This window comes from Musca autumnalis, unplaced genomic scaffold, assembly GCF_047663935.1.
Source record: "Musca autumnalis isolate F117 unplaced genomic scaffold, ASM4766393v1 scaffold_1, whole genome shotgun sequence".
NCBI classification, from domain to species: domain Eukaryota; kingdom Metazoa; phylum Arthropoda; class Insecta; order Diptera; family Muscidae; genus Musca; species Musca autumnalis.
Window position 1 is genome coordinate 166,046,804 of NW_027411644.1, and position 72,089 is coordinate 166,118,892.

The 72,089-nt window shown below is 33.9% G+C and overlaps 3 protein-coding genes across 3 annotated transcripts; all 3 read left to right on the forward strand.

Annotated features, from left to right (window-relative positions):
* The first annotated feature begins 10,531 nt into the window (after positions 1–10,531).
* LOC141388694 (uncharacterized) lies at positions 10,532–11,470 on the forward strand. Its single transcript, XM_073958861.1, has 2 exons — positions 10,532–10,636; positions 10,714–11,470. Exons 1-2 carry the CDS (start codon positions 10,622–10,624, stop codon positions 11,389–11,391), a joined length of 693 nt encoding a protein of 230 aa, XP_073814962.1. The 5' UTR covers positions 10,532–10,621; the 3' UTR covers positions 11,392–11,470.
* A 20,648-nt stretch (positions 11,471–32,118) lies between these two features.
* On the forward strand, positions 32,119–32,914 carry LOC141390683 (uncharacterized). Its single transcript, XM_073963627.1, has 2 exons — positions 32,119–32,133; positions 32,207–32,914. The coding sequence occupies exons 1-2, from the start codon at positions 32,119–32,121 to the stop codon at positions 32,912–32,914; spliced, it is 723 nt and encodes a 240-aa protein (XP_073819728.1).
* Positions 32,915–52,326: 19,412 nt separating this feature from the next.
* On the forward strand, positions 52,327–59,606 carry LOC141390686 (uncharacterized). Its single transcript, XM_073963628.1, has 4 exons — positions 52,327–52,347; positions 52,405–52,567; positions 58,862–59,377; positions 59,442–59,606. The coding sequence occupies exons 1-4, from the start codon at positions 52,327–52,329 to the stop codon at positions 59,570–59,572; spliced, it is 831 nt and encodes a 276-aa protein (XP_073819729.1). The 3' UTR covers positions 59,573–59,606.
* Positions 59,607–72,089: the final 12,483 nt, after the last annotated feature.

The window sequence follows — 72,089 nt, forward strand, 5'->3', positions numbered from 1 at the left end:
GTTGCGAACATACCCCCGGGCGTAATGTTGGCGACATTTCCTGATTTACTGATACAAATCGGGATATGTTTCGTTTTGTTCTAATGAAAAATACGAAACAAAACAGCGTGACACTTAGACTTGAAATTTGATAAAAAAAAATTATTTTGTATTTGATGGTTATTTCAGCTAAAGATCAGTGAAAAAATATTATTTTGATAAATATTATTTTAGTTTTGATTTTCTATTTTTATTCCAATATTTCGGTTGACTTTATCAACCATCTTCAGGGATAAACTACAAAAAGAACATTCATTTAAAATTTGATAATAACAATTATAACACAAAGATTACATTTAAAGAGAAAAGCCTCTGGTTTCTGACGCCGTTTTAGCTAGACTAAAGCTAGGGTCACACTAGGCAAATATTTGCTCCAGCGACAGGGAGTGTGTGTTTACTGAGAGCAAGTGAGCATAAATTTCAATACATTATTTACGCTCATTGGCTCTAAGTGAGCGCACACTGCCAGTCGCTAAAGCAAATATTTGCCTAATGTGACCCTAGCTTAAGTTTTTCTTTCTTGTTGTCGTGAATGCTTGTTGACCACTTTCCTGTATATATGTGCAACATTCCCAAAGTACATATATCGTCTTTTGTAATTGCACTCTTGTGTTAATATATCCACTTCTTTGAAATTTGTTTTGTGTCCAGACCGTATTTTGTTCTATGGGTTTGTCAATACTTTGATCAGACTTATGTCCGGAAAGTCGCGTTTTTTATACCCTCCACCATAGTATGGTATATTAAGTTTATTTTTCCGTTTGTAAGGCATTGAAATAATCATTTGAAAAAAGTATATATTCTTGCTCAGGATAAAGTTCTGAGTCAATCTAGCCATGTCCGTCTTTTTTCCGTATGCATGTCAAGTTCGAAGATGGGCTATATCGAGTCACGTTTTGGTATAGCCCCCATATAACGGTACCTCCTGGTTTGCGGTATTTTGAGGCATTTAGCTACATTTTTTGCCGAACTACCTGTAATTAAAATTTTAGCTTCACAATCGTCACAAAACATCTGTTCGGTATTTTGAACATTTTAGGTACCTTTTTTGGCAGCAGTACCTGAGATTTGATGTTTGAGGCTCCAAGTTGTCAAAAAACTATTCTATCAAAAATTTTTAACACAGGGGCTCAATTCTGTTTTTATGAAAATGTGAAATGAACAATTTTATAAAGGAAAAAACTGTCAAATGAAAAAATTATAAAGGAAATATTTTTCATTTCAAATTTTCATAGAACAAGAATCCAGCCCCAGGTCCATCTTTCGGTATAGCTCCCATATAACGTTACAAAATATCTCCACCAAATTTGTATACCCTCATCCTTTAGGCTAAAGAGGGTATTTACACTTTGATACGACCAAAAATGTGCCTCATCGAAATAATGGTTTTAGACCCCAAGTATGTTTGTACGATATCCGTTTCAGACAATTTTTAGTAGATCTAGCAATGTCCGTCCGTCTGTCTGTCTGTCTGGCTGGCTGGTGCGCACGATAACTCTCCAACGGATCAATCGATTCGGTTCAAATTTTGGATATCGAAATATTTTGTCCAGATTCGATTTAAGTTCGAAGATGGGCCATATAGGTCCACTCCTTCAGGTAGCTCCCCCACAAATGTAGGAAATAACCGATTTGGCCCATACTTTGCACATCGTGTAATTTCTACCAAACTTAGATTAGGTTCCAATCGGTCCACTCCTTCGGGTACCTCCCACACAAAATTTCGGAAAAGTTCAATTTAGGACCTGGTCTCGAATCGCTTTGATTTTTGTTTACGCAAGTTGTATTCGCTGTCCTCTATACGACGCTGTAAGTTTCATTAGGGGCAAGTCCATACTTCCTGAGAAAATAGCCTGAAAGTTACAAAAAACCCTATGACACCGTGTGTAGTGGTTGGAGCGCAAGATAACTCTCGAACGGATCTGCCGATTCGGTCCAAAATTTGGCTTTCGTAATATTTTGTCCAAACTTAGTTCAAGTTCAAAGATGAATTATATCGGTCCACTCCTTCCGGTACCTCCCCCACAGAAGTTCTAAAATGTTCGGAAAATTTGTGCGTACGATAACTCTTGAAGGGAGTAACCGATTTGGTCCATACTTTGCACATTATGATATTTCTTTTTTTTTTCGTTCGGTCCCACGCCACTCTTTCCCGCCCCACCCGAACGCGTACACCCCATAGACCGGACTATGGAGGGTTAGTAGAATGATGGGATGACCGGCTACATATTAAATCATCCGGCATACAGTAAAAGTAAACAAGTATTAATACACTAAAACTAATTATAATAAGGTTAGATGAAGAAGTACTAAATCACAAATCATGCATACGTGTCTGGCACTCACTACATACGCATAATAGCATTTTTTATCAAGTTTAAAGGGTCAGTAAACGATATACTATTATATATATTATTAAAGGATTCACATAAAGCTCTCATGGGATTATTAGCTTCATAATTGGTTCTAACGAGTGGCAAATTTATTGGGATAAAATTACGAGTTAAACGAGACGGGAAATTAAAATTTATTTCACCTAATAAAAATGGAGAATCAATTAATCCACGAGTCAGTTTTATAATAAACATTGATTTCAACATGAAACGTCTTCTCTCGAGTGTAGGCAGGTCAATTAACATAAGACGACTTTCATAAGGGGGGAGCGGTACAGATGTATTCCAATTTAAGCCGCGGAGAGCAAACAAAAGGAATTGACTTTGAACAGATTCAATTTTATCTGAATAACACTTATAAGAAGGACTCCATATAATACAGCCGTATTCTAAAACCGGACGAACCAAGCTAACGAATAGACGTTTGGTGACGTAAGGATCCTGAAATTCTTTGGACCATCGACTTAATAAATCCCAATAATGACTTGGCTTTATTAACACAGGAATCAATATGAAGATGAAATCTTAGTTTATTATCCAATATTACACCAAGATCAACGAATGACAAAACATTTTCTAATTTGTATGAACCAACATGGTATTCAGTGCAGATATGTTGAGTCCTAAATAGTGAAAGCTTTTTACATTTTTTAAGATTTAAGGACATTCCATTGACGCCACACCAGTTAGCTAAAGAATGTAAATCAAATTGTAATTGAAGTGAATGGCTTGAAGTTTTTATTTGATGGAACAATTTAACGTCGTCAGCGTACATCAACATTTTAGAAAAACGTATAACAGAAGGGAGATCATTAAGGTATAGTACGAACAGAAGAGGTCCTAAGTGACTACCTTGTGGAACACCAGACGAGACAGTAACATTTTTCGATAAACAACTATTAAATAACACATTCTGTGTACGACCTTCTAAGTAGGTGGACATCCAGTTTAAGAAAACGCAAGGAAACCCCATTACGTTAAGTTTGTAAAGCAACAGTTTATGTACAACCGTATCGAAGGCTTTACTAAAGTCAGTATAAATAACATCAATTTGATTCTTATTACTAAATGCCTTATGCACATGCGTAACCAATTCTAAGAGATTTGTGGTTGTTGATCTTCCTTGAATAAAACCGTGTTGAAGAGGTGAAATTATTGATTTCATGAAATGTTTTAATCTGCGAGATATTAATAGTTCCAATAATAATTTTGCTATGCATCTATAATTATCAACCAAAGATCTATTTCCAGACTTATGAAGTGGAATAATATAGCTAGACCGCCACTGGAGTGGAAAATATCCTTGGCGTAAAGATTCGTTAAAAATCCTAGTAAGTGGTAAATAAAATTCATTCGCACAAGATTTAAGAATGGATGTGGGAACCCCATCCGGTCCAGGTTTATTTGAAATACGTAATGTATTTAAAGCCGCTAAAACCTCTTTCTCAGTTAAAGTGATACAGGGAAAATTATTAAATGTTTCAATAGAAAAGTTATATTGACCACTAAATCCTATAGAGGAATAAGATGATTCAAAGAAATCAGCAAACATATTTGAGATGTCTACACTATCAGAAGATTCTCTACAACCATATCTCATGCAACTGGGAAACGTTTGAACTTTACGTTTAGAGTTCACAAATTTATAAAAACTTTTAGGATTCTTTTCTAAATCATATTTGATTTTGGTGAGATAAATCGAATACGATTTTGAGTTTTCAATATTATATTCATTTCTAGCAATTAAGTATTTTGAGTAATTGATTGAGCTGTTGCATTTCTTAAACTTCTTGAAGAGTCTGTTCTTAATGTTACGTAAACGTCTTAACTTCGGTGTAAACCAGGCAGGACCGCGGTCAAATGCTTTCATTGTTAAAGGAACGGCTGTGGAAAATGCAGTGTCAAGTTGACTATAGAATCTTGACACACAAAGGTCTAAATCATCACTAAAATCCCATACAGTATTACGTAGCATGGGTTTCAGTTGAGTAAGATTGACTTTAGCGAAGTTGTATGTAGGAGTCGAGTTAATCAGAGGCTTTAGTTCATACCAGACTTAAATGAGGTTCCAAAATGGACTCAATCAGTAAACTCCTTCAAGTACCTCCACAAAAAATTTCGGAAAAGTTCAGTTTAGGACCTGCTCTCGAATCGCCTTGGTTTTTGTTGTACCATCTTGTATTGACTGTCCCCTATACGAAGGTACAAGTTTCCTCAGGGACAAGTCCATACTTCCTGGAAAAAATAGCTTGAAATTTGAAAAACAAACCCTATGACACCATGATATGGGTGGAAGCGCAAGATAATTCTCGAACCGAAATGCCGGTTCCGGCCAAAATTTTGACTTCGTAATATTGTTTCCAAACTTAGTTTAAGTTCGTAGATAAGCCAAATCGGTCCACTCCTTCAGGTACCTACCCCACAAAAGTTCAAAAATATTCGGAAAAATTGTGCGCACGATAACTCTTGATGGGAGTGATCGATTTGGTCAATACTTTACACATTCTCATAATATCTACCAGATATAGATCAGGTTCGAATATGGACTATATTTGTCCACTCCATCCCGTACCTCCCACACAAAATTTTGGATAAGTTCACTTTAAGACCTGCTATTGAATCACTTTGATTTTTGTTGAAGCAACTTACATTCGCTGCCACAATTACGATGGTAAAAGTTGTTTCAGCCCGAAGGGTGTAAAAACCCCCTATGGCACCCCCATGGTCTATGTCGGTCCATTCCGTTAAGTACCTTTTCAGCAAAATTTTTGAACTTTTTGTCGGTTCATACGAGACCCCCTAAATACATAGTTTTTTTGTGAAAAAAAGTGTTTCAATTTGCACAGGCTGAGGGTACATCTCTGTCGGCAAAGCCGACTGATACTTTTTTACTTGTTTTAACAAAGATCCATCTTTTGGTATAGCCTCCATATAACGGCACCTCCTAATTTTCGGTATTTTAAGGCTTTTAGCAAAACATTTTGACCGTACTACCTGTAATTTGACGTTTAAGGTTCCCAGAGGTCACAAAACATCTCTATAAAAATTTGTCTTCATAGATCCATGTTTTGTAATAGCCCTCATATAACGGTACCTCCCGATTTTTTATATTTGAGGATTTTAGCTACCTTTTTTAACAGAAGTACCTGCAATTTGACTTTTAGACTCCCAGTTGTCACAGAACTACTCTACCAAAAATGATTATCATAGATCCATGACTCGGTATAGCGCCCATATAACGGTAGCTCCCGATTATCGGAATTTGGAGGATTTTAGCTATATTTTTGATCGAATTACCTGCTATTTAACATTTGAGTTTCCCAGCGGTCGCAAAATATCTCCACAAAACCTTGTCGACATAAGTTCATATTTCTGTATAGCAGCCAATATAACGCTACTTCCCGATTTTCGTTATTTCGAGCGTTTTAGCTACATTTTCACCGAACTACCTGTAATTTAACATTTTAGGTCCTTGTTTTGGTATATACTCCATGTAGCGGCACCTCCCAGTTATAGGTATTTTGAGAATTTTAACTACTTTTTGGCCGACCTACCTGCTATTTGACATTTGAGGTTCCCAGTGTTTACAAATCTGCTCTACCCAAAAATTGTCAACTTAGGTGCACGTTTTGGTACCACCCGCTTTTTACTATTTTGAGAATTTCAGCTACAATTGTTAACCAAACTTCCCGTAATTTGTCACTTGAGATTCATAGCGGTCACAACACCTCTCCACTGAAAATGATCAAAATAGGTTCTTTTTTTGGTATAGTTATATAATTTTAGCTACTTTTTTAAAGAACCACTTGTTATTTGACATTTGACGTTCAAAGTGATCACAAAATTTCCCTACAAATTGTCAGGAGATTAGCTACATGTGTTGACCGAACTATCAGTAATTTGATATTTGAGGTTGCCAGTGTTTATGAAAGTTTTCGTGACTTGTGGCTGTGTTGATTTAGTGGTAAATTTATTAGCTGTTTTTGCTACCAGTCTAGTGATAATGAGTTTCTTGTCGAATTATTATTGAGTCCAAGTACCGTAGTTTTTTATTTACTTCCAATTCATGGGTAAATTGTATGTTTTTGTCAAGGGAATTTAGGGTGTTTTAAGTGTTGTCAATTTCAGTTCTCTTCACAATGCAGAAAATCTCGTCTTCGTACTTCGTTATTAGTAGACAGCGGAATTTTATGCAACCCTTATTTTTGGTCCGATTCATGTCAAATTTTGGGATTGGGCATATTTTTGGTTTCTGATTAATTTGCAAATCGAAACATATGACATATGCAAAATGCATAAATTTTGCATATGCAAAACATAGTATGTACATATGCAAAATGTATGGATTTTACATATTTTCTTATGCGACAAATATTTCAATAAAAGTACAAAAATGTTTGTGTGTACAATTTTTCTGTTTAAAATTCTCTTCAGACAAGTCAATAAAATAGAGAAATGTATAACCAAAGCCGCAGCCTTCAAAATACCGAAAATCGGGAGGTATCGTTCTATTGGGGCTATATGAAGGCCTGAACCTAAGCCGACAAATTTTAGGTGGAATGTTTTTTACCCCCAAGGAAGACTTAATACCAAATGTCAGCCATTTCGGAGGGATATTGAGGCCGTTTTAGGGGGTTTATATGAAGACGTGGACCTTTACCGACAAATTTCAGGTGGAAAGATTTATGCCACCAAGGAAGACTTAATACCAAATTTCAGCCAATTAGGTGGGAAATTGAGGCCACAACCTTCAAAATACCACAAATCCGGAGGTACCGTTCTATGGGGGCTATATGAAGACTTGGACCTATACCTACAAATTTCAGGTGGAAAGTTTTATACCCCCAACGAACGCTAAGTGACAAATTTCAGACATTTCGGTGGGATATTGAGTCCACAACCTTCTCAATACCGAAAATCGGGAGGTACCGTTCTATGGGTGCTATATAAAGACGTGGACCTATACCGACAAATTTCAGGTGGAAATTTCATACCTCCAACGAAGACTTAAACGCCAAATTTCAGTCATTTCGGTGGGATATTGAGGCTACAACTTTCAAAATACCGAAAATCGGGAGCTATAGGAAGACGTGGACCTATACTGACAAATTTCAATTGGAAAGTTTTATACTCCCAACGAAGACTTAATATGTCCAAATGTCAGCCATTTCAGTGTAATGTTGAGTTCACAACATTCGAAATATCGGAAAACGGGATGTACCGTTCTATGGGGGCTATATAAAGACGTGGACCTATGCGGACAAATTTCAGGTGTAAAGTTTAATACTCCTAACGAACACTTAATACCAAATTTCAGCCATTTCGGTGGGATATTTAGACCACAAATCCTTGTATATATTTTTGCATATGGTTTTGCATATGCTCATTTTATGCAAATATTTAAAAATATGTCAAAAATATGCACGATATGGAAAATATGAAAAAAATTTTGGGATAAAACAAGTTTCTTTCTAATCAGATTTTTCTACGTCCATCCTAACCATATATGCATTTGCATAGGATTCCGCTGTCTAGTTATAAGTTTTGGTTTATTCGTCATCTTTTCTATTGGAGCGTCCAATAATTGCTCCATTACGATGCACAATGTCGCGAGTTCATATTAACTGTGGCCAAAAAAAGAAGGAGTTGTCGTAGGTGCATCAATTTTGGTACACGTACCTATTATTGACTTACAATCTTCAGGACAAAAAATTGGGTTGGTCGGTCCACGTTTTGATATAGCCCCCATAGAATCGTACCTCCCGATTTTCGGTATTTTGAATGTTTTAGACACAATGGCCAACCGAAAGTATTCAAATTTTGTGGTTTGTCTTCGGCAGAGGTATCAAACATTCCAACAGAGAATTGTGGGCATAGGTCCACGTTTTGACATAGCCCCCATACAACGGTACCTCCCGATTATCGGTATTTTGAAGATTTTAGCCTCATTATTACACCGAAATTGCTCAAAATTGGTATTTAGTCTTCGTAGGGGGCATTATACCTTCACCTTGAAATTTGTCTGCATAGGTACACGCCTTCATATAGACCCCATAGAACGGTACCTCCCGATTTTCGGTATTTTGGAGGTTTTAGCCTGATTATCACACCGAAATGGCTCAAAATTGGTATTAAGTCTCCGTTGGGGGACTTATAACCTTCCGCCAGAAATATGTCGGTCCTTGTCTTCCTATAGCCCCCATAGAACCGTGCCTCCTCATTTTCGGTATTTTGAGTGTTGTGGCCTCAATATCCACCCGATATGACTGAAATTTGGTGTTTAGTCGTCATATTGTTTGTGAGCATATCGTATATATCAAACTGAGAAATTTCCTTTAAAAAAATTTTTTTGACCGATTAGTGGTCAAAAAACGGTAAATTTTTTGTAAAAAATCGAATTTTGATTATCGTTGTTCACAATTTTTTTAAAAAATTTATATTTTTAAAATTCTCTCGTTTTAAAGCAAGATTATTAGGTACTTAATAAGCCCACAAAAATATATGATGATCGGTTCATTCGTTTTCGCGCTATAGCCAGCACCGCAAAACGATTTGTTAAAAAAGGGGGTATCCTCTCAGTGAGGTGGTCGCTGAAAAAGAGAAATGACACATTCGTCTGCAAACCTCTGCAGCTGGGACCATTATATATTTGTATTTATATATACTACTTTACTACTGATTCTGCAAAAATATCGATATACACTTTTATATCATTTCTTCCCACTCCACTCAATTTAAAATTTCCTTCAGAAAATTAATAAACTTAGTAATACATGTTTGGGTAAATGTAAACACCATATGATTAATATTTATATGCAAACAAAAGTGTAGCCAAGTTTATTATATCCCAAGAGAATTTAGGAACCATTTTTGCAGCGACCGTTACTTTTAAATTTTAAATATTAACGAATAATAATATAATTTATGAATTTTAGAAAAAAAAAACTCAAAAATACGTATTAACTAAAATTGTCGAATTTAAATCCTCATATAGCAAAAACTACATCACGTATCAGTACCAAAATTCAGATTCTTCTTAATTAATATGTTTTCTATCACTCCCCATCAATAAATTTGTTCAACGAAGTATTTAGTTTTTACCATTTGTGGCCACGGTCGTGACACTGTGCGATGTCCGCAATAATCGGTGAGGCTAATTTTCCCATAGGAAGCCCTTTTCTCTGCTCGTGCAACTTGTTATTATGTATATAAAATATCTTGAGCCTTTGATATAGAGTCAATATTTCCATATAAATGTCCTTCGGTATTTTGGTGTGTTCACTTCCATTGTTCCTTTATTGTCCTTAATGCTAAATTTATTGGCACGCTAGGAAATAACAACACAACATCAAATGGTATTAATATTTCGTCCTCAATTTTATTAATTTTGTTTACTTTCAAATATGCTTAAAATTCCTATAAACCTCCCATATTCACACTGTGTGCGGTTTTAATTGTTGCTCTCTACACACTTCTTACGAATAGTTTGCACAAATGACGGTATTATCACAGCGAAATGATCTCCCTACCTTATATGCGACCCCAAAACAATGCAACAAACCATACTCTACGCATCTGACAATGGTAAACAAATCACAAAATATCTCACGACTGTGTCTATGTTCGTTGCTTTAATCGGTCCGTTTAAAAAAGAAAATTATTAACATAAATATGCATCTAATTAAATTGGCTGGACAATGATGTCAAATACCAATGACTATACTGGTTTTCTAAAATAAAATACAATCATATGGAACTTAAAACTAATCATTAGGATAGGTCAGGATTTATTATATTGTTGGGGTATTTTTGGAATTTCTGGTTTTATGTGGATTTATTTGCAAAAAAGGGAAAAAACTTAAAAAAGTGCCGCCACAAAAGAAAACCCTTATGCTGTTAGTTAGTCTGTTCATTGTTTTTTTGTCATCAAATTATTCACGTAAATTATCTGTCATCAATTTCCAGACATTCCATTGTAATTAATAACAAAAACAAACACATATCTCCAAAACCCGTGGGTCACCACCACCAAACAAAACAATATTCATTTTCATCATCTTGGACAAACATGTGTTTTGTCAACATTAAAGGGGTCGATTTTGGTATAAAGGTTGGTGCACGTTTCATTGGAAGTCATAATCAAGTCAACACTTCATCAATTCGGATTAATCTGCTAAACACACGTGAAAATGCGTACTTTTGTGGTGGGTATTCTACGAAAATAAAAATAAACGTACATTGTGAATAGGATGTAGTAATGGATAAGTTATTTCTTTTATAGGTTTTATGTTTGGTTGCAGTGGTTGCTGCTCAATATGAGTACGGGCTCCAGAATGGCGGTGTAAGCTCTGATGACTTCTCTGGCAGCGTTGGTGGTGTTGGTGCTCCAACACAAACCGACTTTTCTGTTTCGGGTACTCCCGTCAACAATGACTACGACAAGGAATTCTTTACTTTCACGGCTCCTGAAAGTGAATTCGCCGACAATAATGCTGCTGAAAAGATCGCTAGCGCTTTGAAAAAGAACTTGCGTGTTGTTTTCATCAAGGGACCTGAGAATACTGCTCTTGAAAATGCTGCCCTTCAATTGGCTAAATCTGCGGCCCAAGACCGTACAGCCATTTATGTGCTCAACAAACAAGCTGACATCGGAGATTTGGCCAATAAATTGAACAACTTGAACACAAATGCCAACAGCAAACCCGAAGTTCACTTTGTCAAATACCGTACACAAGCTGATGCCGAAAATGCTCAACGAACCATTCAAGCTCAATATGATACTTTGCCTGGTTCCAGTAAGAGTTCCAATGGTGGTGCTGCTCCCGTTTTGGACTTTACTTCCAAGGGTTCTTCAGTACGTTCCGCATCCGGAACGTCATCAGGTGACGCCACTGCCACTGCTTCCAGCTCATACCTTCCACCACAATCGTCGTATTTGCCACCTGGCAGACGTTTCTAAATTGTATTTTAACGAAAAGTTTTGATTTGTTATCTAGTTTTTAGGATAAGACTGTCATTTTTATGTTCGCATTAACTACTTCTTTTTATAGTACAAAAAATACACCACATTTTTTACAAAACAAATTTTGAATTTAATTTAAACATAATTTCAGAATTTTACTGTTTACAAAAGAAGATAAAGTAGTCGATGAAATGGTTGGTCACAAATTCTTCGACTAAAATTTTATATTTGCAATCCAGAAGGTTTTTCTTTTCATCTCCTTTTTCCATTTGATGGAGCATATCATAAGTAGTTCAAATTTAACGGCAAACAATATTTCCATTTTCATTAAGTAAAAAAATTTCTCGCATGCGATATGGGGCGGTGACAAAGCCATAATGAATATGGTAAGGTTGCAGCCATATGATTTTCAAGAGGCAAATTTATTTTAATACGATGTAATGCAACTTTGACAATACAAAAAATTGGCTCTAGGAGTTAGCAAAATGCACATTCATCTTTCGTTTACTTTCAAAAGTCCAACGAGTAAGATTAAAATCCAAAGTTCACCAAATTTTACAATTTCTTTGCCCAAAGTTTTGGACACCGGATTGAGTACAGTCTCAAATAACCTATAAATTTTCTTTAAAAATCGCTGATCCTGTAAAGGAAGGTACATATATCTTGGCTAGTTTTCTTCTATTACCATTATTAGTCAACAGCATTTTTATCTTCTTTTGTTTCCTTAGGGGTAGTTTACACTATATGTAAATGTCATATGACATGAAATTTTCCATCGTTAAATATTCACTTATATGTGGAATATTGGAGATTTTCCTTACGCCATTTATTCTGTGCGTCCACCCCAACAAAAAGGTAATAAAATTACGTCTCCACATTGCCTCCGTGGGTAGATATGGAATGTTTTTATTTCGTGTCATATGACATTGATAGATAGTGTAAACTACCTCTTAGCGATTTGTATTTCTGTACCTCAAATTCAAGAAAAAATACATCCATAAAAATAAAATATAATAATTTCAATCAGTCTTGGGATTATTTGATTAACTGCGTACATCTTTATCTGAAGCAGAAGAATTTACAAAAACCCTTTACATTGATGAAGATAAGTTCCACGGCTAAGAATTCAACAGTTGCCATCAATTAATACATATTTCTGGATGAGTGCTTAGTAAAACCCCATACCTATTTAGAGTAATCTCTTATTAAATGAGATTATTCGAAATTAGTTGTGCAAAAATCAGCACAATATCAAACACCATTACAAATTCAATATCAAACAACCCAGCAAACCAAAATCGGAATAAACATCCGAATTCGGACCGAATTCGATCCGAAAGTCGGAAAAAACATCCGAGTTCGGATGCGAATTCGGTCCGAACTCTGACCGAAAGTCATATGGCGTGGTTGACGTGTTCTCTGACCGAAATTCGGATGAAAATCGGAAGTTTTTGCAGACTTTCGGACCGAATTCGGTCCGAATTCTGATGAACTGTCGTATGAATTTCTGATTTATTAACCGACGTTCGGACAGATATCGGTCCGAATTCGGAAGAAAAATCTTATGAAATTCGGAAGTTTTGGACGACTTTCGGACCGAATACGGTCCGAAGTCTGATGAACTATTGTATGAATTTCTGATTTATTTACCGCAGTTCGCACAGAATTTGTTTTTATTGTTTAAAAGTGTAAAATGTACACAGTTAATTCATGAAAACTTAAAATCCTTAAATTTAAATGTTTGTTCACCTACTATAAACATATGAAGGGTTTTAATATCATCTTATAGCCTGTTTATATTATAGATTTTTGCAAGGTTAACCTTCTCTATGAGGACTTATTTGACCTAACGGAATTGATATTCGAAACCCAGTGGTTTTCTTAAATCCGTACGTCCCCACCAGCAGTGGGAACAACAAATTTATCAACAGGATCTGTGAAATATGTAAAACCATTTTATTAATATATGAAAAAATACATGTCTTCACATACAAAAGTTGATATACATGAAAGTATAAAGAAACTTAACTTTGGCAATATTTATAAAACATATGACTTTCCACGAAATAGCGTTGAAGTTTGACGAAAAAATATTTACTTTCATTAACCTTATAAAAATAAACAAATGTGTATACAACGGTTCACTATGAATGATCTTTAAACACTATCATGCATCAACACGCATAACAAAAATAAACCAAATTTGTTCTCCGTCACAGAAATTAAAACCCGAGCACTCATTTTTTCGTTCGCACTTCATCGGCACATCAAGAAATACACACAATTTGCCCAACATGTGCGAGCGCAACATGTACAATTCTTTTCTCTCTGCTTATTTACAATGAATATAGCCAAAGCAGCACAAGAGAAAAAATAAGAAAAATCCCTTCAGAGAGAGAGAGAGAGAGGGAAAAAGTTCGTCAGACTAATCGGACAGAGTTCGGACCGAATTCGGTCAGACGTGTCGGAAAAAACTTCCGACTTTGAGCAGACGTGTCGGACGTCCGACATTGTGTTTGCTGGGAACCTATTCGAAGAGTGAAACTACCACTTAAAATCGACAGACAGCAGTACAGGCTGCCAGCACAATAGAAACCAACGTGTGGAGTGTTACAGAAGGAGATAATCATTCAGTCAGAATTCTTTTTAACAAACCCTAAAAGAAACAAATGAAATATTCAATAATGTGTGACTTTATATCAGGGGCGAGCTTCTTTGCTTAGATCGTATAGTGAGGGCGCCCACTGAGTTGTTTTTGCATTTGCTTCTCTCTCTCACGTACAGTGTAAATAAATGAAAACAAACAAAAACATAATGTGGTTGTTGCTTTTTTCACTCATACGTTCATACATGTCTTCGCTTTGGTTGTATTTCTGTGGTCGTCGCTGCTTTATATAGTAGTTTTCCTTATAAGTTATCTAAAACACGTTTAAAAGTGATCCAAAGTGAATTATTCTTGGTGAAATTCAAGACAAAAATGTTTCATACGAATTAAATAAGATCGTGGTAATGAAGACCAAGGAAAATTAACATAACCTCAAATTCAGCCTAGCAAGAAAGCAGTGTTTAAATTAAAAAAAATAATAATATGTAATTTGTTGATGCTGGAATTTTGCATAATATAGAATAACTCACTTTAGTATCACATTTAACGCTTTATATTTATTATTAAGTGAGCAATATCAGGTATATAAGTGCAGTGAGTTATAGTGTTAAAATCCATAACCTAATTATTACCTCTGTGTGTAGGCAAGGGCAATGATCATTACCATTACAGCATCATCATCATTTTCAAGAAATTGAACCAAACGCAAATGGAATTCGAAAAGGCCTTCTCAACTCCAGTGACGTGTTGGTAAGTTTTTACATAGTCTTTTGTATGTTTCATATTGTTTTTGCCTACCAATAACCAATCAGGGAAAAACAAGTAAGCATAGGACAGAGAAGTGGATAATTGCATTACACTGTTATATGAACATAATGGAATTTGAAACGATCCTATAAACATTGTTGGTGTAATTATCATTTACTTCACTTCTTGTCGTTTTCAGTGATTAGATCTTGTGTTTCTTTCCTAGCAGGTAAAGAAATCATTTTTATTCTTTGTTTTGATTAAACATTTTTTTCTCACTAGACTTATTGCTTATTCTAGTTCATAGCAATCCAGTTTTTATGGTTTGTTTTGATTCTTAAATTGATTTGGGAATTATTTGGGGATGTATACCCAATTTCATTATAATTACTGTACTTGAATAGACATAGTTGTTAGTTCGATTCGTTATCAATTTCACATATTATTAAAACCAATATTATGATAAGATGAATATATATTTCCACATTTAATAGTATTACAATTACAAACTTATATTGAAATGTTACTTATCTGGAATAAACAAATTTATATTATGGATCTGTAAGAGATTTTCTGAGTTTTCTTGATGACGAGTGTTATTAAAACCTAGGTAACGTTTTAGCTTTCAAAGTATGGGGTTCTTGAAAAATTTTAAGCCAACAGGACAAAGAAAAGGATGGGTTAAGAGGCGATGCACTCCCAATGTCAACTTGGAGTTGCAAACATACATCAATCAACATGGAGGATTTTGTTTTGTGCTAATTGGAATTTACTGTTTTGGGGATTTTTTTTTTGTGTGGTAACCTTCCTCTTTTAACGTAAAATATAAATAAATAGGGAGTCCAAATATTATTATTGTAAAATAAAAGTGCGAGTATGAAGGAATGGACGTGACCCCCCCCACCGACTGATTAGCTAGCATGTTAAAGGCTCCCGCAGTCCAACTCCAGCATACTTCTAGGTTTCAGAATTAGTTTCTGATGTTCCTTAAACATGAATATTTCAATATTTTGATAGCTATAGTATATGTACATTACAATATATGAGAAAAATCGGCGGAGGGATTCTTAAATAAATCGAGGTCAAAGGTCAAATTTTTATGTTTTTTAGTTCCATCTATCGAAATGAGATTAGAAAACGAAATGAGATTAGAAAATATTTTCGTAGATTTTACCATTTTTGAGATATAGAAGTTCCAATTGGGACAATGCCCTGATTGTAAGGCCTTATTATAAAACAATATCATGACCAGCATTAACAGAAAGCAGTCGAAGCAGTTAGGAAATTGTCCTAATTTAAACTTCCATATCTCAAAAATGGTAAAACTTTGTCATGAAATTCATAAAGGCCTGGCCGAACTTTTTATACCCTCTACCGTAAAAAAATCCTTAACAAAAATGGCTCAATTAGTTTTCTTTCTTGTTCACAAATTTAGATGCAAACATTTTTCACGAACACCCCAAAAATGTGTTTTCAATCACATACGGGGGCTATATCAAATTTTTGTGTCCAGTGTCCATAATTTTTGGAATATATGAACCCTAAATATCAAATTATAACTAACAAGTAAAAAAGTATCAGTCGGCTTTGCCTGTGTGTATTGAATAGAGGTGGGCGCGTGTCGTGCCGTGAGTAGTGCGTGTTCGTGCCTTCTCGAAAAACGCCGTGTTTGTGCGTGTCGTGCCGCAATGAATTTTTGGCCGTGCGTGATCGTGTTTTTTTGTTCGACACGGTTTTGCACGACACGACTAAACACGATCTGCACTATGTGACACGATCGTGCTAAATTTTTGGTCTCCCTTTAGAAGTCGTGCAAGATTACTTACTAAACACGAACATCGAACAAGAAACCGACCAAAATATTCCTAAAATTATTTGCTTCGTTTTTGCAGTCTGGTACTTAGTGCCGTTTTGTTATGGAGAGGCCAGTGTATGAGTGAAAAAAGATGATGTTTGTTTGCTATATACTCCCTTTCAAATCAGATGTTTATCTGACTGTATTATTTCTTATGGATGATGTTATTGAAAAACATCCTCTTCACGAATTGAGAAAACTGATTGACTGCCCAAAAAACGTCGAAAATGTTAAAACAAGATATAAGAACACGTTGGAATTCAACATATATACTTGAGAGCATATACCAAGTCCAGAGTCAGATTAACAGCCCGTTTCTGTATGTCGAAAGAAGAATGTGTGCGATTGAAACACGCCCAAACTTTAGTTTTCGAAATAATTTTAACTATGCTTTTGCTTCAAAACACAAAAAAAAATTTAAAAACACACAAGAGTTTGGACGTGTTTCATTCGCACACATTTTTCTTTCGACATACAGAAACTGGCTGTAAGAGTATTTTGCTACAAAAGCATGAGTTGGATCGTATATCTGACTTAAAGTTTTCATTGTATTGGGGTATTGCTAGAACTTCATTGCTAGAACTTCTAAACAATCATTGCTTAAACGCTTTGTACCAACAATGACACGTCTTATAGGAGCGTTTTTATTTCCGCCGTTTAACAGCTCATTTAGACTAGCCATAAATCCTCATCTGGATTTAATAAATCCAGTACAAATCTCATTGCATTTAGATATACCTTTTCGAGGATTTAAATTTCAATCAGCTGATTTTTGTTATCATTTATCATTTACTTCACTTCTTGTCGTTTTCAGTGATTAGATCTTGTGTTTCTTTCCTAGCAGGTAAAGAAATCATTTTTATTCTTTGTTTTGATTAAACATTTTTTTTCTCACTAGACTTATTGCTTATTCTAGTTCATAGCAATCCAGTTTTTATGGTTTGTTTTGATTCTTAAATTGATTTGGGAATTATTTGGGGATGTATACCCAATTTCATTATAATTACTGTACTTGAATAGACATAGTTGTTAGTTCGATTCGTTATCAATTTCACATATTATTAAAACCAATATTATGATAAGATGAATATATATTTCCACATTTAATAGTATTACAATTACAAACTTATATTGAAATGTTACTTATCTGGAATAAACAAATTTATATTATGGATCTGTAAGAGATTTTCTGAGTTTTCTTGATGACGAGTGTTATTAAAACCTAGGTAACGTTTTAGCTTTCAAAGTATGGGGTTCTTGAAAAATTTTAAGCCAACAGGACAAAGAAAAGGATGGGTTAAGAGGCGATGCACTCCCAATGTCAACTTGGAGTTGCAAACATACATCAATCAACATGGAGGATTTTGTTTTGTGCTAATTGGAATTTACTGTTTTGGGGATTTTTTTTTTGTGTGGTAACCTTCCTCTTTTAACGTAAAATATAAATAAATAGGGAGTCCAAATATTATTATTGTAAAATAAAAGTGCGAGTATGAAGGAATGGACGTGACCCCCCCCACCGACTGATTAGCTAGCATGTTAAAGGCTCCCGCAGTCCAACTCCAGCATACTTCTAGGTTTCAGAATTAGTTTCTGATGTTCCTTAAACATGAATATTTCAATATTTTGATAGCTATAGTATATGTACATTACAATATATGAGAAAAATCGGCGGAGGGATTTTTAAATAAATCGAGGTCAAAGGTCAAATTTTTATGTTTTTTAGTTCCATCTATCGAAATGAGATTAGAAAACGAAATGAGATTAGAAAATATTTTCGTAGATTTTACCATTTTTGAGATATAGAAGTTCCAATTGGGACAATGCCCTGATTGTAAGGCCTTATTATAAAACAATATCATGACCAGCATTAACAGAAAGCAGTCGAAGCAGTTAGGAAATTGTCCTAATTTAAACTTCCATATCTCAAAAATGGTAAAACTTTGTCATGAAATTCATAAAGGCCTGGCCGAACTTTTTATACCCTCTACCGTAAAAAAATCCTTAACAAAAATGGCTCAATTAGTTTTCTTTCTTGTTCACAAATTTAGATGCAAACATTTTTCACGAACACCCCAAAAATGTGTTTTCAATCACATACGGGGGCTATATCAAATTTTTGTGTCCAGTGTCCATAATTTTTGGAATATATGAACCCTAAATATCAAATTATAACTAACAAGTAAAAAAGTATCAGTCGGCTTTGCCTGTGTGTATTGAATAGAGGTGGGCGCGTGTCGTGCCGTGAGTAGTGCGTGTTCGTGCCTTCTCGAAAAACGCCGTGTTTGTGCGTGTCGTGCCGCAATGCATTTTTGGCCGTGCGTGATCGTGTTTTTTTGTTCGACACGGTTTTGCACGACACGACTAAACACGATCTGCACTATGTGACACGATCGTGCTAAATTTTTGGTCTCCCTTTAGAAGTCGTGCAAGATTACTTACTAAACACGAACATCGAACAAGAAACCGACCAAAATATTCCTAAAATTATTTGCTTCGTTTTTGCAGTCTGGTACTTATTGCCGTTTTGTTATGGAGAGGCCAGTGTATGAGTGAAAAAAGATGATGTTTGTTTGCTATATACTCCCTTTCAAATCAGATGTTTATCTGACTGTATTATTTCTTATGGATGATGTTATTGAAAAACATCCTCTTCACGAATTGAGAAAACTGATTGACTGCCCAAAAAACGTCGAAAATGTTAAAACAAGATATAAGAACACGTTGGAATTCAACATATATACTTGAGAGCATATACCAAGTCCAGAGTCAGATTAACAGCCCGTTTCTGTATGTCGAAAGAAGAATGTGTGCGATTGAAACACGCCCAAACTTTAGTTTTCGAAATAATTTTAACTATGCTTTTGCTTCAAAACACAAAAAAAATTTAAAAACACACAAGAGTTTGGACGTGTTTCATTCGCACACATTTTTCTTTCGACATACAGAAACTGGCTGTAAGAGTATTTTGCTACAAAAGCATGAGTTGGATCGTATATCTGACTTAAAGTTTTCATTGTATTGGGGTATTGCTAGAACTTCATTGCTAGAACTTCTAAACAATCATTGCTTAAACGCTTTGTACCAACAATGACACATCTTATAGGAGCGTTTTTATTTCCGCCGTTTAACAGCTCATTTAGACTAGCCATAAATCCTCATCTGGATTTAATAAATCCAGTACAAATCTCATTGCATTTAGATATACCTTTTCGAGGATTTAAATTTCAATCAGCTGATTTTTGTTCATAGCACAATTACCAGGGTAGATGCATCAGTCCATCCGATCAAATTTGAAGCGTCAGAAGAAGTTGTTGTAAATTGAACTCGTCTGAAAAAAACTTACGGCAAATTACAAATTGATTGTTGAATATTGAAAATGTTAGCTTATTATGATACTAATGCTAACTAATGAGCAAATAAAGAAATAATTTATCGTTTAAACATTGCAAATATTTGTCTTGGTATCAAATCAAATTTATTTTTTTTTTTCGTATCGTTTACAAATTTTGACATTTTAAATTATTTTTGTAATGACAATTCACCGATGAATCTATCTTGTTTCTTGTCCCGGCTTGCATCTTTTTGTATTTTCTAGCAACATGTTGCAAAAAAACAGAGTTGTATTCGAGGATTTATGCCGGATTTAAAATAAATCCACCCAATACGAGGATTTATTTTTGTATGGGAAATCTGGTAGATTTTGAGTGTAATAAAAAATCATTTTCGTATAGGTCATTTAGATATGACTTCATTAGCCGGATTTAGTGCATGGTTTCATTTGCTAAATCCGGCTAATGAAGTCATATCTAAATGACCAATACGAAAATGATTTTTTATTAGCTAATGTAAAAGCAATGTTACTTGATATACAAAGTGAGAACATATGATGATCGGTTCAGATTTGGATATAGACCCTATATATATATTCGCCCGATTTAAGTCATTTGATGCACGAAACGCGCTATAAATGCCCGATTTCAATAAAATTTGGAATGTTTACCGGGATTTTGCTAAATTATTTAGATATCGGTTCAGATATGGATATATATTCTCGTCCGATTTTAGGTATTTGATGCACCAAACGCGCTATATATGTCCGATTTCAATAAAATTTGGAATGTTTGCCGGGATTTGGCCTAGTGTGTCAAGTGTGCCAAATTATATCGAAATCGGTTCAGATTTGAATATAGCACTCATATATTATTTAGGCAGATTTGAGGTATTTGATTCACGAAACACGCTATATTTGTCCGATTTTGATGAAATTTGGCCTATGTGACGGAATTTGGTATAGAAATAAATGTGAAAAATTATATCGAAATCTGTTCTGATTTGGATTTAGCTCCCATACATATTTTGCATATTCACAGTGGTGTAGGGTATTATATAGTCGGCCCCGCCCGGCTTTGATCCTTTCCTTACTGGTTTTGTAATTTCGTGCGTGAGTGTGCGTGTTCGTGCCTTCTCGAAAAACGTCGTGTTTGTGCGTGAATGTGCATAAAAATTTTGGTCCGTGTTCGTGCATGTTCGTGCCTAATTTTTTAGGCACGCGCCCATCTCTAGTATTGAAACAATTTTTTTCCCAAAATACGTATGTATTTAGGGGGTTTTAACAATTTTCGCGTTTTAAGCGGTAATGATTAGGATTAAAAATCAAAAGTTTTGCGGAGGTGATACTAAGAGGAATGGATCGACATTGACCGTTATGGAAGTGGATCTCCAGCCACAGCATATGGTGCCATAGGGGGTTTTTACACTCTTCGGGCTGTTTGCTCAAGAAGTATGGACTTGCCCCCAATAAAACTTTTACCAAGCGAATGCAACTTGCTTCAACAAAAATCAAAGTGATTCGATATCAGGCCTTAAAGTGAACTTATCCGAAATTTTGTGCGGATGGTAATATATGGAAAATGTGGTCATTACGCCTTGTTATTACGGGAAATAATGAATAAATAATTAAATAAATAAATAATTAAATAAATAAATAAATCAATAAATAAATAAATACATAAATAAATAAATAAATAAATAAATAAATAAATAAATAAATAAATAAATAAATAAATAAATAAATAAATAAATAAATAAATAAATAAATAAATAAATAAATAAATAAATAAATAAATAAATAAATAAATAAATAAATAAATAAATAAATAAATAAATAAATAAATAAATAAATAAATAAATAAATAAATAAATAAATAAATAAATAAATAAATAAATAAATAAATAAATAAATAAATAAATAAATAAATAAATAAATAAATAAATAAATAAATAAATAAATAAATAAATAAATAAATAAATAAATAAATAAATAAATAAATAAATAAATAAATAAATAAATAAATAAATAAATAAATAAATAAATAAATAAATAAATAAATAAATAAATAAATAAATAAATAAATAAATAAATAAATAAATAAATAAATAAATAAATAAATAAATAAATAAATAAATAAATAAATAAATAAATAAATAAATAAATAAATAAATAAATAAATAAATAAATAAATAAATAAATAAATAAATAAATAAATAAATAAATAAATAAATAAATAAATAAATAAATAAATAAATAAATAAATAAATAAATAAATAAATAAATAAATAAATAAATAAATAAATAAATAAATAAATAAATAAATTTTTTTTTTTTTTTTTTTTTTTTTTTTTTTTTTTTTTTTTTTTTTTTTTTTTTTTTTTTTAACAAATTTTGATTCTTTATTGATTCAAATATGATACATTACATTTTTACGAAGCCCATAGAGGCTTGTCTGTAAAAATAAAAACTTATGTTTATGTACACATTTGTTATTCAATGCTGTAGATATATTCTTAATTTGTTACTTGTTAATTAAGTATTTTTTTACATGTTTTATACGTGATATTTTATTATTAATATCTAAGATCTCCCGTGGCAGTTCATTGAGGATGGTTGGAAGAGCTACGTCTATCGCCAATTTTCCGTAATCGTTTTGAAATTTTGGTATTGTATAGCATCCGTTTAGCCTTCTTCTTGTACATTGTTGGTGATTTATTTTCTTAGCTAGGTTGGGATCGCTTGCGAATTCTCCAGCTATAGTTACTGAAAAGATTTCTTTTATGTTTAACAATTGTAGGGTTTTGTATATTTGTTTTCCATTGTTGATTTGGTTTGTATTATTCGAGTACGTATGTGAGTGGTTATATTTTTTGTGAAGAAATTTTACAATTCTATCCTGGGTTTCTTGCAGTGTCCTACAGCACCTAGCATTTCCCCATGCTGTTATGCCGTGACGCAGTGTGGATTCTACTAACGAGTAATAGGCTTGTTTTAATACGTAGTAGGGTGCACAATTACCGAGATGATAGAGAGCGAAAGCCGATTTTCTTAGTTTATTCTTTAGATTTTCGATGTGGGTTTTCCACTTGAAATTGTGGTCCAAATGAACACCTAAGTATTTATAGTTCTCAACTATTTCCAGCTTCGTCGTGCACTTTTCTTGATTTGATTGCGTAGGGTGTTTGTGAAGGCAGTTGTAGTCATGGAAGAAGATTTGAATGCTGTGTTTCGGAACACTTCTTCGCCTAATGTGCATAATTTTTGTCTTACTTGGATTAATTATAAGTCCGTAATCGTGGCACCATTTAGTGATTGTGTTAAATTCCTGTTGCATTGTTGAGTTAGCTTCATTAATATCTTTGTTGGATACTATTATAGCAGTATCATCAGCATATGTAAATGCAGTACTGTTATGTAAGTTCTGCGTCATTTCGTTTGTATATATTAAATATAATATTGGCCCCAATTTCGATCCCTGGGGGACTCCATATTGCGTGGGTAATTTAACGCTATTTGTTTCATCAATTCTGACGCTAAACGATCTATATGTTAGATAGTCTTGGAACCATTTAATACAATTTCCCCTTATTCCCGTCTTCTCTAGCACGCTCACTATCTTTTCATGTGATAGCGTGTCGAAGGCTTTGCTAAAGTCTATGAAAAGGGCAATGCAGTTTTGATGTTCACTTAATTTTTTATTTATGTGGTTTGAAAAGTATCCCAGTAGTTGATTTATATTTTTGTTTTTTTGAAAGCCGTATTGGTTACTGTTAATAATATTGTATTTTGTTAAAAACCCGGTAAGTCTTCTCACTATTACCTCTTCCAGTACCTTTTCTAATATTGGAAGAATAGAAATGGGCCTATAGTTCGCGTAGTCATCCTTACTTCCTCCTTTGTGTATTGGTCTGATTATTGATTGTTTCAAAATCTGAGGTATTGAAGATTCACATATGCTTTGGTTGATTAGTTTTGTAATTATTGGTGTGAGATAGGTTGCATTATTTTTAATATCTATGGCTCTGATATTATCTATGCCTGCAGATTTATTAGTATTTAGATTGTTCAGTATTCCGTTTATCTCGGCTTCGGTCGCGTACTCTATGAAAATTGAGTTAGGAATTATTCTTTCTGTACGCGAATTTAATGTTATTATGTCACATTGGTGTATTATGTTCATGACATTTTGGCTAAAGTTTATAGCAAAGTCGTCAGCGATTTCTTTAACGTTTTTGGTGTTGAAACTAATCTTGATATGTTCATCAATGTTTTTAGTTTTTTTTCCTATTACATCATTTATTATCTGCCAAGTTCCACGAATATTGCGTTTGTTTTTAATGAACTGATTAAATGTATACTCGTTTTTAGTTTTGATTATTATCTTATTGAGTCTGTTACTAAAATGTTTGTAGATACTTTCATTGGTTTTGTTTGATTTATTTTTCTGCCACTTTTTATATAGTTTGTCTCGTATACTACAGGATTTTAATATGTTTTCGTTCATCCAAGGAAGACCGTTACGATTTTTCATTTTGTAATGTTCAGAAGTTGATTTTGCATATATTTCATTGAATGTGTTATAAATGTTTGTGTAAAGTTCATTTGAGTTATTTGAGGCGCTCATGATGTCCTCCCAATTAATATTTCTGATCTGGTTATTTACTTTGTTACTATTGATTTTATATTTTTTGATTTTTTGTGAAACTATAGTTGTTTTTGGGGTTTCTTCCTCTACACCAGCGTATAGAGCATGATGATCTGAAATATCAGTCGTTATAATTGCAGAGTATGCCTCCCTTAGTTTTTTGTTCCATCTGATGAATATATGGTCAATGCATGTGTTTGCATTGCGATTTGGATCTTCTCTCGTTGGTTCTGATATCATAGTTTTCAATCCATTTGTTGATAGGATACTAAGATACTTAGATGTTATTGCATTTTGTTTTAAGGTGTCTATATTAATATCGCCAAGTAAAAGTAATTTGTTCATGTTACCAAAATCACTTAAATAACGTTCGAGTTCACACAAAAATGTCGTAGTACTGTTTCTTGGCGGTCTATAAATGGCCAGTACTGTTATATGTGATTCATTTTTGCATGTAATATCAATTCTCGCTATTTCGGCTGCCGTCATATTTACATCCACGTTCTTAAATTGAAGACTGTCTTTTATATATACAGCAATTCCCCCGCCTTTGCCAACTCTGTTAAAAAATATGGAGTTGAAACCATTTATATTGTAGAAAGAATTCTCTTCATTTGATATGTTTGTTTCACATAAAACTATTATTTGTATTTTGTTTATGATTTTTGAAATATTTGTTAAAAATAACAAGAAATTTTTCCTTAGGGATCTTATGTTCATATGTATTATGGATATAGGAAAATTCAAATATTTTTCTTTAATTTCATCGACGCTGTGTATTTTTTCTTTTATGTAATCCATTTTTTGTGTTATTTGATAAAAAAAGTTTTTTGTGTTTTGCTTGTTTTAAAGAAATCACAAATTTAAATTCGGTAATAAACAGTTTGTGGTATTTATAAGTTTAAATTGTTTTTATTTTTTTGTAGCTATTTATAATAAACAAATGATGTTTGTAATAATCTCCTCTTTCGCCTTATTATATTTTCTGATAATTTCCTCTTTTTGCAAATATTTAGATGGTAAACTGTGGTACGCTCAATTCGTTGCAGTTATACTCTCCAGGTCTGAGGCATTTTTTATTAATACAAATTTTGAATTCTGGTTTTTACGAGCATAAATACATCCATTTCGGACCCAGACATACTTCCATCCACCTTCTTTTGCTTTAGTCTTAGCCATCCAAAGCAATCGTCTGTTATGTGGTGTAAGTTCGTCGTTTAGAAATATCATATTTTCGTTTTCCGCCGACTCCTCACTTCCCCCACCTAATTGCAGCCGATGCCTCTTTATTTTGCTCATTATCTCCCTTTTTTTGTTCAACGACGAGAACTCAATAATAATTTTTCTTCTTTTTTCTATTTTTATAGTTCTCTCAATATCTCTCTCCTGTATTTGTACTCCAATTTTGTCAGCTATTTGGGATATCAGTTCATTGACCTCGATATTCATATCTTGAACATTGCCAATTTCAATGTTTTTATTTATTGCTTTTTGTTCTAACAGCTCTATTTTGTTGTTAAGCATCTCAATTTGGGAATTTTTCTCTCGATCTCTATCATTAAGATGTTGTATTTGTTCACTTTTTTCCTTGTCTTTCTCGTACAAGTCATGGATTTGTGTTGTTAGTGTCGCTATGTTGTTGTTCATATCATCTGCTGTTTTCTCCAGTTTGGCACTCATATTTGTGATACTCATCGTTAGTTGTTTTATGCAGTTTTCTATATTAAACAAGCTTGACTTTAGATCTTCCACATCTTTGTTTTCGTTGTTGTTGTTGTTTAGCGATGACGTTGGTGTAGTCGCGTTTCTAAACCTCTTGCTGCTACTGCTAGCCTCATCACTGTCACATCGTTGTTGCTTGCCGTGTTGTTGTTGCATATCATTCTCCGGAGGTAAGACCAAATATCCAATATTGGGAGATTTTTGAGAGCAGTATTTACATTTCCATAAAGCTCTCTTTGGTTGGCCCATGCCTTTATATGAGCTCTCGGAGAGTGAGCAGCACGGGGAGAAATGGAATTGTCGATTGCAATGATGACAACGAACATAATTAAATGATTTAATTTCTAAAGAGCATTGTCCACAAATATTTTTTGTTTGCTCCTCGATATCCGACATTTTTTGATAGGTTTTTTTTTTTTGATATATTTATTCAAAATATTTATTTAAAAAAATCGGTAGATAAATGTAACAAAATGTTGTTTTGTATGGCTTTATCTTTAATTTGCGTTCACAGACGAAACTTGATGCACGTAGTTTGCGCGTATGCGTGTGTTCACTTTGAAGGCTACAGCGAAATAAATAAATAAATAAATAAATAAATAAATAAATAAATAAATAAATAAATAAATAAATAAATAAATAAATAAATAGATAAATAAATAAATAAATAAATAAATAAATAAATAAATAAATAAATAAATAAATAAATAAATAAATAAATAAATAAATAAATAAAATAGACAAACATCGTCCGATTTTAGGTATTTGATGCACCAAACGCGCTATATATGTCCGATTTCAATAAAATTTGGAATGTTTGCCGGGATTTGGCCTAGTGTGTCAAGTGTGCCAAATTATATCGAAATCGGTTCAGATTTGAATATAGCACTCATATATTATTTAGGCAGATTTGAGGTATTTGATGCACGAAACACGCTATATTTGTCCGATTTTGATGAAATTTGGCCTATGTGACGGAATTTGGTATAGAAATAAATGTGAAAAATTATATCGAAATCTGTTCTGATTTGGATTTAGCTCCCATACATATTTTGCATATTCACAGTGGTGTAGGGTATTATATAGTCGGCCCCGCCCGGCTTTGATCCTTTCCTTACTGGTTTTGTAATTTCGTGCGTGAGTGTGCGTGTTCGTGCCTTCTCGAAAAACGTCGTGTTTGTGCGTGAATGTGCATAAAAATTTTGGTCCGTGTTCGTGCATGTTCGTGCCTAATTTTTTAAGCACGCGCCCATCTCTAGTATTGAAACAATTTTTTTCCCAAAATACGTATGTATTTAGGGGGTTTTAACAATTTTCGCGTTTTAAGCGGTAATGATTAGGATTAAAAATCAAAAGTTTTGCGGAGGTGATACTAAGAGGAATGGATCGACATTGACCGTTATGGAAGTGGATCTCCAGCCACAGCATATGGTGCCATAGGGGGTTTTTACACTCTTCGGGCTGTTTGCTCAAGAAGTATGGACTTGCCCCCAATAAAACTTTTACCAAGCGAATGCAACTTGCTTCAACAAAAATCAAAGTGATTCGATATCAGGCCTTAAAGTGAACTTATCCGAAATTTTGTGCGGATGGTAATATATGGAAAATGTGGTCATTACGCCTTGTTATTACGGGAAATAATGAATAAATAATTAAATAAATAAATAATTAAATAAATAAATAAATCAATAAATAAATAAATACATAAATACATAAATAAATAAATAAATAAATAAATAAATAAATAAATAAATAAATAAATAAATAAATAAATAAATAAATAAATAAATAAATAAATAAATAAATAAATAAATAAATAAATAAATAAATAAATAAATAAATAAATAAATAAATAAATAAATAAATAAATAAATAAATAAATAAATAAATAAATAAATAAATAAATAAATAAATAAATAAATAAATAAATAAATAAATAAATAAATAAATAAATAAATAAATAAATAAATAAATAAATAAATAAATAAATAAATAAATAAATAAATAAATAAATAAATAAATAAATAAATAAATAAATAAATAAATAAATAAATAAATAAATAAATAAATAAATAAATAAATAAATAAATAAATAAATAAATAAATAAATAAATAAATAAATAAATAAATAAATAAATAAATAAATAAATAAATAAATAAATAAATAAATAAATAAATAAATAAATAAATAAATAAATAAATAAATAAATAAATAAATAAATAAATAAATAAATAAATAAATAAATAAATAAATAAATAAATAAATAAATAAATAAATAAATAAATAAATAAATAAATAAATAAATAAATAAATAAATAAATAAATAAATAAATAAATAAATAAATAAATAAATAAATAAATAAATAAATAAATAAATAAATAAATAAATAAATAAATAAATAAATAAATAAATAAATAAATAAATAAATAAATAAATAAATAAATAAATAAATAAATAAATAAATAAATAAATAAATAAATAAATAAATAAATAAATAAATAAATAAATAAATAAATAAATAAATAAATAAATAAATAAATAAATAAATAAATAAATAAATAAATAAATAAATAAATAAATAAATAAATAAATAAATAAATAAATAAATAAATAAATAAATAAATAAATAAATAAATAAATAAATAAATAAATAAATAAATAAATAAATAAATAAATAAATAAATAAATAAATAAATAAATAAATAAATAAATAAATAAATAAATAAATAAATAAATAAATAAATAAATAAATAAATAAATAAATAAATAAATAAATAAATAAATAAATAAATAAATAAATAAATAAATAAATAGATAAATAAATAAATAAATAAATAAATAAATAAATAAATAAATAAATAAATAAATAAAATAGACAAACATGTTGAACTTTTGCAAGGAAGGTGCCTTAAGGCTTCAACAAAAATCAAAGTGATTCCAGAGCAGGTCTAAAAGTGAACTTATCCGAAATTTTGTGTGGGAGTTACCGAAAGGAGTGGACAAATATAGTCCATATTCGAACCTGATCTATACCTGGTAGATATATTAGGATGTGTAAAATATGGACCAAATCGGTCACTCCCTTCAAGAGTTATCGGGCGCACAATTCTTCCGAACATTTTTGAACTTTTGTTGGGGAGGTACCTGAAGGAGTGGACCGATATGGCTTATCTTGGAACTTAAACTAAGTTTATACAAACTATTACGAAGGCCAAATTTAGCACCAAATCGGCCGATCCGTTCGAGAGTTATCTTGCGCTCCAACAACTATACATGGTGTCATAGGTGTTTTTTGCAATTTTCAGGCTATTTTGTCAGGAAGTATTGGGGGCAGTGAATACAAGTTGTTGCAACAAAAATCAAAGCGATTCGAGCGCTGCACAGTGGATCCACCCATTGGCCAAAAATAAAAAAATGAATGTCAAAATTTTGGTACAACATCTGGCAACTCTGACAGCTATGACGTGGACCTTCTTAAAAAAATATAACAATTTTTGTTTGATTCGAACGCGATCTTCTTAAGAATAGCTTCAAAAGTCGGAACATTTGACTAATATTTTTTTGTGAGTACAACCTATATTTCAAGTGCAAGTAAATATATTCAAAATATCGCGAACTAATACGTACAGCAAAATATTATAGTGAGATTTGAAGGAGGAGGTAATAGCTTAATTTTCATTAAAAAATAGTGTTTTAGCGTGTTGTGGAATTCTAGTTAGCTGCATATTTTCTTAGTGTATTTTGTAATGCCAATTCGATCATATACTTAAATTTGACTTAAGGTTTTTGTAATGATGCCCACTAGTGTCCACCTCGGGAATAATTTTCCAAAGTAGTTCATGGTTTTAAGATTATTCTGTAATAAAATCAGCTGCCATCTAGTGCCAGACTATAAAAGTTGGACCGGTGACTAAAGCTGCCCTAGAATAGTGTTTCTATGGGTATATTAGGGTATAACTCTGTTATCTGACCACATACAGTAAGATAATTGGAATCAGTGGCAAGATGTTGAAATCTTCTTCCAAATTTGTCTAACGTTGGCGGAACGTGCCTTCCAGGAAGAACAACGTCAAATTATATTAAAAAATATATTAAAAACTTTACCAATTTTCAGATAAAAGTGTTGATTTTTTTTAAATCCGCTAAATTGCTTGGATTTTATGTTGTTTTAGAGATTCCTTCATGTCATTTTGTATTAACAGCATAAAACAATTTTTACCGTACACCCCCTCCAGAGGGGAAAGGGGGTGAATGTTACGCTCGTGGTTTCTTAAAACACTCTTCGCAGCAGCACAATGCTATAACCGGCGCACTGGCTTGATTTTTACACTCTAAATATTTTTGGCCACTTTCTCCATACAAGTAGATCCACTGCGCGTTGTTCCTGAATTGAACCGAAATTTTGTGTGTGAGTTACCCGAAGGAGTGGATCGATTACGTCCATATTGTAACCTCATCTAAGTCTGGTAGAAATTTCTGGATGTGCAAATTATGGACTTAATCGGTTACTCCCTTTAAGAGTTATTGTGCGCACAAATTTTCCGAACATTTTCGAACTTTTGTGGAGGAAGTACCCGAAAGAGTGGGCCCATATGGCCCATCTTCGAACTTAAACTTAGTTTAGGCAAAATATTACGATACCGAAAATTTGGTTCGAATCGGTTGATCCATTCGAGTGTTATCGCGCGCACCAGCCCGACAGACGGACGGACATTGCTAAATCGACTCCAAATTGTCTGAAACGGATTTCGTCCAAACATACCTGGGGCCTACAACCATTATTTCGATGGGGTACATTTTACCCGTACGAAAGTGTATAACCCTCGTTAGCATAAATGCTAAGGGTATAAAAATAAAACGGTATGTTGTTAAAATGGGTATACCAACAATAGAGGCATCGACTAATATCTGCAATTTCCTAGTAATATCTTGGTTTTTTTGTGGGGATTTTTTATACATAGAGTAACCCATTTTATACATAGAGTAAGTATTTAATAATTAGTGTGACGTGAACATGGTTTGGACTGAGGGGGACAAGGACCCCCTAATAAGGATGATGCTAGAGAATAAGGGCTCCTCACCGTTCTTCATCATCCCAACTACCAGAATGTCTCGATGCTATAAGAATATGCATTCACACGATTTACCCGTGTTCATTACAAATTGCCGAAACTTTTTTATATCGGAAGTTTGCCCAAAATGTTTACCGACATACAATGTAGATTTCTACATATCCACTGGTTTATGTGTTATAATTTTTGCACGTTAAACCTAAGGGTATTTCCACAGTGTGCCATTCTCACAATAAGAACGATTTCATAGCAAGTTTATACTAAATGTAATATACTACTAATCAGTTTAATGGACACTTTTTATGATAAATAGCATAAACAACACACTGCTAAACTGGTTTAATAGTGCCCAACTAAGAAAATGTTGTTAAAACGAAATAAAACATTAAGTATCGGACATATTAACATGAACAAATTATCGAAAAGCAATAAAGAATAGATAAGGGTGGTGTAGCGAAGAAGGCACGGCACGCCTGTGTGTCCAGCAACATCAAATATTCAACTTCAAACTACAGAGCTATGCAAATTTTCTGCATTTCGTATTGTGAAATTTAACTTAGAAAAAACGTAGTGAAGCAAAAATGATTAAAATTGTAATTGGACCAAAACCCAAGGAGAGCTATTAAATTTCATTGAAAACCGAAACTAGTGCGTTTTATATAAATACTGGCAGTTGTCGAATTGAAAGATCAAATATTAACTAAAGCTTCTGAGATCAGTATTAAACTCGTTATAAAATACAATGCGTGCCTTTATTGTGAGTTCCCCTGTTTGGTTTTCTAACAGAATTTTCTGTATAGCAACTAAATATTCTTTTTTATACATTTTAGGTTTTTTGTTTCCTGGCCACAGCCTATGCCGCTAGTGTTGGCTATGATTATGAAAGACAAGGCAGTGCTTCTACCGCTTCTATTGTAAACGGTGGTTTCATTGACAATGGTGCTTTTGGTGGTGTCGCTGGAAACGGGGATATTGGTGGTGGTTTCGGAAGCAATGGTGGTGTAGTTAGCTCCGGTTTTGGCGCCAACGGTTTGGTTGGTGCATACTCCGCTCCTAGTGAACTCACAAAAGAATTCTACACATTTACGGCTCCAGAAGATTCCTTCAAAGATACCTTCACAGGACCCGAACAATACAGTAACACCTTAAAACGTGGCATTCGTGTAATCTTCATCAAGGGTCCCGAAAACTCAGGACTTGACAATGCTGCTCTTCAATTGGCCAAATCTGTGAACGAACAAAGAACAGCCATTTATGTACTCACCAAACAAGCCGATATCAGTAATTTGGCCAACAAATTGAACAGTTTGGACCAAACCATTCATAGTCATCCAGAGGTACATTTTGTCAAGTACCGTACCCAAGCTGATGCTGAAAATGCTCAACGCGTCATCCAATCACAATACGATGCTTTGGGAGGCAGAACTAACATTTTCAATGGAGGTATTGCTCCCGTATTGGAATTTGCTTCCAGTGCATCTCAAACCCAAGTTCCTGAGCCAACGAATGCCTATTTACCAGTCAGTAAACGTGAATAGATTAATGCTTAGTATCTTGTGAAATTAGCTGTACTACATTAATTATCATTTAGTATTAATATAACAAATAAATAAATTTTTAAACAAATGCTTTATCTTATTTGTTAGCATAACTTTAGGCGCAACATAAATATGTAAATGTATAAGAGTTTGGGCAAGAAGCCACATTCTTCTCTCGCGCCGTAAAAGTATTAATATTTTGTTTCTTACCAAAATATAGATCGGAAGAAGATCATTTTAAAAGCTAAAAACGTACAGTGCTGCTCAAAACATTTGCAACTAAGATAACTGTATCACATTTAAACTATTTTTAGGGACATTTTGAGTTTTGAAATTCTTTATAGATTTAAGATTTAACAAGTAAAAAAGCGTTAAGTTCGGCCGAGCCGAACTTTTCATACCCTCCACCATAAAATATTCTGAACTAAAATGGAATAATTAGTTTCATTCCTGTCCCCAACTTTAAGTGGGTATGTTAAAATGTCAGATAATGTACATAAAATGCTTCATTCGGGAGGCCCTTTTTTATGGTGCCTATATCTAACTATGTATGTTGACAATTTTTGGTGGGCTAGAAATTGGGAGGTACCGTTATATAGGGGTTCTAATAAAACATGGACCTATGTTGACAGTTTTTGATAGAAGCCTTTAATGTCAAATAACTCCTAATTCGGTTAAAAATTGCAGCTAGAATCCTCAAAATACCGAAAATCGGTACATAACGTGGGAACTTCAAATGTCATTAACAGCTAGTTCGGAGGTATGTGGGCTATACGAAAATATGAACTTAAATGAACAATTTTTGTTGCAGAATTTTTGTTGGCTTTTAAATTTCAAATTACAGAAAGTTCGTCCAAAAAATAAAGCTAAGGTACAGAAAATCGGGAAGTTTGTTTTGGGGCTATACCAAAACATGGACCTACGTTGGTTACACATTTTAAGTAAAATCTTCAATGTACCGAAAAACGGGAAGTATCGTTATATTGGGGCTATGTTTAAAATTGTTGATGCAGATGTGTGGTGACCACAAAAACCTTCAGATGTCAAATTATAGTTAGTTCGGTTAAAAATTGTAGCTAAAATTGCAAAATTACTGAAAATTGGGAGGTTCATAATGTTCATAATTTTTTCGAATATAAGTTTTTTGGTCAGTAAGAACCCTAAATATCAAATTATAGCTAATTCGGTCTAGAAATGTGACTTAAAACGTCAAAATACCTGAAATCAGGCGGTAACGTTATATGGGGGCTATTGCAAAACATGGACCTATGTCCACTAGTTATGTAAGTTTATTGACATTTAAGAACCCTAAATGTCAATTTATAGCTAAATCGGTCTGAAAATGTAGCTAAAAACGTCAAAATACCGTAAATCGGGGGTACCTTTATATGGGGGCTATACCAAAACGTGGACCTATGTTCACAACTTTTGTTATAAAAGTTTATTTACACTTAAGAACCCCCTGTTTTTGTAACTTATTTTTGTTCGTTCGTCTATATTCGTAATAATTTAGGCATTCATAGCTCAGACCCCAGATGACATACACATCTAATTTTTCGTATACCCGTTCCATATATCGTTAAGGATTCCTCATTTAAAAATCAAAGCTCTACATTTGCGCTAAAGCGAGTAAATCGATCTACAAAATTTGACAATTCGTGTGAGACGAATAAATTTTTTTACAAAAACTGGGGGTAAATGTCATTTTATAGCCAAATCGGTGTGAAAATGTAGCTAAAAACGTGAAAATATCGTAAATCGAGGGGCACCGTTATATGGCGGCTATACCAAAACGTGGACCTATGTCCACAAGTTTTGTTATATAAGTTTATTGACATTAAAGAACCCTAAATGTCAAATTATAGCCACATCGGTCTGAAAATGTAGCTAAAAACATCAAAATACCGTAAATCGGGGGGTACTGTTATATGGGGGCTATACCAAAACGTGGACCGATATAGCCCATCATCGAACTTGGCCTGCCTGCAAACAAAAGACGCATTTTCCCAAAATTTCAGAGAATTTTGGTGGAAAGGTGTGGTGACCACTAAGAACTTCAAATGTCAAATGTTCAAATTACAGCTAATTCGGTTAAAACTTGCAGGTAAACATCTCAAAATACCGAAAATCGGGAGGTACCGTTATATGGGGCTATACCAAAACATGTACCTATGTTCATATTTTTTTCGAATATAAGTTTTTTGGTCACTAAGAACCCTAAATATCAAATTATAGCTAATTCGGTCTAGAAATGTGACTTAAAACGTCAAAATACCTGAAATCGGGCGGTAACGTTATATGGGGGCTATTCCAAAACATGCACCTATGTCAACTAGTTTTGTTATATAGGTTTATTGACACTTAAGAACCCTAAATGTCAATTTATAGCTAAATCGGTCTGAAAATGTAGCTAAAAACGTCAAAATACCGTAAATCGGGGGTACCGTTATGTGGGAGCTATACCAAAACGTAGACCTATGTCCACAACTTTTGTTATATAAGTTTATTGACACTTAAGAACCCTAAATGTCAAATTATAGCTACATCGGTCTGAAAATGTAGCTAAAAACTCAAAATACCGTAAATTGGGGGGTACCGTTATATGGGGGCTATACCAAAACGTGGACCGATATATCCCATCATCGAACTTGACCTGCCTGCAAACAAAAGACGCATTTTCCCAAAATTTCAGCGTCCTATCTCAATTTTTGTGGATGCTAGAGTGATTACCACAGACGGACGGACGGACGTGCACAGATCGACTCAGAATTTTACCCTGATCAAGAATATTTTGTTTTTTCAAAATAGTCTGGCTTAATCCCATTGTTGTTGTTTTAATATTTTAAAACAACTATTTTATTAGTGGAAAAGATTTGGCATTGCTCGCCAAGGGGTAAGGCAGGGAATACTATAGTTTCGATCCACGCCACTGGATCTCATCAGTTCCCTTGTTTCTTGTTTGTGGATATTCTCCACCGAAGTTATTTTTCAATAACTTCTTCAACAAGAAACTTTTTATACCCAAACATCAATCGTCAGCTCGAAGCATAAAGGTAAGCAAAGAAAAAAGTTCAATGAGAAGTTTTTCCTTGGCAACCTCATACAACTCCGACGAAAGTGTATGCGTGGATCGAAACTATAGTATTCCCTGCCTTACCCCTTGGCGAGCAATGCCAAATCTTTTCCACTAATAAAATAGTTGTTTTAAAATATTAAAACAACAACAATGGGATTAAGCCAGACTATTTTGAAAAAACAAAATTGCAAACGCTATCCCAATAAAAAAACGCCACAATGCTTCAAATTGATCAAGAATATATATACTTTATAGGGTCGCAAATGAGTATTTCAATGCGTTACAAACGGAAAAACAAACTTAATATACCCTCCATACTATGGTGGAGGGTATAAAAATGATTATTTAGTTGTAAACACTTAAGTTACAGACATGTGTGAAATATTTGAGAATCACGTGTTTTAGCCTGCTCAAAAACATGCAATACCGTGGTTCGAATATTTATTACCTAATTTTTGTTGAGTGTTTTGTATTGATTGGCATAAGTTGATTTGTAATCACAAGAAGGGGATAAATAAGCTTTCATGGGGAATACATTTTATTCCGCCTATGTTAAATTTTGACAGACAAGTATGCCGAAAACAAGACATTTCTAATTTTTTAAGAAAAACTAAAGTTATGGTCCGAAATTTGTATCAAAGATGTCCAAAAATAAACATATTTAATTTAATATTTAAAATTAAGCTGTATACCGCGAAGAAAGTACTAAAATCGCCATAAGACGGAAAGGAGGTGAATGTACAACTATATCTACTGCAGGGGATAATAAAATAATGTTGCGAATTATTGAGCAGATCTCTCAGAAGTCATCAACAGGTGTTAAATAAAGGCTTTACATCGATAAATCTATACAAAACCCTCCGATACATGCAGTAGATACCGGTGAACTAATACGGGCAAATTTTAGAAAGACAGTCATTTTCAGGAAAAATACGAATTTTCATACAAATTTTGCAAAAAATGTTTGGAATTGTCTTTGGAATTATAAAATCGCGTAATTTTTGCCGACATAAATCAAGATTTGAGTTATATGACTTGAAACTTAATGACTTAAAACTTTCATCTACGGACAGATCGACACAATTGTTGAACTTTTGTGGAGGAGGTAATATAAAGAGAAGATCTATTTCGGCCATTTAATAAGTTAAACTAAATTTGGACAAAATATTAGGAAATCCAACATTTGGAAAAATTTGGTTGCCCCGTTTAAGGAATATCGTTCATACCATTTTAATGACATTTTTTAAATATTGGAGGGGAGTACATGAAATATTGGAGGGGAGTACATCGAATTGAAACTAAGCTTGGACACCTTTTGGGTTGTTTTCTCAAGAAGTATGGACTTGCCCCTGAAAAGGCATTTACCGTCGTATATGAGGCAGCGAATGCAAGTAGCTTCAACAGAAATCGAAGTGATTCAATAGCAGGTCTTAAACTGAATACATCCAAAATTTTGTGTGGGAGGTATTCGAATGAGTGGACAAATATAGTCCATATTCAAACCTGATATACATATGGCAGATATATTAGGATATGTAAAGTATTGGTTACTCCCTTCAAGAGTTAACGTACGCACAATTTTTCCGAACATTTTTGAACTTTTGTGGGGGAGGTACCTGAAGGTGTGGACCGATATCTTCGAACTTATACTAAATCCATGTTTATATTATAGCCATTTGCTGGGTTAACCTTCTTAATGAGGATTTATTTGACGTATAAGCAAAGGAATTGACATTTGAAACCCTGTGGGTTTGTTAAATTCGGTTATAAAATATTACCATGGCCAAATTTTGAACCGAGTCTGCATATCCGTTCAAGAGTTATCTTGCACTCCAACCACTACACACGGTGTCATAGGGTTTTTTTTTCATCTATCAGGCTGTTTTCTCAGGAAGTATGGACTTGCCCCTAATGAGACATGTACCGCCGTAAGCGGGCAGTGAATACAAGTTGCTACAGCAAAAATCAAAGAGATTCAAGAGCAGGTCCTAACTGTAGTTTTCCGAAATTTTGTGTGGGATTGAGTCCATAATAGAACCTCATCTAAGTCTGTTAGAATTTTCACGTTGTACAAAGGATGGACCAAATCGGTTACTCACTTCAAGAGTTATCGTGCGCAGACATTTTCGGAACATTTTCGAACTTTTGTGGGGGAGGTATCGGAAGGAGTGGACCGATATAACCCATCTTCGAACTTAAAATAAAAAAAAATATTGCGAAAGCCAAATTTTGGACCAAATCGGTTCATCCGTTCGAAAGTTATCGTGCGCACCAGCCAGCCAGACGGGCAGACCTTGCTAAATCGACTCCAAGTTGTCTGAAACCATTATTTCGATGAGGCAAAATTTGCCCGTATGAAAGTGTATATACCCTCTTTAGCATAAATGCTGAGGGTACAATTAGCGTAAATGCTGAGGGTATAAATATTAGAATTGACGATTTTTAGAAATCATGTTGGTCGTCACATAACATGATATTTCTCACAAGGACTTGTAATTATGAGTTTCGGAACCTCGGGATGGGGTCCAACACGCTGGCTTTTTTCAATATAGTACATACATATATGTATGTATTAACTAAATGCTGAATATTTGAATTTCAATGCCGAATGAACTATGCGGTAACATTCAAGTTGAAGGGTCGATATATTGGAATGTGCCATTGTACATTTTGGATTTGGAAATCCATTATTTGATCAATCGATGAAGAAGTTAGAATCAAACATTTTGTAAACAAGACCCTTCTTGCAGAAAGTTTTCGGCAAAAGTCGATGTTTCGATATAGTGTAAATATTAGTTTATATTTTTAGTCACAATAATTATCCTTGCAGACATTTTTTAGTGAAGGTTAAATTTTTATGCCAAATGTGTGTCCATTTTAACACGGCGATCTGCTTCTTCTTGGTCACCGCTATATAGTAAGCGATCTTTCGAATATGGAATATGTGGATATCACATCCTCATAAAAATCATATTTTTATTTAATGTCACAAATCATGAAATGGACACCGAAAACTTTCCCAAATATTCCGCAAAATTCGTTTTCATTTATTTTAAATATTTTAAATCATGGCACAAAATGCCAGTACTGGCAAGACAATAGCAAAAATACAAACCTTTTTCACAAATATATTTATAAATTTTTAAATACCCCCCATACCATTGCTATCACAAACGATCCGTTTTCGAATGTTTTTCGATAGTTTTGCGGATATTTTGTTCGAAAACGACACTCGAGAACGAATTAAAAACGATTCATTCGTCGCTCAGTTTGTGGCAGGAAAACCTTCGAATTCGAATGTCGTTAATAATATTATTAGTGAATGAAAGATGATAGTTTTTACGATAGTGCCGAAAAAGCATTTTTGGCGGAGTTTCAGTGTTATGACGTGTTTAACTCTATCTGACGTCTCTTGATATTTTTGTTATGTACCTTTTTCTTCTTTGTAATGTTTGCGATTCAATGCGTGTAACAGTTTATAAACATTGTTGTCTTGTATTTGTATCCAAGCTATATGTTGTGTGTATAAGTTCGATACATTGGTTACGGCAATGTATACGTTCGATACTTTGTTTCCCCTTCCCAGCATTCCAATTAACTACGTTAATTGGCCGCTCTTTCGAGCTCTATGGGGAAATCTTCTCTGCACATCTTCCAGGAGCCTTATTCGCCTTGTTCGGATTGTAGGAGAGAGTTAGCTCTTTTCTACTACCTCTCCTGGAAAGCTTTATTCGCATAGTTCGGATGCAGAGGGGCGCTTTCCAATGCTGCGGTCGTAGTTGATTGTCACGGCCTTATTATCGTTATTCTGCCCACCTGAAACTTCACTTGTTCTTTCGCCTTCGTAGAAATCACACGCATAAAGGTAAAGTCTTGTTTCTTTGAAACCCACCAACTTACAACAAAGATATAAAAATAAACGTACATAAAATTACATACACCAATTTGTTTTTATTTCTTTTTTTTTTGTTTCGCAAACACTTGTATCACGCCAACATTGTGTTTATGATCACTTCTTGTTAATATTATAAGTAGTATTTATATCGAAAATATTTGAAAAAAGCAAATGGGAATTTTTCACGAACTACATAAAATTATTTTTTAAAACGTAAAAAATTTCCGAAGTAAAAAATGTTTCTCGAAAAAATTTTTCTTGTGAAGAAAAAAACATTCGCAAAATGTTCTAAAATGATATCGTTTTTAAACTTTTGACGAACAAAAGACCAACGTGCTTGTGTACACCCGAAAAACATTTGCCAATCCTTCGACAGTGATATCGTTTTCGAAAGTTGTGCCGGACATTCGAATAATATCCGCACTTGGTATGGGGGCAGAGAAAAGTATGAATGTATTGGTGAAAATGGTTTGTAACTTTGCTATTCCCCCCATACCATTGCTATCGCAAACGATTCGTTTTCGAATGTTTTTCGATAGTTTTGCGGATATTTTGTTCGAAAACGACACACGAGAAGGAATTGAAAACGTTTCATTCGTCGCTCAGTTTGTGGCAGGAAAACCTTCGAATTCGAATATCGTTAATAATATTATTAGCGAATGAAAGATGATAGTTTTTACGATAGTGGCGAAAAACATTTTTTGTGGAGTTTCTTGATGTTTCTGTTATGTATCTTTTCCGTTTTTATTTCTTTATGTTTGCGACTCGATATGTAACTGTTGATAAACATTGTTGTCTTGTGTATGGCAACTAGAGATGGGCGCGTGCCTAAAAAATTAGGCACGAACATGCACGAACACGGACCGAAATTTTTATGCACATTCACGCACAAACACGGCGTTTATCGAGAAGGCACGAACACGCACACTCACGCACGAAATTACAAAAAAGAGGAATCGATATAGGTGTACATTTATTTGTTCAACAAATATTCATATGGGGTTTTCTGAGTGAAATCGAGCACTTTTTATATTTTTGCTGTGGTGCTGCTGTTCATCAACAAAACATTTCAGTATATTTTCTGTTTTTTTTTTTTTCGACCAACGGCTCCAGAGATATCGCGCCTTGAAAAGGTCGAATTCTGTAAAAACTATATGCAAAGAAATACTCATAACTTCTTTAATATTGGTCCAATTTGAAAAAAATCTTTTTTAATATATTTTGTTGTATTTAATAAAAAATAGAAAACAGTTTGGCATAGTGGACTTGAATTCAATTTTCGCGATTTAATATTTAAAATCAATTTTTAACAATGACCCATTCGATTTTCTTGCAATTTTTTTGTACAAAACTACTATCAATTACAAAAATTTTAAATTCTACTTGGTAGTGGGATTAGAATGATTACTATTTTTATTATTACAGTGTTTTTACAGTGTTTTATTTAACTTGCTTTGGTGTGTGTTTAGTTCAAATCTGGTAACTCATTTTTAACACGGTTGCAGTTGACCAAACGAACTAAAACTTTGCACACATTTCAGATTTGGATGACAATACACGAATATGAACTCAAAATCAATATTGGTCCATTTTTACACTGTTTTACAGTGTTTTATCTAATTTGCTTTTCAAATCTGGTAACTCATTTTTCACACAGTTGCAGTTGACCAATCGAACTTAAAAATTGCACACATTTCAGATTTGGATGACAATACATGAATATGAAATCAAAACCAATATTGGTCCATTCTGACAGTGTTTTTACGGTGTCTAAATTAACCCCCTTTTCAAATCTGGTAACTGATTTTTAAAACGGTTGCAGTTGACCAATCGAAGTAAAACTTTGCACTCTTTTTAGATTTAGATGACAATATGTGAATATGAAACCAAAATCAATATGGGTCCTTTTTTGCCTATAGCCCTTATATAACGGTACCACTCGATTTCCGGTGTTTTGCTTTTCAAATCTGGTAACTCATTTTCACACAGTTGCAGTTGACCAATCGAACTAAAACTTTGCAAACTTTTCAGATTTGGGTGACAATACATGAATATGAAATCAAAACCAATATTGGTCCATTTTTACAGTGTTGTAGAGTGTTCAATATTACATGCTTTTTAAATCTGGTAACTCATTTTTAACACAGTTGTAATTGACCAAGCGAACTAAAACTTTGCACACTTTTCACATATGGATGACAATACATGAATATGAAATCAAAACCAATATTGGTCCATTTTTACACTGTTTTACAGTTTTTTATCTAATTTGCTTTTCAAATCTAGTAACTCATTTTTCACACAGATGTAGTTGACCAATCAAACTAAAACTTTGTACACTTTTCAGATTGGGATGACAATACTTGAATATGAAACCAAAAACCAATATGGGTCCATTTTTTCCTGTAGTTCCCATCCAGCGGTACCACTCGATTTAAGGTATTTTATCGTCATTTTAAGCCCGTATTGCCTGTTTTTTGACAACTAGGGTTTCCAATGGTACAGAAACGTACCCATTAAAAATTATGGACATAGGTCCACGTTTTGGTATAGCCCCCATATAGCGGTACCGCCCGATTTCAAGTGTTTTAAGGATTTTATCTTCATTTTTAGACAGAATTGGCTGTAACTTGGCATTTGGAGTTCCCAATGGTCCAGAAACTTCCCCGCCAAAAATTATGGACATAAGTCCAGGTTTTGGTATAGAGTTTATATAACGGTACTACACGATTTCAGGCATTTTAAAGTTTTTATCTAAATTTTCAGCCTAAATTGACTATAATTTTGTTCTCAGTGGTAAAAAAAAATATTTACTAAAAGGTTAAAAATAAAAAACAATTTAAAAAAAATTAAGTTTCAGTGTTTTATTTAGAAAAGCACTTAAAACTAGAAAATAATTTGTCGCTTAGCCTCAATAAATATATTCTTTCTCATGATGGAATCTCTCAAATAAAACGGTTGCATTCAAATTATAAATGGTGGCAAAATTAAGCGGGAAGCGTTTTATTTGGGAGATTCCATCGTGAGAAAGAATATATTTATTGAGGCTAAGCGACAAATTATTTTTTAGTTTTAAGTGCTTTTCTAAATAAAACACTGAAACTTAATTTTTTTTAAATTGTTTTTTTTTCTTATTTTTTTAAATTTGTCAATATAATTTTTCCTTTATACCAGTGTGAAACATTAAACATCGCAAAAAACAGAGTTATTTTTCGATTTTGAAAATGCATTAGCAATTATTGTACCAGCCGGAAAATAAACTAACAAAGCTGATGATCAAATAACTACAACTCGGAGATTATATGACTGAGCATCCGAGCCAAATAATCTACCAAATATTTAAGGGATTTTTTGCCAGAAGATTATTATTTAGATACGAAAGAGGATTTGAATGTGAAATATGTACGTAATGTTTAAACATATCGCGGGCAAAAAAAAACTCCATTCTGTAATACCCACTAATGCTGGTACACCAATTTCTAAACCATTCTTAAAATCGCAAAATAAAGATGTTTTCGATAAAGTCTTAAATAAAACAGCAACACAAATGTAAATAAATGCAACTTATTATATTTTGGTAAATAACATATTTTGCGCAGTGGTATATAGAAAAACGTTATTGACAAATATTAAAAAATTTAGAAAAAATAGTTATTATTCGAATCCCACTACCAAGTAGGACATACAATTTTTGTAATTGATCGTAGTTTTATACAAAAAATGTTCAAGAAAATCGAAGGTGTCAATCATTGTTAAAAGTTGATTTTAAATATTAAATCGCGAAAATTGCATCCAAGCCAACTGTGCCCAATTTTTTACTATTTTCTATTAAATAGGTGACAAAACAACAAAACATACTAAAAAAGATTTTTTTCAAATCGGACCAATATTAAAGAAGTTAGTTTTCACAGAATTCGACCTTTTCGCGAAACCCCGGAGCCGTTGGTCGAAAAAATCAGAAAATATACTGAAATGTTTTGCTGATGATCAGCATCACCACAGCAAAAAAAAAGGATATAAAAAGCCTCTTATTGAAAAAGTGTCGGATTTCACTCAGAAATACCCATATGTACTTCTAATTTTTCTATTCTTATTTAATTTCTATTCTTATTTAAAAACATTATTTTCTGCAAGTTAGAACTCAAAAGCCTAGTTCGTTTTCGTTGTGAATATTTCCAGATATGGAAAAAATCTCCGGCTCGTTGCTGAGCTGACGGGTATAGCCAAAAATTTCCTGGCTAATTGTTTTAAATATTTTAGATTAGACTGTTTCCAAAAGTTTAAAACATCACTCTGGCTAGATACGGCACTCGATAATAAGTATCAATTTCTGTATCAATTGGAGACTTTTAAATTTTTCGTCTTTTTGCCATTTTGGTCCAAAAACTCTGAAAATTCGTGTAAATGTGGCATTGTAATTTCCTGCTCTTCATTAGAAAACTCTATGTTCTCACTTTGTATATCAAGTAACATTGCTTTTACATTAGCTAATAAAAATGCATCTCCTTATACGGCGGAAATAAAAATGTCCCTATAAAATGTCATTGTTGGTACAAATCGTTTAAGAAATGATTGTTTTGTTTTAGCTTTCAAATCTTTCATGAATTGAGTCTTTCAGACCAAAGAGCAAAAATGTGCATAGTAGGGTACTTTTCCGAGCTTAATTTTTCGGAATACTCTTTGAATATTTTATGAAAAGAGAGTATATTGCGTTAACCCTCTGTGTTTGTGTTTGCTTCTCTCATGAACAAAACAAATTGCAAACAAACATCATCTTTTTTTTCACTAATACTCTGGTCAGGCATGCCAAGTGTTCCGAGGTAAAAATCGCTACAGCCACATACGCACCATAGGTCTGTAGCGATTTTTACCTTATAAAAGTTGACATTCATGCCCAAACAGTGGTTTTTGTACGTCAAAAATCACCACAAGTAGCGGGAAAACCTCCAACTTGGCACCCCTGACTCTGGTCTCTCCATAAAAAAACGGCAATAAGTACCAGACTACAAAAACGAAGCAAATAATTTTAGGCATTTTTGGTCGGGTTTATATTCTTGTTCGATTTTCGGGTTTAGTATGGTCTCTTGCACGACTTCTAAAGGGAGACCAAAAATTTAGCACGATCGTGTCACATAGTGCATATCGTGTTTAGTCGTGTCGTGCAAAACCGTGTCGAACAAAAAAACACGATCACGCACGGCCAAAAATGTATTCCGGCACGACACGCACAAACACGGCGTTTTTCAAGAAGGCACGAACACGCACTACTCACGGCACGACACGCGCCCACCTCTAATGGCAACCTACCCATATGTTGTCTTTATCAACATTTATTGTACATATTATACGTAGCATTTATATCGAAATTATTTGAAAAAAGCAAATGGGAATATTTTGCAAAAAATATAATTTTTTTTTTGAAACAAAAAAAATTTTCAAAGTAAAAAATGTTTCTCGAAACAATTTTTCTTGTGAAGAATGTTCGAAAACGATATCGTTTTTAAACTTTTGACGAACAAAAGAACAACGTGCTTGTGTACACCCGAAAAGCATTTGCCAATTCTTCGAATGTGATATCGTTTTCGAAAGTTGTGCCGAACATTCGAATAATATCCGCAATTGGTATGAAGGGTTGTCTTGCCAGTACTGTCTGTGTGTAAACGCCTAGTTACCAAGGTAATTGTATCGTAAAGTTTTGAGTATGTTAACATACTCATAATTATGTCATAATTATGTCAAAATTTTATTTATGTTGTTGGGGAAATTACAACAAAAATATTTTTATAAAGGGGTTTGGCTTTTCATATTCGAACAGCTGGTATGACACCACTACTTTGGTAATTGTGCCATGTTTTAAATCAAATTAATTGCAGCAAACAAAACCATTTTTAGCTAAAAGTTCTAGAACTTTCAAATATTTATGTATGTGTGAATTGACAAAACAGAAACATAAAACGTCACATAAGGTTCGTTCACGGAGGGTTTTCGCTAACAATTTACAAAAAGTGTGGAGACATATTAAATCAACAATGGAACCTCCAAAGAAATGTGTTGAAAGACCAATTATTCTTCAAAATATTTGTTGCAAATTGTTGCGGATTTGTAGCGATTTTTTAGGTTTTATCCATTTCTGCCATGAGACCATTCCGAATTGGTGCAAATTATTAAAATCAGTTCAGCCGTTCTTGAGTTATACGCGTTGTAAATAACATAATTTCCTTATATATATGTATGTACAGTAGGGATATAACTTTTTGCATTTTTTTGCAAATATCAAAAATACCACCACATAGCCTAGTAGTAGAGCATGAAAAAATTTTATTAAATAAGGTGTAATACGATTCTCACGATTCTCACAGGCAAAGTCAATAAAAACAACCTGTAACGTTCGCGAATTCGTTGCAAATGCCCCCATATTATCTTGACCGTTAGGTACAAAAAATATAAACACAAAATTCACGAGTTTATAAAGAAAAACCAAAAAACTGCGATAGTGTCAAAAGTTCCTAATATGCTCCGAAATGGCGCGATTTGAGAACAAATTGGTCCAGAACGGTTTGATAATGATTTTAAATTAGATTACAAAAAAAAATTTTAATGAAAAGCAAATATGTTGTTATAACAGATAAAATTAAAAAATGCATTACTGAACTTCCATGCATTTGGTGCGGAAACTTTTTTCGCGATAGAGAAAAATTTACACCGTATTTCATGATAGTTTTCCATGCTCTACACGGCTATGTGGTGGTATTTTTTTGGTTATAGCCCTAATGTATGTATATATGTAGTTTAATCTTCTTTCGATTATATACAATTATCGATTCTATCGTCCTGATCGAATTTCTAAAGTCAACATCCCCACGGCTCAGGGAACACAATCCACATAACATTCACATAAGAACAAAAATAATTGTGTCAGTTATCTCAACTGGAATAGCGGTTGTATTTCTTAAATAATGCCGAATCACTCATTGGATAAAACCACTTTCTTTCGACACAAAAAAATATATTAATTTTGTTTCTGAAACTTTTCATAATCTCAACGTGATTCTGAACATAATTGTTACTTACAATAGCTACAATTACTTGAGTAAAAGATCACGGTTCTTAAATATCTGAGGACGAGAAATATTATATTGAATTCATAATGCACAATTTCCAAATTACACCTAATAATACAGCAAACATTCTACGTCGTCTTAAATACATCAAATCAAATAATTAACTGCATTGTGCGTTTGAACTCTGCAAGGTGATAGCAACCTCACAGAATGCATATTTGAACTCACGTAATTAATATCCGTCCGCGAGACAAAGTTCGGCGGGTTCACTAGTAAAGTATACATTTTCTTGACCACCATACAATTCTAAGTCGATATAACCGTGAATATACAGCTCGCAATAATTAAGATAGAGCTTTATAATTTGGTATGGATGTTTATATTACCCTATAGAACGTCAACTCCCGATTTTTGGTATTTTGAAGGCTTTAGCAACATAATCTTACCAAAATGTAATTTAATCTCCTTAGAGGCTTCAAAACTTTCCTCCAGAAATTTGTCTGTATTGGTCCCACAGAACGGTATATCCCAATTTTCGGTATTTTGAAGATTTCAGCGACATTATTTTAGCAAAATGGCAAAATTTTGGTATTTAGGGCTTTTTGGGTCTACAAAACCTTCTCCCCGAAATTTGACAGCATAACCCTCCATAGAACAGTACTTCCCGATTTTCGATATTTTGAATGTTTTAGCCGCATCAAAAATCTGAAAAAGTTTTTGTCAGTATGTGAAAAATATTGTATGTATTGGAGTATAACAAAAATAATTCTCTTGATTGTTGTCACTGATATTGCGCAAACAAAAATTGCGTCTTTCTTGCGCATTTTGAGGTATGCCAAAAATGGTGGAAATAGCCTTGGCTCAAATTTTGGCATTTTCGGGTTTGTGTCTTCATTTTCTTTGTTATTGTTGTACATTATGTCGTGTTTGGGCTTAACGTCTGTGTTCGCCCTACATAAGACAATAAGTGCACGTCCACCATTATGTTATAGGTACTATATAATGATTCATATGAAATGATGGCTGCACAAGGGGTGAAATCGCAAAAAATGGAGATGAATTAAAAAAATTAAAGTCGGTTTTTGGTACAACTGTCGTTACATGGTAATATGGTACAAAATTCTAAGTGCCTAACAAAAATGTCAAGATCGTATATTGTTTACTTCCACAGTTACACTGTGTTAAAGCTAAAGAATTTTTAATAACTTGAAGAGCACCATAAACAATTAAATTTTTTGGTGAATAAAGTGTAATATTTTGTTCGCATCAAAAGTGGTCATTCTAGAATGGAATCGTCAACTTCAGGCAGATATCAGAATCTTATAAAAATATATTTATGGCAAAAGAAGTTTAGAAGCATATTAAAAATGATTTGAAATTTACACATTTTTTGAATGACATTTTCCTCCCCTTTCAAAGAAAAAATAAGCTGTAGAAATCCGTTGTGGAAAAAATAAGTTATGCCGGTTTAAAGTTGAAAATCCCATAAAACCCGTTTTTCACTACATTTATCGTTATAAAATCAAAAAACGAAGTGACCCAAAGAAACCAAAGGTATTTTCGTCTTCCATGGACTCCCACAAACCCGAATTTATGCATCACAACCCCTGCAAATTTTTCATGTAGCACAGTGTAATTAATCATATTAGAAGATTTTAGGTTAATCAAATAAGAAGTGTAGGCAAAACCATAACCACTTCATAGTTTTTATGGTACCCATTTATAAGGCCTTCGAATATACCTCTCCAATCCCTTAATTTGCACCAAAACTGTCTTCCATTATATTGATTAAGGTGTAAGCATTCGGAAACTATTAACATTAGATCACCCAAATGCTTCCCCGAATTAATCTCTGTTTTTTTGGATCTTGCCCCAAGGTGCGTCGTCGAAATGGAATGACTGTAACATGATATTTTGGATTCTGAATGGATAAAACAAAGCGAAGTCTCATTGGCATTTAACCTTGTTTAAAAGAAAGCTATATTCTTAAGATAGCGTCGCTGAAGAGCTTAGTAGCTTCATAAACAAAAGGAAATCAATTCTTAGTAGAAACGTGAACTTAATCCTTATCTGCATTTAAGCGCACATTTTGAACTTCTGTTTGAGAGAGGAGTTTAATGTAATTTTTGTGTTGAAAATATCGGAACTGTCGCTGTCCGACTACAGTCCTCTCCAACATGTTCAAAAAATTATCTTAAAATATGACAATGACCTAGATATAATCCGGTTCCCTGCCACATTATTAAGAACATAGTTACACATAAAAAATTGTTTCATAAATAAATAGCATCAACGACTTGATAATGGACCACTTAATGTTTTATTTAAAAATATTTTTATTGTTGTTTTAATTTACTTAAAATTTACCTAATTATTATCTCATTATTTAATAAAACTATTTTGTAGGAACCGAAATCGCTACAATGTTAGATACAATGTTGGTTTGTCTACAAAGTAGACAAGATTTCCATAAACGGAAGATTAATAAGCACTCATTTAACAAATACGTGAACAAACCGCACTAAAACCCACTGCTGGTGATGATGATTAATGTTACATTTATACCTATGTATTTATACTAGTTTCTCATTGTTTCTCAAAGAATATTCGCTGGTACTAAGCGCGTGTCCACAACAATAATCAATGAATCGATGGACGCCAAAGTTTGGCGCGGTATATCAATGAATGAAGATGGAATGACCCCATCATCGGGTTGATTGTTTTGTCTGGTTGCTTTACGTGATAAATGTATGTACGTATGTAAAGTTGTTGTATTTGAAAAGACAACAACAAAACAAACGCCGCTTGACTTAAGTAGATGAAGTGCTTGAAATCTTCGCTTTGACTCGAGAAGTGTAAGTAACATTGTATGTAAATTATTTGAAGTCGATGTTAGTATATGAAAGATCTGATCGACACTGAACTTCTTCTGTGTCTATGATCTTGTAGACCTTTTTCGTATCAAGTGCTTCTCCGCTGGATTTGAACATTTGATTGACCATGCAAATCAATATTTTGGCGTCGTTGAGGTTATTCATGACGCCAGGGTCATGTGGCAATTTCATTTACTTTAACAACAGTTAAGTGTAGGAAAAATTATGGTTGGTAAATTTTATTGCGTTGTGGGAGAATTGAGTGAACACTACAAACACCAGGGACCATACGTATGTACGTAATTTAATATGTATGTATATTGGATCAACGTCAGGTTTGGGATTGTCCTTAAATCTCACCTTAAATCTCACTTCAGCTGGTAAACCATCGCCTTCTCAAATCATTCTAAATAGAAAGATGGATTACACTGTGCGACAACAACAAGAAAAAAAAATGACAAGGAAAACTGAGTAGATTATGAAAGTAGAGCTAACAAGTAACCAAAGTAGGCAGGGAAAGTTCCGCCTATTTCTAGTTTTTTTCAAAATATTCGAGTTAAGATATCTTGGAATCCTTGCATTTTAGGTATATAGTGTGTTTGGCAACTTTACAGAGGAGGATATGGGAAATATTTTTGTTAAAAATGTTAACCCTCATGGGGTTCACTTAAGTGGTCTTTTTGGTCCTTTTTTCGAAAATCTTTCAAAAACATCTTTAAAATGTGAGCATACTAAATCCAAATATTCTACAAAATTGTTCGTCATAAAATTTTACTATAGGTCCAAAAATACACCAAATCTGTAAATCTTATCTGATCGCCAGGAATCTCTAAAAATGAATAACACTTTTTAGGACTTCAAAAAAGTTTATTCAAAATTGTCACTCAAAACATAAATTTGGAAAGATGACGTCAAAGACAAAAATATTCTTCGTCAAATTTCACTATGGGTTACCAAAGAAATAAAATGTCTGTTTACTTCACGTATCATGAAAATATCAGTATCAATTTTCCTAAAAAAACATGAAAATATTTCCCAATTTTTTTGATGAAATTTTGTTGCTTCTTTTTTCGAGTTGATACATGAAAGTAATATAAAACGCACAACAGCACAACATATTCTCTATGAATTTATATTTATAGTGTCAAATCACAAGGACAATCTGGATAAAAATTTGAAAAATCAAAAAGAAGGGATGCTAAGAATGTTATATGTTATGGTTACAGGTTTCTTTTATTCAGAGACTCATAGAGAAATTTGTTTTAGAACATTTATTTCTTTAACAATATCCCCATAAAGTGAAGGATTTTGTTAGATTTTGATCCACCATGGAATTATGTAAAATTAACAGTCCAAAATTAAAACAAATGATTTCATCCTAAAATGTATAAATTTGTAATCGAACTTTTTTGCGGAAATAGTATACGTAGATATATGGTTTATTCTGAAACTCATAGTGAAATTTTGTGTAGAATTTTTCTTCTTTTGACACTTTTCACCTAGAACCAAGTTTTATATTACTTTAATGAATAAACTCATTTGAAGTCTGACCTTAACCCTAAAACGTGTTTTTCATTTTTAGAGATTCCTGGCGATTAGATAAGATTTACAGATTTGGTGTATTCTGAGACCTATAGTAAAATTTTATGACGAACAATTTTGTAGAATATTTGGATTCGATATGATCAAAATTTAAAGAAGTTTTTGAAAGATTTTCGAAAAAAAGACCCCTTTGGTGAACCGCATGAGGGTTAAAATTTTAATAACAAAATTATTTCCCATATCCTCCTCTGTAAACTTGCCAAAGACACTATATACCTTAAATGCAAGGATTCCAAGATATCTTAACTCGAATATTTCGAAAAAACTAGAAATGGACTGAACTTGCTCCGCCTATTTTGGTTACTCTCCGATGTAAACTTTAAAAACGCCGATACACGTGTCTCCTATTTTTAGCTCTACTTTCATAATCTAACCGGTTTTTTCCACCATTTTGAAAAAAATTGAATTTTGTTGCACAGTGTTATCTGAACCTATACCAAGCTCTTTAAGGAGATTATCTTCTATTTTTTTGAGAACCGTATGACCTTTTCTGGGATATAAAACTGAGGCACTGTTTGCATACCAATTCAAATTTATATAGGTAGGCTAGGCACCCTGCACTTTTTACCAGTTTTCCGTATTATTCGCACAAACTAATTCGTATTTTTATTTACGAAAGCGCTTTTATTTTTCATCTCTTACAAGTGCTTCCGACAAATAACAATACCAATCTTCAAGCTGTAGGTGATTGAAAAAACGGAACACACATATCTTAAGAAGTACAAAGATAAAATGCCCATTAGCGTTGGGCTCAGTGTGTAAAAGTACAACAAAACATAAGTCTTCAACATTTATAAATAGAATGTTAGCAGATAATTGTGGTTTAGTTGTTATTATTATGGTGATCTATACAAATTGACAAAACGCGTAAAAATAAATATTGGAAAAAAACCACCGCGAAGAAAATGGTAAAAATAAAGAAATATGTAATTTGTTAAGAAAAATATGTAAAATAAAAAATATTTTTTGTTCAATTGTTTCAGACAACAACGTGGAAAATATTATTATTCGGTTGTATCCTGTGGTCTGAAACTAATGCAGCAACAACATCCATTGATTTATCAAAACTAAATACCCAAGTTCCTAGAAAAAACGGTTATTTACCACCACCACCACCCCCGCCAACATCACCGAATACTAAAAATGGTATGAACATTTAAATGATTACTTTACATATTCCAATAGACTACAATTTTGGTAGTTAAAGAACACTTTTTTGATAAAAGTGTTATTAATTTACATTGCATGTAATTTTTTGAGTCATGTTTTATTAACCATATCCTATCCTGACATGCAGTGTGATAGAAGACCAAAAAATAGAAGACATGTGTCTCGCCGTTTTTTCCTATCTCATCAATTTTCGCGGTTATAGGCCTCCAAAGACATTCCAAACTGTTACCCAGCAAAATGTTCGATGCCAAAGATGCCATTCAATCATGGGTAAAAGTGATCTGATCTTTTTAGCATCTTCATCGATGAATTTTATATGTGCGTGGACCCCAAAAGATGCTATTCATTTTTGGATCCAAAGCATGTCATTTACACCAATACTTTTTATGTCATTTTCACCAATGCTTTGGCATGTCATTTCCACCAATGCTTTGGCATGTCATTTTCACCAACCCTTTGCAATGACATTATCATTACGACGAGAATTTTAACAACGTTGGTTGTGATTGCGAGTCTCCGACAAAGCCTATTGTAAATAATTAATGTCATATATTTAGAAAAAATGTATAAATAAAAACACAAAATTCATCTCTATTGGATCGATAGAATGGGTCCAAATGCTGATGAAAAGATCGGATCTTTCACGACTTCCTTTGCATGGGTTCAAATTCTGATGAAAAGATCGGATCTTTCACGAACTGCTCTGCATGGGTTCAAATGCTAATGAAAATATCGGATGATTCACGACTTCGTTTGAACCAAAGCAAAAGATGCCATGAAATCACGTCATCGCATGGAACCCATTCCTTCAAATTTTGCTGGGTAAAAATTTGATTTACTCTCAGGGGCAAAGCTGTAGCCCTTGTCTTAAAGAACAAAAATTGTGAAAACATAAAATCCATCAAACATAATCTGCAAGGTCAAATTTCTTTAAAAATTTTCTCGGGGTTTGTTCTACAGATATTAAACCGATCAAAATTGAAGCAAACAAACAACTAAAAATGTATCTTAGAACTTAATAAACAACTTTGTAGAGAATACGAATTCTGTAGAAACTGTTCTTAAAGGTCAAAATATAATAATGAATGTGACTTTTATCTAGTTTGCTCTGGTTCTGGTCCACAGATACTAAACCGTTTAATATTCAAGAAAACGACAATATCAACTACAATAATGTTGCAAAGATATTAGTAAACAACTTTCTTTAACATACGAACTGTCAGTGACAAGTTCTTAAAGGTCAAAATAGCAAAACACTTTAGAAAATATTCGATTTTTATACTTTTTTCTCCGATTCTGGTCCATAGATACCAAACCGTCCAAAATTTAAAAATAAAATCAACTACAAAAATGTACCTAAGATCTCAGTAAACTACTTTCTAGAACATATGAACTTTCCAGGAACGGTTCTTTAAGCTCAAAGTTCGATTATATTTGCCTATTCTTTCCTGTTTAGGTCCGTAAATACATAAACTTTAAAATTTTCTTGAATTTTCAAGAGTTTGTTATTTACAGCCCTGAGTAGGGGAAAATGTTAACAATAATTGATTTGTTTGTGAATTTCTGCTTAAAGCGTCATTCCGAGAATGACCATATGTTCTGGAAAGTTGTTTATTGAAATCATAGGTACATTTTTGTAGTTGTTTGTGTTCTTGCATTTTGAACTGCTCTGTATCTATATTGACTAGAATCCTCTTAAATTTTGGAGGATTTGGTATTTATAAACCAGAATCCGAGAAAAAATAGTAAATAATAGTATAAAAATAGTAATCGAATATTTTCTAAAGTGTGTTGCTATTTTGACCTTTAATAAACTTTCGCAGACAGTTCGTATGTTCCAGAAAGTTGTTTACTGATATCTTTGCTACTTTATTGAAGTTAATTGTTGTCTTAAATTTTGAACGGTTCAGTATCTGTGGACCAGAACCAGAGAAAACAGGATAACAAATCCCATATGCTTTTCTATTTTGACCTTTAAGAACCATTTATGCAGAGTTCGTATGTTTTAAAAACATGTTTATTGAGATCTAAGGTACATTTTTGTCGTTGGTTGCTAGCTTCAAATTTGATCCCTTTGATATCTATAGACCAAAACCCGAAAAAAAATTTAAAAATAAATTACATCTTGACGATTATGACCTAGAAGATGAAGCTTGATGGAGTTTATGTGTTCACAATTGTTGATCTTTTTGAGATGTGCTCCTCCACTATAGTATGGAAGGTATATTAAGTTTGTTTTTCCGTTTATAACGCATTGAAATAATCATTTGCGAGCCTATACAGTATACGAGGGGCACTAAAAAAACTTCTGGCCTAGGCAACACGCAGTGTCGCCAGGCATAATTTGACATTTTTTCTGGAAAGTTTGACAGTTTTTAGCTTAAGCGTTCTCAGGACAATTCGACATGCGACCATGTGTTGGTTTGTTTTTAATGGCTTGATTAAGACACCTCCAAAACATGGTTTTTGAACACGGCTTTTTTTCTTGATGTGCTGCAATCAAATAAGGTCAATGGATCTCCCCAGTCAGGGCTGTACGGCTCATGACCCATCAATTCCACGTTTTGTCCGGTCAACTAGGCGCTGTTTTGAATCGATGTGTGAGAACTCGCATTGCCATGATGCAGAACGATTCGCCTTCTCTTGTTCGTTTTTCGAATTCTTCAGGAGACTTCGGGCATTCAAATTGTAGTGTAACACTCAGACTTATCTGTCCTACTTTTCTCAAGCCGTATAGTCGCTACACGGTCAGTGTTGCCGAAAAAAAGAGGCGACCATTTGCTTCGAAGATCTTCTTCCATGAACAACTTTTGTTGGATTTGGCCTGCATTGGAAGACCCAAACGGTTGATTCATAGATCCAAGATTCGTCTGTGACGATCTTATAAATGTCGTTTGATTATGCATCGATATTGTTTTTGTTTACAATTTCTTTGCACAAATCCACAAGAGCCATTTTTTGAGCGATTGGCTAATTTTGCTGGATCTAGCGAGAAAAATCAATTTTTGCGGCCAAGTGTTCATGAAATATCAAATCTTAGTTGGTAGAAGAAATGCCTAAGAATGCCTCTATCTCACGGTATATAACATGGCGATCTTGCAGTATCCGTTCAGACACAACTTAAGTTTTTTCTCTTGTTCGATTTTGGGCACGATTGAATTCTTTAAACCAGTTTTTCATAGTGATCTAGGATGACACTTTATCGACATACAAAGATTTAATTTGATCGATGCACTCTTGCCGTGATTATCCATGTCGAAATTTGTGAAAAATTGTAGGTCATAAATATTCACAAAGAAATTCCATTTTTTTTTTGCAGACAACACAATACTTGGTCGTATGTCAAACTGTCCTGAGAACGTTTAGGCTAAAAACTGTCAAACTTTACGAAAAAATGTCAAATGACGCCTGTCGACACTGCGTGTTGTCTAGACCAGAAGATTTTCTAGTGTCCCTATATATATACTGATCGCCTGTTTTAATTACTCTAGCGTCCACGATAATTGAGCTAGAACTTTATATTTTTTGCAACAGAGTGTATTTTTTCCATAGGCAGTTCGAAGATACCCAGCAAAATGTTCGATGCCAAAGATGCCATTCAATCATGGGTGCAAGTATTCTGGCATGTCATCTTTTTAGCATCTTCATCGATGAATTTTATATGAGCGTTGACCCCAAAAGATGATATTCATTTTTGGATCCAAAGCATGTCATTTACACCAATGCTTTGACATGTCATTTTCACCAATGCTTTGGCATGTCATTTCCACCAATGCTTTGGCATGTCATTCTCACCAACCCTTTGCAATGACATTATCATTACGATGAGAGTTTTGACAACGTTGGTTGTGATTTCGAGTCTCCGACAGCATCAAGCCTATTGTAAATAATTATTCTTATATATTTAGAAAAATGTGTATAAATAAAAACACAAAATTCATCTGTATTGGATCGATGGAATGGGTTCAAATGCTGATGAAAAGATCGGATCTTTCATGACTTCCTTTGCATTGGTTCAAATGCTAATGAAAAGATCGGATCTTTCAGGACTTCGTTTGCACCAATGCAAAAGATGCCATGAAATCACGTCACGCATGGAACCCCTTCCTTCAAATTTTGCTGGGTAGGCTATATAGGTCAATGTTTTGGTATAACTCCCATATAACAGTACATCCCGATTTTCGGTATTTTGAGGAATTTAACTACAATTTTTAACCGAACTAGTTGTAGTTTGATATATGAGGTTCTTATCGATCACAACACTTCTCCACCATAAATTGTCTACGTAGGTCCATGTTTTGGTATGGGCCATATATACCCGTATCTCCCGATTTTTGTTAATTTGAGAATTTTAGCTCAATATTTTTACCAAACTACCTGTAATATGGCATATGAGATGACCAGGGGTCACAAAAATCCTTTCTAGTTACTACACAAGTCCTCAACTTACCGCCTCTGACGAAGCGAAGACGTCAAAGTTGTCATTGCTTGTCTAGAAACTATAACTAGTTCGGCTGAAGCGGCTTTACGAGGGGCACTAGAAAACCTTCTGGCCTAGGAAATACGCAGTTTTGCCAGGCGTCAAACCAGCGCCTGTTTGACCGGACAAAACGTGGAATTGATGGGTCATGCACAGTACAGCCCTGACTGGGGATCCAATGACTTTATTTAATTGCAGCACATCAAGAAACAAGTCGACAGAAGGTGATGTAAAAGCGTTCAAAACCATGTTTTGGAGGTGTCTCAATCAAGCCACGGAAAACTACACAAAGCATGTCAAACTGTCCTGAGTACGCTTAAGCTAAAAACTATCAAATGTTCCAAAAAATGTCAAATGACTCCTGGCGACACTGCGTGTTGCCTAGTCCAGAAGGTGTTTTAGTGCCCCTGGTACAATGGTACAGATTCACTTAGGCCATTAATAGCCTGAACAAGGAAATCTCCCGATTTCTTGTTATGACAGTGTATGATCACGGTGTCTTTTTAAAGGAAGAAGTTTCCGAATTGACGGTCACCCTGATTTACCATCACAGAAACAATGATACTCTGAAGACCGGTCTCGACTAGCAACCACTGACTAAGGCTGATTCTCCCGTCGGAGTCAGCTCTGTCGACGGTGGCAATCGTCGATGGTCGTTAGCAAGGATCTATGAGTTGCCTTCGGCTTTGGAACAGAGATTGGCTCCACCGTGTTGTTTGGGGCAGTAAATTTCGTCTTCCCTACTTTTTTGCTTGCCGTCGCAGATCCTTTAGTGGCTTGAGCAGCTGCAGTGTCTAGGAGGATAATCATGTTCACATGAGGGTAAGTTTAATGGAATTTTCTCACGTACCTCACCTTGCTTCTGACGAAGAAGACCTCCTTCTTAGAGCGCAAATTCGGATCTCGCTCAACGTTTGCTTATTTGTGTCGTTAACTTGTCTGTCAAATCTGTTCATAGAGTTATTGGCGCATGGTAGAGTTTCTTGGATTCATCATCGTGAGCGAATGCGCCTGCGCCATTCTGCCTTTGAGGTTTATTACCGGCATGTGCCGTTATAGGACTATCTGGAACTGGGTTACTGCCAGTTGAGCATCGGGGTCCGTACGCACTTCCATCATGTTTCTCTCCCTTTTTCTAGTAGACTTTGTTGGGATCACCATGGTGTCCAGTTGTTCATCGGTCAGAGTCAGAATGAGTAACATGTCCTTCGGGGGTATGATCTGGATATGCTCTTCTGGAACAAGTATTTCCAATTGGTTGAGAAGTTTTCTACTTTGCTGGTATGTTCAATAATTTTAAGAGCCCTGTGTAGGTCGTCCCTTCCCATAACCTGGTACTGTCAGCCGTAGACCGGTTTGCACCAATCTTGGCTTTATCGTTGTCCTTGGATATCTCCGGTAGTAAGTACAGATGTAGGTGCCAAGGAATCCATACCTAGAACAGCCGGATCACAATCGCTTTATCTCGATGAAACATGGCTTACTAACGCTTGCCTCCGGAACTGGGTTCATTATTCCCTGCGCCGTAACTTTATTCCTTTTATTTTTTCTCCATCGTAGTTATTTATTTTAATGGAACTGCCCCGATCAATTTTGGTCCACGGGGGATCCCAAGGATCCGCAGTAAACAGAGGAAAGACGAGCAAACATGCTTTAGAGATTACTCTTTATTATGTGCCACTTCTTCAACCCAACATAATGAGGATCCAAAAGATCCCCAAGGTTAAATAGACATGTTGAGGCAGATCTGTTGCAGGATGTCATAAATTATATTCCAAATTTTATTTCAGTTAATTCAACAACTCCAACGACACCTACAAAAAACTACATAAGTAAAACAACGCGCAGTATTGAAGATTTCAATACTCATCCACAAATAAAAGCTACTAAGCCGTCGTATGGATCATCAAATACTAGACCACTGTTCACATCATATGCTCCACCACCATCCGGTACAGTTTCCTATAAAAATGTTCAATTGCCCATAAACACGGAAACTTTGAAAATACCTTTTGTCATACCCAAAAATGAATACACCAAACATCCAGGATTCGATGTAACTTCAGCAACATTGCCCGAGAACAGCGATGCAACACAAATGTTGATGATTGAAGAACCCCCGTCGTTGGTGCTACAGCCACAACATAATAAAACAATTGAAGCAGCTAAAATCTTGGCCTCCACCTTACTGGAAGCAAGTGGCGAGGCGCCATTGGAACCAAATAAAACTCCAGTGAATTCTTCGGATGTCTACATTGTTAAGTCACAAAAGAAGGCCTACATTATACCAACACATTTAAAGAAGGGTGAGTCCACATTTGCACAATAAAAAATATTAAATAATTTATATTATTTTTTCCTTCCTTTTAGAAGTCGCAAAACCATCAGCTTTGGAAACATTGTATCCCATGCGTGAGCAGTTTGAGAAGGCGTACACAATAAATCAATTTATTTTTGTTATAAAACCAGATAAAATTAATTTTCTCAACAAATTAGTTTAAATGGTCAGTTTTGTTGTTACTATCATATTGTTGTTGTAAATGGACAATTGTTAATAGTTTTTAAGTTAATTAAATTTTAAATTTTTGTAAAGAAATATTTTTATTTTAAAATTGACGGAAAATTTAAAGAAGTCTTAATGGGTGTAACTGACATAATCCCACATTACTTAATTAGCAAACAGAGTTTCAAAGGGAGTCCTAATAAAGGTTTGAATGCGGTGGGATAATAATGAAAAATATACAGTTCACATATTCTGGCTGACATACTCGAAAAAAGAAGTACATAAAGTGAGATGGAACTTTCCTCACTTACGAGTAGCTGCCCTGAATATATGCATAATTTTATTTATGGATTTAGTTAACTACAGGCCAAAATGCCATTTGCATTCTGGCGGAAGAAAGTCTTAAATCGATTATATAAAAGATATATTTTCAACTTCAGTACATAATGCCCCCATGGCCCGACTTACGTGCATATATATCAGCTGTAGAAGTCTATTATTCTAAACAGAATGTTTTGTTCCATGAGCCGAACTAAGAATAGATTTGCAAACACATCTTCTTTACTTCTCCAATTTTAGATGCCATGTTTTGTGGAACCTTCTTCAACTTGGTCGGTCTCATTATCATTTTCATTTTTTGTTTGACAGATAACACATTCCGTATTCCGATACACACAAAAGCGATCAAGTTCGGTTAAGTAGTTGCAGAAGAATAATAATCATTGCCTTAATAATTACAATTTAAACAAGTAAAAAAGTATCAGTCTGCTTTGCCGACAGAGATATACCCTCAGCCTGTGTAAATTGAAACACTTGTTTCCCAAAAAAAAAAAAAAAAAAAATATGTATTTAGGGGGTTTTTAAAATATGAACCGACAAAAATGTTGATTAGGATTAAAGTTCAAAACTTTTGCGGTGGAGCTACTTTAAGGAATGGACCTACATAGACCATTATGGAAGTGGGTCTAAGGCCACTATATATGGTGCCATAGGGGGTTTTTTACAGCCTTCCGGCTGTTTTCCCAAGAAGTATGGACTTGCCCCTGAAATTTTTACCGTCGTAATTGAGGCAGTGAATGCAAGTTGCTTAAAGTGAAACTTAAAGTGAACTTATTCGAAATTTTGTGTAGGAGATACCGGATGGAGTGAACAAATATAGTACATATTCGAACCTGATCTATACCTGGTACATATATTGGATGTGTAAAGTATCCACAAATTTTCCGAACATTTTTGAACTTTTGTGTGGGAGGTACCAGAAGGAGTGGACCGATATAACCCATCTTAATATTACAAAATATTACGAAAGCCAAATTTTGGATCGAATCGGTTAATCCGTTCGAGAGTTATCTTGCGCTCCAGCCAGACAGACAGACAGACGGACGGACATGGCTAACTCAACTCCAAATTGTGTGAAGCGGATTTCGTCCAAACATACTGAGGGTCTAAAACCATTATTTCGATGAGGCACATTTACCCGTATGAAATTGTATATACCCTCGTTAGCATAAATGCTGAGAGTATAAAAAGATCCGAAACATAGTTCAATAGAGCTGCCACCTTTTTATACCCTCCACCATAGTATGGAGGGTATATTAAGTTTGTTTTTCCGTTTGTAACGCATTGAAATATTCATTTGCGACCCTATAAAGTATATATATGCTTGATCAGGGCAAAATTCTGAGTCGATCTGTGCACGTCCGTCCGTCCGTCCGTCTGTGGTAATCACTCTAGCATCCACAAAAATGGAGATAGAACGCTGAAATTTTGGGAAAATGCGTCTTTTGTTTGCAGGCAGGTCAAGTTCGATGATGGGCTATATCGGTCCACGTTTTGGTATAGCCCCCATATAACGGTACCCCCCGATTTACGGTATTTTGACGTTTTTAGCTACATTTTCAGACCGATTTAGCTATAATTTAACATTTAGGGTTCTTAAGTGCCAATAAACTTATATAACAAAACTTGTGGACATAGGTCCACGTTTTGGTATAGCCCCCATATAACGGTACCCCCCGATTTACGGTATTTTGACGTTTTTAGCTACATTTTCAGACCGACTTAGCTATAATTTGACATTTAGGGTTGTTAAGTGTCAATAAACTTATATAACAAAAGTTGTGGACATAGGTCCACGTTTTGGTATAGTCCCCATATAACGGTAACCCCCGATTTACGGTATTTTGACGTTTTTAGCTACATTTTCAGACCGATTTATCTATAATTTTAAATTTAGGGTTCTTAAGTGCCAATAAATTTATATAACAAAACTTGTGGACATAGGTCCACGTTTTAGTATAGCCGCCATATAACGGTACCCCGATTTACGGTATTTTGACGTTTTTAGCTACATTTTCAGACCGATTTATCTATAATGTGACATTTAGGGTTCTTAAGTGCCAATAAAATTATATAAGAAAACTTGTGGCCATTGGTCCACGTTTTGGTATAGCCCCCATACAACGTAACCGACCGATTTAAGGTATTTTGACGTTTTTAGCTACATTTTCAGACCGATGTAGCTATTATTTAACATTTAGGGTTCTTAAGTGCCAATAAACTTATATAAGAAAACTTGTGGACATAGGTTTACGTTTTGGTATAGACCCCATATAACGGTACCCCCGATTTACCGTATTTTGACGTTTTAAGCTACATTTTCAGATCGATTTATCTATAATTTGACATTTAGGGTTCTTAAGTGCCAATAAACTTATATAACAAAACTAGTAGACATAGGTCCATGTTTTGGAATAGCCCCCATATAACCTAACCGACCGATTTCATGTATTTTGACGTCTTTAGCTACATTTTCAGACCGATTTAGCTATAATTTGATATTTAGGGTTCTTAGTAACCAAAAAACTTACATTCGAAAAAAATTATGAACATAGGTACATATTTTGGTATAGCCCCATATAACGGTACCTGCCGATTTTCAGTATTTTGAGATTTTTACCTACAAGTTTTAACCGAATTAGCTGTAATTTGAACATTTGACATTTGAAGTTCTTAGTGGTCACCACACCTATCCACCAAAATTCTCTGAAATTTTTGGAAATGCGTCTTTTGTTTGCAGGCAGGTCAAGTTCGATGATGGGCTATATCGGTCCACATTTTGGTATAGCCCCCATATAACGGTACCCGCCATTTACGGTATTTTGACGTTTTTAGCTATATTTTCAGACCGATGTGGCTATAATTTGACATTTCGGGTTCTTAAATGTTAATAAACTTATATAACAAAACTTTTGGACATAGCTCCATGTTTTGGAATAGCCCCCATATAACGTTGCCGCCTGATATCAGGTATTTTGACGTTTTAAGTCACATTTCTAGACCTAATTAGCTATAATTTTATATTTAGGGTTCTTTGTGACCAAAAAAAACTTATATTCAAAAAAATTATGAACATAGGTCCATGTTTTGGTATAGCCCCATATAACGGTACCTCCCGATTTTCGGTATTTTGAGAATTTTATCTAAAAGTTTTAACCGAATTATCTGTAATTTTAACATTTGAAATTTTCACCACACCTCTCCACCAAAAATTGTCAAGAAAGGTCGATGAATTGATAAAGCCCCCATATAACGGTACCTCCCGAATTTCAGTAATTTGATGATTTTAGCTACAATATTAAAGCAGTAATTTGACATTTGAAGTTTTTAGTGGTCACAACACCTCTTCATCAAAAATTGTCAACATAGGTCCATGTTCGGATATAGCTCCCATATAACGGTGCCTCCCAATTTGAAGTAATTTTGCAATTTTAGCTACAATTTTTAACCGAACTAACTGTAATTTGACATTTGAAGGTTGTAGTGGTCACCACACATCTGCATCAACAACTTTCAACATAGCCCCATATACGATACCAAGCTAGGTCCATGTTTTGGTATACCCCCAAAACAAACCTCCCGATTTTCCGTACCTTAGCTTTATTTTTTGGACGAATATTCTGTAATTTTAAATTTAAAAGCCAACAAAAAGTCTGCAACAAAAATTGTTCATTTAAGTTAATATTTTCGTATAGCCCACATACCTCCGAACTAGCTTTTAAGGACATTTTAAGTTCCCACGTTATGTACCGATTTTCGGTATTTTGAGGATTCTAGCTAAAATTTTTAACCGAATTAGGAGTTATTTGACATTAAAGGCTCCCATCAAAAACTGTCAACATAGGTCCATGTTTTATTATAACCCCTATATAACGGTACCTCCCAATTTCTAGCCCACCAAAAATTGTCAACATCTGACATTTTAAAGTACCCACTTGAAGTTGGGGACAGGAATGAAAACTAATTATTATATTTTAGTTCAGAATATTTTATGGTGGAGGGTATGAAAAGTTCGGCCCGGCCGAACTTAACGCTTTTTTACTTGTTTATATTTCATACTATGCCATATGGCATAGATTTTTCCCAACGGAAATGTTTCACTTTGTTTAACACTCACATCTTCTATGGTAAGACTCCCAGATCTTCTATAAGAAGATCGTGTATAAGTAGACCTTCAGGTCGTCTATACGAAGACCTCCAGATCTTGTATAACAATTCATGCAGGTTTTCTAAAATAAGTCCTCCAGATCTTCTATAAGAAGGCCTCCCCGTCTTCTACAAGATGACCTCCAAGCCTTCTATAGGAAGATACTCAGGTGTTCTATAAGAAGTCCTTCAGATCTGCTATAAGAAGATATTCAGTCTTTCAGTCCTCCAGTTTTTCTATAAGAAGTACAGCTGGCAAACTATCAATAGTCAAACTATAGTTTTGGTCGCTGTCGTAAAGCTTTGTTTATATTAAATTCCAAAGCTATTATTTTTCCAATAATTCACGCAAATAACCCAGTAATTATATTTTAGTGGCCGATATAAACTTAGATTTCGACGGCAACCATAACGATAGTCTGACTATCAATTGTTTGCCAGATCTTCTATAAGAAGAATCTATGTCTTCTATATGAAGCTTTCTACGTTCTAAAAGAAGACCTCCAGATCTTCTATAAAAATCCTTTATGTCGTCTATAAGTAGACCTCCTGGTCTTCAATGAGAAGAACTTATGCTTTTCTATAAGAAGGGCTCCTGTTCTTCTATGAGAAGATCTTTTGTTTTTTTATAAGAAGGTCTCCTGCTCTTCTATGAGAAAAGCTCCTGCTTTTCTATAAAAAGATACCAGGCTCTTCTATGAGAAGGCTACCTGCCCTTCTATAAGAAGACTTTCTGCTCTTCTACGAGAAGACGTCCTGTTCTTCTATTAGACGACATCCTGATCTTCTATGAGAAGATCTCCTGCTCTTCTATGAGAAGATCTCCTTCCCTCCTATGAAAATACGTCCTGCTCTTCTATTAGAAGACGTTCTGTTCTTCCACGAGAAGACCTCCTGCCTTCCAATGAAAATACGTCCTGCTCTTCTCTAAGAAGATCTCCTGCTCTTCTATAAGTAGACTACTGTTATATGGAGTTTATACCTAAACATGGACCTACGAGGGGTTTCGAAAACTTCTTAGCCTATCAATGAAACAAACTATTCTTGTTTTTCAAAAATATTTTTATTTTTCAATATAATCTCCTGAAACTTCAATAATTGCATCTTCAGTTGAGGTAAAACGCTTGCCAGCTAGGATTTTTTTTTAGATTTGGGAAGAAGTAAAAGTCACTGGGAGCTAAATCAGGAGAATAAGGTGGGTGGTCAAGCAACTCGTACTTTAATTCGTTGATTTTAGCCATTGTTAAAACACTCTTGTGTGCTGGTGCGTTGTCTTGATGAAAAAAATTTTTTTGTGTTGTAAGCCAGGACGTTTTTCTCGAATTTGTACATTTAATTGATCCAAAAGGTTGCAATAGTACTCTGAATTTATTGTTTTACCCTTTTGCAGATAGTCAATCAATAAAATACCTTTGAAGTCCCAAAAAACCGTTGCCACAACCTTACCAGCCGATTGAATTGTTTTTGCCTTCTTTGGGGCACTTCCTCCAGCTTCAGTCCATTGTTTGGATTGTTCTTTTGTCTCTGGAGTATAGTGGTGGATCCATGTCTCATCAACAGTTATGAAACGATGCTTAAAATTCATTTTATTTCGCTTAAAACGATCCAAACAAGCTTGAGAAATGTTCATTCTTATGCGTTTTTGATCGACTGTTAACAAATGCGGCACCCATCTTGCAGAAAGCTTTTTCATCTGTAGTTCTTCATGCAAAATTAAATGGACTCGATCATTTGAGATGCCCATGATATTAGCAATTTCACGCACTTTTATTCGATCATTTAATACCATATCATGCACTTTGGCTACAATTTCTGTTGTTGTTGCTGTTTTTGGAAGTCCACTACGTGGTTCATCTTCAATGCTTGTACGACCACGTTTAAATTCAGCAACCCAATTTTTTACTGTTGCATATGAAGGAGCACTTTCACCTAACACATTCACCATATCATTATGAATTTCTTGTCCCGATAAACCTTTTTTATGTAAATACTAGCAAATGCCCGCTACTTCGTATGCGGAAAGGAAACGAAATATATATAAACAATATTTAATACGGGAATGGTGAATACTGGAGATTCTGTTGTACTAAGACCTATTTTTATTACTAATATTTTTTTGATTGTAGTCAGAATTTAAAAAAAAAAAAAATCTGCCGAATCGCATCCCTACACAGCTACCACATTTTTTATTGCGAATTTCCAAAACTACGTATCATATTGCAAACTTCAGATTTGACTCCTGGTTTTACCCCTTCATTAACACAGCATTCCCTTCCAGTACGAATTTCCAAACACATAACCAAATTCACAATTCAAGGTTCTAGCTTTAGCGGTTTCGCCCAGAACCCGAATAGGTCCGTTAAATTTTCGTCATTCAAAATGGCCATAAAAATCCACGTTTTCGGATATTCTCATATAACGGCACCTCTCGACTAAGTGTATTTTAAAAGAAGAACAAATGTATATTGTCCAATTTTCTTTAAATTTGGACCTTGAATACTCAGAGGATATAAAAGTTTAATTTAAAAAATCTCCACTTCAATCCACGTTTATTAGGAGAGATATTTTGAAGATTTAGAGTATTTTGAAAATCTTCTGCACATTTTCCAACCGAAATTCGGAATTTGTGTTTTCTTTACAAAAAATTGTACTTAATGTGCACGGGTATGTCAACCGTATATAACGGAAAATTTTTTGAAGGCATTTCAATTTAGGATTTTTTAATGTCATGGGGTTAATACCTTCTAGTTAACAAAATTGTCGTATTGGACCACGTTTTCAAATTTACATACCAAAGCGGTCAGAACAAAAAACATTTTTTGAAAAGATACTTCACGTTTGACTTCTTAATTTCAGTACATTATTTATAAACTCCTTGGCGTTAACATCAAATCAATGGAACAATATTCAGAACAATTTTTCAAACTCAGAACTTTGTCTCAAATTTTAGAGCTATCTTCATAACAACTATTTTTTCTATTTAAAATGGTTTTGGTACCAATATGTTACCCAACTTATCGTACACATAGGTAAACGTTTTAAAAATTACTTCCCTATATTCAACATATATCCTAACCCCAATTCACTTTTCCAGTTTTACCAGTTCCCCTGAAACCCAATTGGGCACTATTTAGTAGTTCTTGTATAAATAAGTACGAATTTTCAAAACCTCCTCCCTACCTCCACTCTAAACACGAATTGCTAATCTAATACTGAATTTCAAAATTCCAGTTCTACCCTTTACAAAATCACAAATTGTACAAAATTCTATACCATATAGCAAATACCAAAAGGTACCAAATTTTGTACCATTTAGCACTTTTCGTACACGATTTCCAATGATAGCACTTTTCCATAAGTACGAATTTCCAAAACTACCTCAATCCTACACTCCAACAATAATCTGTTCACGCAAATACAAATTATAGCGAATTTCGTACCATTTAGTACTACTTCGTGCACATTAGTACGATTTCCCAAAGCTACCTCCATATCTCAATTTTATATTCCAACAGTAATCTTAATTCCAAATTTCAGGATTCCAGCTCTTCAAATCCAAATCATACTAAACTCAGTACCATTTAGGACTTTTCGACCTTTGGTACATCTTTCTTACTCTTCATCAGTGACCTCCATTCCAAATTTCAGGATTCCGGCCCTATTCGTTAACCCATATCCAAATTGTACTATATTTAGTACCATTTAGTAGTTTTCGTATACTTTTAATTCGAATTTCCAAAAACCTTTATTTTTTACTCTCCATCAGTGACCTTCATTCCAAATTTCAGGATTCCAGCTCTATTCGTTCACCTAAATCCAAATTGTACTAAATTTAGTACCATTTAGTACTTTTCGTGCACTTATAGTTCAAATTTCTAAAAACCTTTCTTTGTTACTCTCCATCGGTGACCCTCATTACAAATTTCAGGATTCCAGCTCCATCCGTTCACCCAAATCCAAATTGTACTAAATTTAGTACCATTTAGTACTTTTCGTATTTACAAAAACCTTTCATTGTTACTCTTCATCATTGACCCTCATTCCAAATGTCTGTATTCCAGCTCAATCCGTTCACCCAAATCAAAATTGTACTAAATTTAGTACCACTTAGTACTTTTCGTACCCTTGTAATTCGAATTTCCAAAAAACTTTCTTTTTTACTCTCCATCAGTGACCCTCATTCCAAATGTCTGCATTCCAGCTCAATCCGTTCACCCAAATCAAAATTGTACTAAATTTAGTACCATTTAGTACTTTTCGTATTTACAAAAACCTTTCATTGTTACTCTTCATCATTGACCCTCGTTCCAAATTTCAGGATTCCAGCTCTATTCGTTCACCCAAACCCAAATTGTACTAAATTTAGTACCATTTATTACTTTTCGTATATTATAGTTCGAATTTCAAAAACCTTTCATTTTTACTCTTCATTAGTGACCCTCATTCCAAATGTCTGCATTCCAGCTCAATCCGTTCACCCAAATCAAAATTGTACTAAATTTAGTACCATTTAATTCTTTTCGTACCCTTACAGTTCGAATTTCCAAAAACATTTCATTGTTACTCTTCATCAGTGACCCTCATTCCAAATGCCTGTATTCCTGCTTTACCCGTTCACCCAAATCCAAATTGTACTAAATTTAGTACCATTTAGAACTTTTCGTGCACTTATAGTTCAAGTTTCCAAAAAACCTTTCTTTGTTACTCTCCACCAGTGACCCTAATTTCAAATTTAAGGATTCTAGTGCTATCCGTTCACCCAAATCCAAATTGTACTAAATTTAGTACCATTTAGTACTTTTCGTACCCTTATAGTTCGAATTTACAAAAACCTTTCATTGTTACTCTTCATCAGTGACCCTCATTCCAAATGTCTGTATTCCAGCTCAATCCGTTCACACAAATCAAAATTGTACTAAATTTAGTACCATTTAGTAGTTTTAGTACCCTTACAGTTCGAATTTCCAAAAACCTTCATTGTTACTCTTCATCAGAGATCCTCATTACAAATTTCAGGATTCCAGCTCAATCCGTTCACCCAAATCCGAATTGTACTAAATTTAGTACCATTTAGTACTTTTCGTACCCTTGTGATTCGAATTTCCAAAAACCTTTCTTTTTTACTCTCCATCAGTGACGTTCATTCCAAATTTCAGGATTCCAGCTCTATTCGTTCACCCAAACCCAATTTGTACTAAATTTAGTACCATTTATTACTTTTCGTGCACTTATGGTTCGAATTTCTAAAAACCTTTCTTTGCTACTCTCCATCAGTGACCCTCATTATAAATTTCAGGATTCCAGCTCAATCCGTTCACCCAAATCCAAATTGTACTAAATTTAGTACCATTTAGTACTTTTCGTACCCTTGTAATTCGAATATCCAAAAACCTTTCATTTTTACTCTTCATCAGAGATCCTCATTACAAATTTCAGGATGCCAGCTCAATCCGTTCACCGAAATCCGAATTGTACCAAATTTAGTACCATTTAGTACTTTTCGTGCACTTATGGTTCGAATTTCCAAAAACCTTTCTTTGTTACTCTCCACCAGTGACCCTAATTTCAAATTTCAGAATTCTAGCTCCATCCGTTCACCCAAATCCGAGATGTACTAAATTTAGTACCATTTAGTACTTTTCGTACCCTTATAGTTCGAATTTACAAAAACCTTTCATTGTTACTCTTCATCAGTGACCCTCGTTCGAAATGTCATTATTCCAGCTCAATCCGTTCACCCAAATCCAAATTGTACTAAATTTAGTACCATTTAGTACTTTTCGTACCCTTGTAATTCGAATATCCAAAAACCTTTCATTTTTACTCTTCATCAGAGATCCTCATTACAAATTTCAGGATTCCAGCTCAATCCGTTCACCGAAATCCGAATTGTACTAAATTTAGTACCATTTAGTACTTTTCGTGCACTTATGGTTCGAATTTCCAAAAACCTTTCTTTGTTACGCTCCACCAGTGACCCTAATTTCAAATTTCAGAATTCTAGCTCCATCCGTTCACCCAAATCCGAGATGTACTAAATTTAGTACCATTTAGTACTTTTCGTACCCTTATAGTTCGAATTTACAAAAACCTTTCATTGTTACTCTTCATCAGTGATCCTCGTTCGAAATGTCATTATTCCAGCTCAATCTGTTCACCCAAATCAATATTGTACTAAATTTAGTACCATTTAGTACTTTTCGTACCCTTGTAGTTCGAATTTCCAAAAACCCTTTGGTACATCTTTCTAGCTCTCCATCAGTTACCCTCATTCCAAATTTCAGAATTCTAGCTCTTACCGTTTGCCTAATACAAAGGGTACCATATTTAGTACCTTTTAGTACTTTTCGTACACTTCTAGGTCGAATTTCCAAAAACCCAGCCTTATCTCACCCCTACACACCAACAGCAACCTACACCCAAAATTTCAACTTTCTAGCTTCAGCGGTTTCGTCTGGGCGGTGATGAATCAGTCAGTCAGTGAATACCTCACCTCACTGCTCTTTTATATATATAGATTTAATGACAGCAGGCATTTCTAATTTTTCCATTTTTGTGCTAGGCTAAGAAGTTTCCGAACTGCCCTCGGATGTTGACTGTTTTTGGTGGAGTTATGTTGTGACTCCTAAGAACTTTAAATCTAAAATTACAGCTAGTTTGGTTAAAAATTTTAGTTAAAACCCTCAATATACCGAAAATCGGGTGGTTCCGTTATATGGGGGCTATACCTAAACATGGACCTATGCTGACAGTTTTTGGTGGAATTGTGTTGGGACTCCTACGAACCTTAAATGTCAAATTACAGCTAGTTCGGGTAAAATTTATACTTTAAACCCTCAAAATATCGAAAATCGGAAGGTACCGTTATATGAGGGTTATACCTAAACGTGGACCTATGTTGGCAGTTTTTTATGGAGTAGTGTTGTAACCCTTAAGAACCTTAAATGTCTAATTACAGCTGGTTCGGTTAAAAATTGCAGCTAAAACCTTCTAAATACCGAAAATCGGAAGGTGCCGTTGTATGGGAGCTTTACTAAAACATGGACCGATATAGCCCGTATTCAAACTTGACTTGACTATGGAAAAGATATACTCGGGTGCAAAAGTCTAGCGATCTAGCTCAATTTTTGCGGAAGCTACAGTGATTACAACAGACGGACATGGCTAGATCGACTCAGAATTTTTTCCTGTATACCCTACATACTATGGTGGAGGGTATAAAAACCATAAATACTTGGGCTAAGGCGTCGAGTTCATATGGCAAATGATGCCCACAAACTTTTTAATACCCACGAACTATTTGGGAAATATGCATTTACATACTGGCGGATGGAACTTTCCTCACCAAGCTGCCCTGAATGTAGGCATTATTTTATCTTTGGTAATTAGAGCTAAAAAGCTTTATCTCTCATCTTTATTCCGGTTGAAGCAAACCATCAATCGATTGGATAGATATATGTACGTTTTTTAACTTCAATACCGTATGCTCCCATGACCCGACCGACGTACATGTACATTAGCCTGACCCAAAAAACAATATTTTTTTTGCAGCTCATACCCCCTAAATCTTTTCCATTTGATCCAAAAACCATATATATATATATATATATAAAATTTTATGACGATAGGCTATCGTTAGCCCGTGCCACCAGAACGATCTTTGTTTCCATAGTAGTTTGTACGGGGCCAAAGGTGAATTTTCACGAAAAATTTCTAAAGGTCGCAATTATGTTCCAATCGACTAAAAAACGAATCCTACAAAATTTACGAAAATTGGTTCGGATTTTAGTATTAGGTACTAGCAGACCCCGGTCCGCATTGCTGTCCCGTCGTAATGAGTTTTATTGACAACTTTTTATGGACTTTATGTTTGACAGTTAAAAAATTGGTATTTTCTACCTCACTTCTTCGGTCCATTGTCAAACCGAGGAGGATTTTAAATGTATCCACAGATTTTGTCTGTAACCTTTCTATTCTCATACGGACTTTGTCCAATTTGTTCGCCCATTGAAGCTGTTTAGCATTTAACA

Coding starts and splice junctions, on each gene's coding strand:
- LOC141390686 (XM_073963628.1), top strand. CDS start 52,327: ATGGTAAAAATAAAGAAATAT. Junction 52,568..58,861: donor ATCACCGAATACTAAAAATG/GTATGAACATTT, acceptor ATTTTATTTCAG/TTAATTCAACAACTCCAACG. Junction 59,378..59,441: donor ACCAACACATTTAAAGAAGG/GTGAGTCCACAT, acceptor CCTTCCTTTTAG/AAGTCGCAAAACCATCAGCT.